The sequence below is a fragment of the Rutidosis leptorrhynchoides genome, chromosome 9 (genome assembly GCF_046630445.1).
Source record: "Rutidosis leptorrhynchoides isolate AG116_Rl617_1_P2 chromosome 9, CSIRO_AGI_Rlap_v1, whole genome shotgun sequence".
Taxonomy (NCBI): domain Eukaryota; kingdom Viridiplantae; phylum Streptophyta; class Magnoliopsida; order Asterales; family Asteraceae; genus Rutidosis; species Rutidosis leptorrhynchoides.
In genome coordinates, this window is record NC_092341.1 from 252,590,276 (window position 1) to 252,662,364 (window position 72,089).

At 36.2% G+C, this 72,089-nt stretch overlaps 1 protein-coding gene and 1 pseudogene across 1 annotated transcript; both read left to right on the top strand.

Moving 5' to 3' along the window:
• The first annotated feature begins 445 nt into the window (after positions 1-445).
• Positions 446-2,541, top strand: LOC139865849 (lignin-forming anionic peroxidase-like). Its single transcript, XM_071853955.1, has 3 exons — positions 446-687; positions 1,161-1,521; positions 1,837-2,541. Exons 1-3 carry the CDS (start codon positions 469-471, stop codon positions 2,223-2,225), a joined length of 969 nt encoding a protein of 322 aa, XP_071710056.1. The 5' UTR covers positions 446-468; the 3' UTR covers positions 2,226-2,541.
• Positions 2,542-16,203: 13,662 nt separating this feature from the next.
• Positions 16,204-37,565, top strand: LOC139868692 (uncharacterized; annotated as a pseudogene).
• Positions 37,566-72,089: the final 34,524 nt, after the last annotated feature.

Below are 72,089 nucleotides of genomic sequence, written 5' to 3' on the forward strand. Positions count from 1 at the left end.
GACTTAATTAAAGTCACCAACCATATATATGGTACACAACATTAATTAAATTATATTTATATTATATTCACAATATACTCTTTAAATACTATTATTAGCTTCAGATAAAAGTACGTAGTAACTCAACATACTCCGTATTACTTTACACCTTTGAATATAGAGTTAATTTTAATTTTAATACTCGTAATTGTTCGAAATTTACTCGTAATACACAGTACTTTATTGACTTTGAGAAAAAGTCAAACTTTTCTTGCATGCTAGTTGCTCAAGGTTGCATGTATCTATCTACCTCCAAACAAAAGAACAAAGTCAAATAGTTCTATTATCTGATCAAACAAATACATCTAAATCTTATTAAACCACCAACCACGCGTTTTACAACTTACTATAAATTCCATCCACATATCCCTTCTTTAACATTCCATTTCACAATTCCTTCACATAATCTATTAGTTATTATCAAAACAAATGGCTTCCAAAAATACGTTTGCACCCATCTGCTTATTGCTAATTCTCATTGTTACCAACTATACACCATCTCAAGCGCAACTATCTACCACATTCTACGACGATACATGTCCCAATGCATTAAATACAATCAGGACGTCCATTCGAACAGCCATATCTCGTGAACGTCGCATGGCAGCTTCGTTACTTCGTCTCCACTTCCACGATTGCTTCGTTCAGGTAATAACTAAGGATTTTTTTGAATGCCTTTTGAATGAATGATTAAGTGGTGAATGATATTCAACATTCATTGTGTTTATTTGTAAACTCTGAATGACAAATATTAGTAGGGCTAGATGAAACCAAAATATGTGTTATTGAAAGTTGATATTCTCTTAGCATTAAGCACACATTCATTTTCTTTGAATAACCTTTTTAAATATATACTCGTAGAAACAATTATATCTTTTATTTATTCATGTAAATAAATATTAACACGTTAATTTTTAATAAAACAAGTCATCGTCATTTTAACGAGATTGAATAAGAACCTTTAAATTAATTAGATTATAAACGATTCAACGCTTAATCATTTATATTTTATCAATTAATGCACTCAAATATAACTCATCCATATATAACATCTGCATATATAGTTAGTTTTCATTTGATTTGAATATATCGTATGTAACGTTTTTGAACATGTTATGCAGGGTTGTGATGCGTCAATCTTACTAGATGATGGTCCTTCGATAGTAAGTGAAAAGAATGCATTTCCTAACAAGAATTCTGTTAGAGGCTACGAAGTAATAGAAGCTGCAAAGTCCGAGGTTGAGAAACTATGTCCTGGTGTTGTATCATGTGCTGATGTACTGACTTTGGCTGCTCGTGATGCATCTGAAATGGTTGGTGGTCCATCTTGGTCAGTCAAGCTAGGAAGAAGAGATTCAACCACAGCTAACATTGTTCTAGCCGAAAGCGGTGCTCTTCCTGGTTTCTCAGCTCCACTGCAATCACTTATTTCCACCTTTACTGATGTTGGACTCAACACAAGGGACATGGTTGCACTATCAGGTGATTATTTATTACACAATATAATTTGACTTGTAAAAACATTATCACTTAGTAATTGTTTTTTTAGGAAAAAAAATTATGATTTACTAAATGTTACTCCCCGTCTCAAATTAAATGTCTTTGGTGTCTTTTACGTAAAATAAAGAGTCTAAACTCACTTTATCCCTTACTTTAGACATAGACTTCGTGTAAAAGTATAGTTAATGGTAAAAAGGTTAATTTTCTACTCATATTATTTAAAGTGGAGATTTATCTTGCGATGAATAGAGTATTAATTAGCAAACAATTAATAATATATTGATATTCACAATGCAGGAGCTCATACTTTAGGACAAGCTCAATGCTTTACGTTTCGCGACAGGATATATAGCAATGGATCAGATATTGATGCTGGATTTGCTAGCACTCGTAGACGTCGTTGCCCTACAATCGATGGGAATACGAATCTAGCGGCACTAGATTTGGTGACACCGAATTCGTTTGACAATAACTACTTCAAGAATTTGATACAAAAGAAGGGTCTACTTGAATCAGATCAAGTGCTTTTCAGTGGTGGATCAACTGATAGCATCGTTACGGAATATAGCAACAATCGTAACAAGTTCAATTCTGATTTTGCAGCTGCAATGATTAAGATGAGTGAAATTAAGCCATTAATGGGCCAGGAAGGAGTCATAAGGAGAATTTGTAGTGCTCTTCCTTAGTTGTTTGCCGTTCTTCATATAATACATTCTTTGATTTATTTGTCTCATTCTTTTCAAGTGTAACTATGTATACTTTATTGTTAGTTGATCGCACTATTTGCGTTTTACATACAAGACAAAACTGCTAGTTTACTACAGAGTATATTCTTTTGGACAGATATTCAATCCTTAGTTACACCTAAAAATAAAATAGACAGAAAGCAATTAACTTTCGGACGGTTGAGGAAAGCCGACTATTGCGAGACGAGATGATTTCAAATGGATTTAATCTAAATTATATATCTTACAGCGTTTTGGTGAGTAATTTATGTAAGGTTGGGTGCGTTGAAAAAGCTTTGTTTTTGTTGTATGAGATGGAAATAGTCGGTTTGAAACCCGATGATGTCATGTATTCGATGGTCATGTATCATCTTTGTAAACACGGTGATGTTTAAACGGCGAGTAAACTTTATGTTGAAATGTGTAGTAAGAATATATTTTCGGTTACGTTTTCTCAATGGGCGATTTTGATCGGCCTCTGCGGGACCCGATCGTTATCGGAGGCAAGGATGTATTTTGATATGTTATCTAATAATTGTGATAATCGGGATATTGTTCTTTACAATATCATGATCAATAAATACGCGAAACTTGGTATGACTTGTGAAACTCTACATTTGTTTGATAAGATAATAGAGAAAGGGATTAATCCTACTATCGTCATGTTTAATTCTTTTATCTATGGATTTTGCAAAAGTAGACAATTAAACGAGGCGTTAAGCACCTTCGATAACATTAGGGATCATGGATTAGTACCTAATGTTATAACGTACACGACACTTATGAATTTCTTTTGTGAAGCGCAAAATTTACGAGCGATGCGTGATTTGGAGGTGGAAATGGTATCGAATGGTGTAGAACCGACTAATGTTACGTATACGGTAATTATAAAAGGTCTTTGTATACAATGGAAGCTTAAAGAATCTTTAATTGTTCTTAATGAAATGTTTTCGCGAGGTTTGTATCCCGATGAAGTTTCGTACAATGTTTTAATCCAACATTTTTGTAAAGTGCGTAAAATAGGAAAAGCGTTTGAGTTACATAACGAAATGATAACACGTGATTTGAAGCCGGATGTGGTTACGTATAATATTCTTATTAATGGTTTGTGTGTGTATGGTAATTTACACGATGCCGATAAGTTGTTTATGAATTTACAAAAGGGTAATTTTTGGTTAACAAAAGCGGCGTATACTATACTTATTAAAGCACATTGTGTAAAGGGGGATGTAAATAGAGCATTTGTTAGCCAAGAATTTCCAATCAATATATTTTCCTTTGAGCTTCCTCGATATCCAATCGAACGAATTTATTAAATTTCGTTTATCATCACCGGGGCACACGAGCTTTTATTCTGGAAAACCTTCATGTTCCTATTTTTCCAAAGAGAATTCACACACCCATTGCACTACTTGTCAAAATTTGGATCCAAGCGGAGTGATGGTAGAAGACGAATCACCAGGAAGCATTTGGTTAGCATTTTGGCTCAAATAAAAGTCAGCACCCCACCAATTATAAAGACGCGATCACACGTCCAAAGAAAATTTACACGATATTAGAAAGTGATCTACCGATTCAACATCTTCGTCGCAAATGGGACATCGAATACTATGAAGATCAATGCCACGATTATCAAGTTCGACTCACACCGGGATTCTTTTCTTTAAAATTCTCCAAGCAAAGACGTATGGCTCAATGTTATGCGTTGATCGAGCAACACACAATAAGTCACAACCCTGTTATTCGTATGCTTTTATTGGAAATCAAGATCCTGGTGAAATCCACGAGTATCAAAGTGTTAGTTTTAAAAACTCAAAAACTTATAAAATTTGGGTAGAAGATGTCAAAACCCATTTGGTGAATGTAGAACTTTTTTCCGATTTTGATGTTGACTGTTTCAATTCTGAAGTGTCAAGACTGTTAACTCCTTTGGTTTGCTCCGATAGTCTACCGGAAGTTGAGGTTTTACCTGATTCTGGTGAAAGGTTATCTGACAGGTTGAATTCAAATTTTGAATCTGTTGGGGTTGAGACTAGCAAAAAGAGGGGGGGGGGGGGGGGGAGGAGGGGGGGGGGGGAGGTGGAGTTTTTACCAACCTATTTAAATGAAGAGGAATTTGCAACAGACATGTACAATAATGTACTACAAATTTTCAACTGTTTGCAGAATTGTGCAAGTCCAAACCTAACTAAAAACCCTAAAGGAGACCAAAAGATGTTCACTTTATCCAACTGTTCCAACACACACACCCCTTAAACAGTGTAATTTCCAAATCAAATGTTGTCCGCCATGAAAAACTTGAAAACAAAATCAGACAAACTCGATAAAGAACCATTCGATTCATCTTTATGCTAAGAGTCGGATGAGGATGGCACTGACGAGTTCACGGATAATGTAGGGAAACGACCACAATCTAAACAACCTAAACTAAACGTAGCTTTGGTTAACTTTGATGCCCCGTACAAAACTATCGTGTACGAATCATCAACAACAGGATCATTACAAGGTTAAGTACTATATGCGATTTCAAAAAGAGTTTGCATTCATAAATAAAGTGATGTCTAAACCAACATCGAATGTTTTACAATCCAAAAGCATGCTTCACTAAGTAGAAGCAAATAATAAGTGTATGTGACCACAATGGTCGTTACAAGTCATAATTCAAAAGTACTAAAGTTTGAATGCAAGGTAAAGTAGTTCATGCGATGACAACTCTAAGCAACGGGTGTCTACATCACGACTAGTACACAGCGGAAGCTAACCTCAAGCACCTGAGAAAAACATGCTTAAAAACGTCAACACAAAGGTTGGTGAGCTATAGTTTAAGTATAATAGTAAGTAAGGTAGGCCACGAGATTTCAGTGCTACAAAGAGCGTTTCAAAACAGTATGATAAAGTATATGTTAGCCGTGGGCACTTGGTAAATAACTTAACGTTTATACCCCTGAAAGTATACTTGGAAAGTGCGTATGTCTACGAAGTATTAAACACTCGTTAAATGCTAGTGCTACTAGCCCGAGTGGGGATGTCAAACCCTATGGATCCATATCTAAGATTCGCGTTCATGGTTCAAAAACCAATGATTAAACGTTACCGAGCTAAAGGGAATGTTTATGCCGTTGTATAACCCACACATATATAAGTTTAAGTACTCGTGCCTAGTATGTAAAACATAAAATCCGCATGTATTCTCAGTTCCCAAAATAAGTTAAAGTAAAAAGAGAATGCTATAACTCACAATGATAATGTAGTCGTAAAGTCGGTTCGGAAAAGGTGTGCAAGTAATCGGTCCGAAGGTACTCAACCTAAGGCAAATAGTACTAAGTCAGTAAATCGTCTTAATAGGTTTAAAAGTATGTAAATAAGGTCTTAAGGGTCATCATCATTCATCATCAAACAAAAGGCATAAAGTAAGTTTCGTTTATGAAAGTAGTTTAAAACAAAGACTGACTTCAGTCAGTCACCACGGCCTCTACCCTTACTGAATTAAGGTAAGAACAGTGGCCATGGCTCCGTATATGTGTCCTTTAAGTGTGGTAAAATTTACATAAGCAAACTCGTCTTTGTTTGACCGTGGTGACGGTCTAAGTGCGAGTAGGTCAGAAATTTCTGCAAAACGTTAAAAGGACATAGTGACGATCGGAGGGCCATAAATCCTAAACCGTAACTCGGATTAAGACGAGTCCTATATGAAAAGTTATCTAATCGAAAAGAGATATTTGAAAATCATAATAACAACAGCCCAGGTCTACTGGTCTGTTACGGAAACAGCAGAACAGTAGGCAGGGAACAGTAGGCAGAAAAATAATGGGTTCCGGTGGGTTTGGTGTTTGATGTTCATCATGGTTCTCATCTTTGATGCCTATAGCTTCAAGTGTACAACTTATTGATGTGTTTACATCATATTTACCGAGTTTTGACCATCATAACCCTAGTGTAAGTCTAAGACATGAAGCACAACTCACTTAAGAGTTGTATGAAGTTTGATGAACCAAAGTTACATCAAAGTCTTAGATCTAACATATACATGAACTTTAAAGCTAATAACAAGTTACAAACTTGAGAGTAAACTAACTAATCAAGATCTTAAGATGTAGAACATAGTTCTTAGTTAGATCTTGAAGATCCAAGACCCAAAAGTATAGATCAAGCATAAGTATACAAAGTTATATTTAAAGAAAACTTATTTACATGTTCTTGAACTATTAAGTTAACTTTTAGTTCCAAGAGATATGAGATCAAGACTAACTTGTAGTACTTGACCAACAACAACTAAAATCATAAAATTAAAGTGCAAGTAAAACTAAATAAATAAGTAAATAAGTTCATGGGTTTCATACTTTAAAGATTCAAACCAAAGTTTGATCTTTAAGAAAGTAAACTTTAAAGTTTACTAACATGAATTACAAGTATGATTTACAACACATGAACCTTAAATCTTTTGAAACAATAAATGTAGCATCATAAACTAGTGAGTTTATGTTCTTGTGTTCTTGAAAAATACAAGATATTATGGAGAATCAAACTAAAGAGTTTGATTCTTAAACATGTAAGTAAGTAATAACAAGAATAAGTAACAAAGTAACAACAATATCTAACAAGTATCAAGTAATTTTACAACATTAAAGAACAAAGTTGATGATGATATAGGGGCGTTTTGGTTCGGTTTTGGGACAAAGAAAGAAAAGAGAAAAGCTTCATGTTACTTACAATTGTTAGAGAGAAAAGAGAGAAATAAATGAGAGAAAAGTTGAGAGGATTTTGCAAGTAAAGTGTGTGTGTGAAGAATGAGGTTTACAAATGAACAAGTGATGTAAAAGAAAAGATTTTGAATCCCATTCCCCCCATGGTATCCCACAGCCTGCAGTAAAAAAGAAGGGGGAAGGATTTGTTTGTTGGTTACTTGGATGAAAAGTCTTAAAAGTTGGATACTTGGTGTTAGTTCATGGGGATTATGTGCCAACTAGATTCCAAGTCTTCTTAAACTAACTAGTTATAACTAAATGGATACTTACATGAATGAGTGGGCTAAATAAGTCCATTAAAGTGTAGGGTGGGCTTCTAAAGTCCACTAATACTAATAAAGGCCCAAGTTCAAATAAAAGCCCAAGTATGTATGTAATTAACAAGTTAATCCAATTAAAAGCCCAAGTAACTAACTAATAACTTTAGTTAAATAAAATGATTAATAAACTTAATCATGAATGCAAATAATATCTAAAAATATTATTCGTGAAAGTTCCAGGTGTCACAAAGACGTTTCGGGCAATTAAAGTCAAGTTCGGGCAATCATGGCAACATGTAAATGTAATAACGTACATTCGTTTTATCACACGTATTAATAATAATAATTATTAATAAATAAACGTTGGAAAATCCAGGGTCATTACATTACCCACCTGTTAAAGAAAATTTCGTCCCGAAATTTTAAGCTGAAGGTGATGGAGGAGTCGGGAAAAGGTGAGGATACTTCCGCATCATTTGGTCCTCTCACTCCCAAGTAAACTCAGGTCCTCGTTTGGCATTCCATCGTACTCGTACAATCGGAATCTTGTTACGTTTCAAAGTTTTGATCTCACGATCCATAATTTCAATAGGCTCTTCCACGAAGTGGAGTTTGTCGTCAATTGTAAGTTCTTCCAATGGTATGATAAGTTCAGGTGCAGCAAGACACTTCTTCAAGTTTGACACATGGAAGGTAGGATGAACTGAGCTCAATTGTGCTGGTAGATCCAAATGGTATGCAACGGGTCCAACACGTTCCAAGATTTCAAAAGGACCAATGTATCGTGGGTTTAACTTTCCACGTTTTCCAAAATGGATCACACCTTTCCAAGGTGCAACCTTCAACATTACATGATCACCAATGTTGAATTCAAAGTTTTTACGTTTAAGATCGGCATAACTCTTCTGACGATCGCGGGCAGTCTTAAGTCTAGCTTGAATCTGAGCAATCTTCTCCGTGGTTTCGTGGACTACGTCGGGTCCGGTGATACAATGCTTCAAAAGGTGCAGCGTTAATGCTCGAGTGATAACTGTTGTTGTACGAGAATTCGGCGAGTGGCAAATGTCTTTCCCAAGCCTTTTCAAAATCAACGACACATGCACGCAACATGTCTTCCAAGGTCTGAATCGTTCATTCACTTTGCCCGTCAGTATGAGGATGATAAGCAGTACTCATGTCAAGACGAGTTCCCATGGCTTCTTGCAAAGAACGCCAAAATCTAGAGGCAAAACGACACATGCACGCAACATCAACGACACATGCACGCAACATGTCTTCCAAGGTATGAGTCGGAGTAGTGGGGGTCTCCCACTTGCTGATGGCTTCAATCTTGGCGGGGTCAACTTTGATACCCTGGTCGCTCACAACATGACCCAGAAACTGGACTTCCTTCAACCAAAATTCACACTTGGAGAATTTGGCGTAAAGTTGCTCTTGTCTCAAGAGTTCAAGTACTAGTCGGAGGTGTTGCTCATGCTCTTCTTCGCTCTTAGAGTAGATGAGGATATCATCTATGAAGACGATAACAAACTTATCCAAGTACGGCTTGCAGACACGATTCATGAGGTCCATGAACACGGCAGGTGCATTTGTCAAACCGAATGGCATCACGAGAAACTCATAATGACCATAACGAGTTCTGAATGCAGTTTTCATCACGTCACTTTCTTTCACCCTCAGCTGGTGATATCCTGATCACAAATCGATCTTTGAGTAGACACTCGATCCTTGTAGTTGATCAAAAAGATCGTCAATTCGTGGAAGAGGATACCGATTCTTGATAGTCAATTTGTTGAGTTCACGGTAGTCGATACACATACGGAAGGATCCATCCTTCTTCTTCACAAACAGAACAGGTGCGCCCCAAGGCGAGAAACTTGGTTGGATAAATCCTCGATCAAGTAGTTCTTGTAGTTGACTTTGTAATTCTTGCATCTCGGAAGGTGCGAGTCTATAAGGTGCGCGAGCTACAGGTGCAGCTCCTGGCACTAAAACAATCTGAAACTCTACTGCTCTCTGCGGTGGCAATCCAGGCAATTCCTCTGGGAAGACATCGGAAAATTCGTTCACAATTCGAACGTCATTAACGCTCTTCACCTCGGTTTCTACCGCTTTCACATGTGCTAGGACAGCAAAACGTCCCTTCTTCATAATCTTTTGCGCTTTCACGCAACTAATGAGGTTCAACTTCGAGGTACATCTATCTCCATAGATAACCAGTGGTTCGCCATCTCCTTGTGGTATGCGTAGTGCTTTATCTCCACAGATAATATCGGCCTTTATCTTGCTCAACCAATCCATACCAACGATCACGTCAAAACTTCCCAGTTTGATAGGTATCAAACCAATTTCGAAATCTGCACCGGCTATGTTGATAATAGCTCCACGACTAATATGGTCAACCTTCTCAAGTTTTCCATTGGCGACCTCGACAAGCATACTCTCTTTTAACGGGACTAATGACCAATTAATCTTATCGCAAAAATGTCTACATACATAACTTCTATCCGAACCAGTATCAAACAAGACAGAAGCTAAAAGATTGTTGATTTTGAATATACCTGTTACCAAGTCGGGGTTTTCGCGTGCGTCCCTTGCATTAACGTTGAAATCTCTAGCGCGGGGTGGTCAGCCATCTTTTCGCTTGTTTGGGCACGCATTTCTGAAATGGCCCGTCTGTCCACATTCGTAGCACTTCTTCGGCCCATTGGTGTTTGGCTTTCCATTCAAAGTGGTGACCTTGCAGTCTTTCCCGATATGCCCAGCCCGTTGACACTTCTCGCAGACAACATTGCAATACCCAGTGTGGTGTTTGTAACACCTCTTGCATTGTGGTAAGGTTCCTTTGTAGTTCGGGTTAGAGTTGGTGTTGTTGTTGGGATTAGGGTTTCCACCGTTGTTGTGCCTCTTGGCGGGGGTTTGTTCATAGTTTCTCCCCCTGTTGTTGTTATTGTTGTTGTTGTTGTGGTTGTTGTGGTTGTTGTGGTTGTTGTCCCATTTCCTCTTTTCACTACTACCAGCCTCAAACTTAGCCTTCTCCGGCTCATCAATAAGAATCTGATTCATGAGGGTATGCGCCATGCGCATTGCTTCGGGAACATTCGGTGGTTTGGACGATGTGACGTTTCCTTTGATGGACTTAGGGAGTCCCCAGAAGTATCTCTCCATACGCTTGAATTCCGGGGTGACCATTGTCGGACACATAAGATCTAGTTCCAAAAATCTCCTGTTGTAACCATCAAGGTCGTTCCCAACGGCCTTTAACTGCATAAATTCGATTTCCATCTTCTGGATTTCGGTTCTCGGACAATACTCATCAATCATAGCTGCTTTGAATTCCTCCCATGGCGTAGCATACGCCTCATCGATACCTTTCGCTTGAGCTAACGTGTTCCACCACGTTAGCGAGCCGTCAGATAGTGTGCACGAAGCAAACTTGGTTTTATTATCCTCCGAACAGTTGCTAACTCGGAATACTGATTCAAGTTTCTCGAACCATCTGGTGAGACCAATCGGTCCCTCGGTTCCATTGAAGTTATGTGGTTTGCAGCTCTGGAATTCCTTGTAACTACACCCATTTCGAACGGGTGGGATAACTGGTGGTGGTGGTGGTGGAGCTTGGAGGTTTCTTTCTGCTAGGGCTGCGGCTACATGTTCTTGGATTATCTCTTCAATTTGATCAGCAGTAGGTGTGGATCGACCGTTAGCCATGATGTTCTAATCAAAAATTTTGACTCAAGTCAAAATTCAGCATTCAATACAGTAATAATATAGTATATAGTAACCAACATGGAATCAAAACATCACATGTTATTAAATAACGCATCTAGGTACAAATACCACAGAATCATCGTACAGTAATGTAAATAGAACATCGTGCAAGAATTTAAATAACGCAAAGTTCCATTCATTAATAATAAGTTTCATACATCCGCATAAGTTCTTACAATACATAAATAGTACAAGAAGCTACTACTAGATTACATCATGAAATCTAATACAAAAGTCCTACGGTGAAGGTGGGTGTAGGATGTCCAAAACCTGTGCCAGCTGCTCCTCGAGCTTAGTAACCCGAGCTCGGAGAATCTCTACCTCCCTTGTCAATTCCTCGACTGTGGGAGATGGTGGGGCAGGCTGTGCCAGCGGTGCAGGTGGTGCCGGTGGTGCAGGTGGGGCTGGTGGAGTGGGTGGTGCAGACCGCACGAAACGGGGTGCAGATGTCCCGGCTCCAGAAATAGTCAGCACGTAACGAGGTGCCTTACGTATGAGTGGGTCGGCAGGGTATGGCACAAGCCGCTTACGGGCAGTAACCCTCCGACGCCGACCAAAAGCGTCAGTGAAAGCACGACCTCCATTCACCCCTGGAATGACGGTGCCATCAGGACGGTACCGCTTCTTCGGTGGGGTGGAGGGTGCCTGTATAGGTACGTCATCAAGGTTCTCTTCGTCGGAGTCACTGGAGTCATCTGTAGAGGAGTCATCGGACGAAGGATCATCAGAATCATATGGTGGTGGTACGGGTGGCTGAACTGGCAGTCCGAAGGCGGCCAACATCTCTCTGTGTTTGCCTGGCGGAATCGGCACTAAACGTCCATCTGGAGCGCGTCGGCACGGCATGCGCATATGGTTACGGAATGGCCCTTCCCCGAACTCCGCGGGGATCACAACACCACCGATGCGGGGCTGTGAATCCGAGGGTCCGGGAGCAGACGGAGCTGGAATCTCTGTAGGATCCACATGTTCGTCAATAGTAGCCACTGGTGCAGGCGGCTGGCTGCTAGTCCCGGAAGATGAAGCGCCGGGGTCACTCGTGCGTATCGGGATCGGTGGATCGGCAACGGTGGTAGGTGGAGTAGCTGAAAAGTCTAAACTGCCCAAAACGCTAGCAGGTGGTACATCCGACATCTGAACAAGGAAAAATAAATTTTCCATGTCAGTAAGTCATAAAGCAAGCACGTATTAGGCCAACAGTTTAAATCATGTATAACAATAAGCAGCATGGCAATAATAACGTATCATACAGAAGTAGCATGCAATCGAAAGCAAGTAATAGCATGCAGTAGTGAAATCATGTAGTAGCATACGGCATATAGCAGTAACAGTAAGCAGCAGCATGCAGTAAGTTCAGCAGAAACACGTAAACTAGCAAGTTGTAGATTAGTCCTATTAGTGAATCCTACTCGGGTCGGTCTTAGACTCACTAATGCAACCTAATTCCCTACAACCAATGCTCTGATACCAAATGTGATGCCCCGTACAAAACCATCGTGTACGAATCATCAACAACAGGATCATTACAAGGTTAAGTACTATATGCGATTTCAAAAAGAGTTTGCATTCATAAATAAAGTGATGTCTAAACCAACATCGAATGTTTTACAATCCAAAAGCATGCTTCACTAAGTAGAAGCAAATAATAAGTGTATGTGACCACAATGGTCGTTACAAGTCATAATTCAAAAGTACTAAAGTTTGAATGCAAGATAAAGTAGTTCATGCGATGACAACTCTAAGCAGCGGGTGTCTACAGCACGACTAGTACACAGCGGAAGCTAACCTCAAGCACCTGAGAAAAACATGCTTAAAAACATCAACACAAAGGTTGGTGAGCTATAGTTTAAGTATAACAGTAAGTAAGGTAGGCCACGAGATTTCAGTGCTACAAAGAGCGTTTCAAAACAGTATGATAAAGTATATGTTAACCGTGAGCACTTGGTAACTAACTTAACGTTTATACCCCCTGAAAGTACACTTGGCAAGTGCGTATGTCTACGAAGTATTAAACACTCGTTAAATGCTAGTGCTACTAGCCCGAGTGGGGATGTCAAACCCTATGGATCCATATCTAAGATTCGCGTTCATGGTTCAAAAACCAATGATTAAACGTTACCGAGCTAAAGGGAATGTTTATGCCATTGTATAACCCACACATATATAAGTTTAAGTACTCGTGCCTAGTATGTAAAACATAAAATCCGCATGTATTCTCAGTTCCCAAAATAAGTTAAAGTAAAAAGGGAATGCTATAACTCACAATGATAATGTAGTCGTAAAGTCGGTTCGGAAAAGGTGTGCAAGTAATCGGTCCGAAGGTCCTCAACCTAAGGCAAATAGTACTAAGTCAGTAAATCGTCTTAATAGGTTTAAAAGTATGTAAATAAGGTCTTAAGGGTCATCATCATTCATCATCAAACAAAAGGCGTAAAGTAAGTTTCGTTTATGAAAGTAGTTTAAAACAAAGACTGATTTCAGTCAGTCACCACGGCCTCTATGCTTACTGAATTAAGGTGAGACCAGTGGCCATGGCTCCGTATATGAGTCCTTTAAGTGTGGTAAAATTTACAGAAGCAAACTCATCTTTGTTTGACCCTGGTGACGGTCTAAGTGCGAGTAGGTCAGAAATTTGTGCACAACGTTAAAAGGACATAGTGACGATCGGAGGGCCATAAATCCTAAACCGTAACTCGGATTAAAACGAGTCCTATATGAAAAGTTATCTACTCGAAAATAGATATTTGAAAATCATAATCACAACAGCCCAGGTCTACTGGTCTGTTACAGAAACAGCAGAACAGTAGGCAGGGAACAGTAGGCAGAAAAATAATGGGTTCCGGTGGGTTTGGTGTTTGATGTTCATCATGGTTCTCATCCTTGATGCCTATAGCTTCAAGTGTACAACTCATTGATGTGTTTACATCATATTTACCAAGTTTTTACCATCATAACCCTAGTGTAAGTCTAAGACATGAAGCACAACTCACTTAAGAGTTGTATGAAGTTTGATGAACCAAAGTTACATCAAAGTCTTAGATCTAACATATACATGAACTTTAAAGCTAATAACAAGTTACAAACTTGAGAGTAAACTAACTAATCAAGATCTTAAGATGTAGAACATAGTTCTTAGTTAGATCTTGAAGATCCAAGACCCAAAAGTATAGATCAAGCATAAGTATACAAAGTTATATTTAAAGAAAACTTATTTACATGTTCTTGAACTAGTAAGTTAACTTTTAGTTCCAAGAGATATGAGATCAAGACTAACTTGTAGTACTTGACCAACAACAACCAAAATCATAAAATTAAAGTGCAAGTAAAACTAAATAAATAAGTAAATAAGTTCATGGGTTTCATACTTTAAAGATTCAAACCAAAGTTTAATCTTTAAGAAAGTAAACTTTAAAGTTTACTAACATGAATTACAAGTATGATTTACAACACATGAACCTTAAATCTTTTGAAACAATAAATGTAGCATCATAAACTAGTGAGTTTATGTTCTTGTGTTCTTGAAAAATACAAGATATTATGGAGAATCAAACTAAAGAGTTTGATTCTTAAACATGTAAGTAAGTAATAACAAGAATAAGTAACAAAGTAACAACAACATCTAACAAGTATCAAGTAATTTTACAACATTAAAGAACAAAGTTGATGATGATATAGGGGTGTTTTGGTTCGGTTTTGGGACAAAGAAAGAAAAGAGAAAAGCTTCATGTTACTTACAATTGTTAGAGAGAAAAGAGAGAAATAAATGAGAGAAAAGTTGAGAGGATTTTGCAAGTAAAGTGTGTGTGTGAAGAATGAGGTTTACAAATGAACAAGTGATGTAAAAGAAAAGATTTTGAATCCCATTCCCCCCATGGTATCCCACGGCCTGCAGTAAAAAAGAAGGGGGAAGAATTTGTTTGTTGGTTACTTGGATGAAAAGTCTTAAAAGTTGGATACTTGGTGTTAGTTCATGTGGATTATGTGCCAACTAGATTCTAAGTCTTCTTAAACTAACTAGTTATAACTAAATGGATACTTACATGAATGAGTGGGCTAAATAAGTCCATTAAAGTGTAGGGTGGGCTTCTAAAGTCCACTAATACTAATAAAGGTCCAAGTTCAAATAAAAGCCCAAGTATGTATGTAATTAACAAGTTAATCCAATTAAAAGCCCAAGTAACTAACTAATAACTTTAGTTAATTAAAATGATTAATAAACTTAATCATGAATGCAAATAATATCTAAAAATATTATTCGTGAAAGTTCCGGGTGTCACAAAGACGTTTCGGGCAATTAAAGTCAAGTTCGGGCAATCATGGCAACATGTAAATGTAATAACGTACATTCGTTTTATCACACGTATTAATAATAATAATTATTAATAAATAAACGTTGAAAAATTCAGGCTCGTTACATTAACCCTAGTAAAGAAGTTGTCCAAGTAAAGAGATACAATGATTTTTTAGTGGTATGAGGGAGTATGGAGAGACTCCAACTCCACCAAATAAAAAGTCTCAACTTGGGACGGGACACAAGGAAGAAATCTCGTATAGATTTACATTTGTTAAATGCAGAATGTATTGAGTATTGGGCCGAAGTTTCATTGTTCACGACAGATCTAGAATCGTCTGATCACAATCCTCTGGTTTGGGCCAAAGCTTTTTAGTGTTTTGGGGGGCTTCGTGGTTCAAATCAAACGGTTTTAGTGTTAAGTACATATTGGAATGGCAGTCTCTTGTTGTTATACAATTGTTAAGAAAGTAGAGGTTAAATCGTTTGAATGGGCTACTAATGATAAGTAATGTCATCCTCATCAACTCTACATTTGGGTTTCAAATCCGTTAATCTTCTTTAATCGCAAGGCCGAGGCTTTAGTCACGTTTATCAGACGAGGTCGTTTGCAGTTCAATGTATTTTTCTTATCATGGTATTGTCTTTTAAGCCTCTAATCCATGTTTATAAATGGACTACAAGAGGGCTACTTGTGTAAGATCTAAAGCCATCAATTTAATGGCTTGAATTGGTTCTTAATTCTATCTTTCTGTTTTTTGCCAAAAAAAAAAAAATAAAAAATAAAAAATAAAAAATAAAAAAATAAACTTGAACTGTTTCAATTATATACGAGTAGCAATTTTAACTTCCACATAACTGCGTAGTCAATTCGTAAATAAAAAGGAGCCTTCCCTTCATCTTCTATGTCGCAAACTCCATCCCTGTTAGGTGTTTGTTTTCGATAACTGGTGGTACTCACCACAAACAACCGCCGCTGGTTCCCACCACCACAAATAATCACCGCCGTTCGCTATCCCACCACCACCAATAATTGCCGCCGTTCAATTTGAAGACGATATCACCTCCGGTGCAAATCCATCGAAAATCAAACTAGCAATTTTCGATTTTAAATCGATTTGTGAATGTCAATTTGTGAATGAAGAATACGAGTATTTTTTATTCGAGTAGGAATATAAACAAAAGTTGCTTTGGCTGGGTTTATCGCCACGCTTCCATAACTTCACCTCCCACACAAACAAAAACCCCTCAGTTTCAAAGACTTAACTTTAGAATCCTGGTATTATTTCGACCTATAATTATTCTCTATGCATACTTACTTACAAATTCATTTATTTTTCTTCAAGATTTTAATAAATAGGTTCAATTTAGCATGTAGAGAAAACCTTGTAACCGAGCTTCAATAAACAAGTTAAAAGCCCTTACTGACATAAAAATATATAAAGATACAGAATTTTTTACACAAATTAGACATTTTGTGCTACACTTATATCATAATTCATCATTTGGAGTCAAGGGTATTCGACAAAATTGTATCTTGGGTGTTTCTAATTTTGGGAGTTTTAAGGTTTCTTTAGGTTTATTACATGGGTGTTATAAGGGCTGTGCTAGTAGTTCAGCTGCAGCTGAACATATTGTATCTACAGAAGAAGATACTGATGAAATTCTGGAGTTGGTACACAATTTGAATAAGGAGATCAATTTGGTTGAAACGAAAAGTAACGATTTGGATAACCTGAAACAGCCGGAATTGGTGAAGGAAGGGAAAATTTGTGGGGCGTATGCTGACATAATGCCCGAATCGTTGAAGAATGAGTACGAATTTCAGCATTCGAAAGTTTCTCAGTTTGTTATTGCTCATTCGTTGGCTAGTCAGCGACGGCTTAAGTCATTGCGTTCGAGTTTCATTCAAATGCTGCAACAAGATGGTACCTTTTTCGTTAATCTAATATATATGTAGATGAAAATTGTAGGAATTGCCTTGACCTTCACATTAGTGAATTTAGCTATTAAACTTACTAAAAGTGCTTGAACTAGTACAATGTTTAGGATTTTTCTAATGACAGCCCTTGTGGTTGTCGTTAACTATCAGGTAAAAGTCAACATGAACCACTTTGTACAACACCTTAATGCACCTTAATGAGAGCCCTAAGCGTTGTCATTAGAAAAATTCTACTAGCAACGTACTTTCTTGAATGTTACACATGGTCGTTGTTGCAAACATGAGAATGGAACATTTGTGAGGTTCAATTACTGAATTGCTTCCAAATGTATATGAAGAATATTTGTTATATACGGAGTAATATTTTTGTACATGCTGATCAACATTTGTGTTTGTTGTATATTATAATAGGTGCTGGCTCAGGGCCTTCAAATTGTGAGCTGCTTTCATCGCAATTTAAGGGTTGGGATGCTAATGAAATCGTTTGGGACATGTTGGCTTTTGCATACGCTAAATTAGAGATGGTTCACGATGCTCTTTACGTTATAGCTAAGATGAAAGATTTGAATATTCAGCCATCAATATTGACTTACAACAGCTTATTATATAACTTAAGACACTCTAATATCATCTTGGACGTGTACAACGACATCAAAGAAAGTGGGGTCCACACGAGCAAACAAACAAACTCCATACTTATAGATGCTTTGTGTAAACAATCTATGATGCAATAAGTGGTGACCCATCTTCACGAAACAAGCGACGTTGTTTCGTTCAATACTATTATGTCAAGTTTCTCTAAATTGGGTTTTGTTGATATCGCGCAATCGATTTTGTGTTTAATGTTGAAGTTTAGAGTACATCCTGATACATTCAGTTATAATATTCTTATTAATGGGTTATGTTTAGCGGGTTCAATTGAAGACGAGTTGAAATTGACGTATGACATGGATAAACATGGTGTGAGGCCCGATAAAGTAACATACAACACGATTTCTAAAGGTTTTCATGTACTCGGTATAATAAACGGGGCACTTAATTCAATTCAACAAATGGTGATAAACGGGTTGAAGCCCGATAGTATTACATATACGTTACTTATATGCGGGTATTGCCAGGCTGGCAAAGTTGATGAAAGCCTTAATTTGCGAGACGAGATGATTTCAAATGGATATAACCTAAATTATATATCGTATAGCGTTTTGGTGAGTAGTTTATGTAAGATTGGCCTTGTTGAAAAAGCTTTGTTTTTGTTGTATGAGATGGAAATAGTCGGTTTGAAACCCGATGATGTCATGTATTCGATCATCATATATCATCTATGCAAACTATGTGACATTAAAATGGCGAGTAAACTTTACGTTGAAATGTTTAGTAAGAAGATATTTCCGGCAATGTTTTCGCAACGGGCGATTTTGATCGGCCTCTGTGGCGACCCGAAAACTTTCGACCAAATTTAAACTTAATCTATGTATGATTCCGACACGATAAGCAAAGTCTGTAATATTTAGCCTCAAAAGTTTTGGAACTATATTCATGTAATCAATTACCCTCTGACTAAATTCCCAAGGATTCACGAACAAATGTTTGTAAATAAACATGTATACATTTATATTAATGCAGGACTATATAATAATTTAAAATTATAAAATATAAATTAGATATTAGAATTAAATATGTAAGTATATATATATATATATATATATATATATATATATATATATATATATATATATATATATATATATATATATATAAATATAGGTGTACAGATAATATTTTAAATTAATAAAGTACGCTTAATCAAAAGTCATATACAAATTATCCTATAAAACGTCCTAGTTAATAAAGTTCTTTTTAAACTGAAACGTTTTTATACATTTAAATCAAATATGATAACTTTGTTTTTCTAAAACTAAATATATAAAATAATCATTTTATTAAAAGGTTAAAATAGAAGAAGTTGTTATATCGTAAAAAAAAATGTTTTAGAAAAGTAAGATTAAATATACTTTTAATAGATTTCAAGTTTTTAACGTTTGTTGGTGCCACGTGATATAACGTCTAAAGGTTAGATAAACATATAAAATCATTTTAATGTAACACGTTAATTTACTTAACTTGTCGATATCCATCTTCTAAGTTATCTATATTCTACAATTTTACTTCCACGTTAATTAATATACAAGTTTGATAGTTTATCCTATCAAAAGTCACGAGACAATTATTGTAAAGCATAAATTGAAAATCAAACGGGAATCTCCACTAACCCTTGTCTAGTTCCCGTTAATTGACACTTTTGTTCGTTCTAATTGAAATGTCCCGTTCTTATTGATTAAAAACGTTTCATATTAATTGATTTCGTTGCGAGGTTTTGACCTCTATATGAGACGTTTTTCAAAGACTGCATTCATTTTAAAACAAACCATAACCTTTATTTCATCAATAAAGGTTTAAAAAAAACTTTACGTAGATTATCAAATAATGATAATCTAAAATATCCTGTTTACACACGACCATTACATAATGGTTTACAATACAAATTTGTTACAACAAAATAAGTTTCTTGAACGCAGTTTTTACACAATATCATACAAGCATGGACTCCAAATCTCGTCCTTATTTAAGTATGCGACAGCGGAAGCTCTTAATAATCACCTGAGAATAAACATGCTTAAAACGTCAACAAAAATGTTGGTGAGTTATAGGTTTAACCTATATATATCAAATCATAATAATAGACCACAAGATTTCATATTTCAATACACATCCCATACATAGAGATAAAAATCATTCATATGGTGAACACCTGGTAATCGACATTAACAAGATGCATATATAAGAATATCCCCATCATTCCGGGACACCCTTCGGATATGATATAAATTTCGAAGTACTAAAGCATCTGGTACTTTGGATGGGGTTTGTTAGGCCCAATAGATCTATCTTTAGGATTCGCGTCAATTAGGGTGTCTGTTCCCTAATTCTTAGATTACCAGACTTAATAAAAAGGGGCATATTCGATTTCGATAATTCAACCATAGAATGTAGTTTCACGTACTTGTGTCTATTTTGTAAATCATTTATAAAACCTGCATGTATTCTCATCCCAAAAATATTAGATTTTAAAAGTGGGACTATAACTCACTTTCACAGATTTTTACTTCGTCGGGAAGTAAGACTTGGCCACTGGTTGATTCACGAACCTATAACAATATATACATATATATCAAAGTATGTTCAAAATATATTTACAACACTTTTAATATATTTTGATGTTTTAAGTTTATTAAGTCAGCTGTCCTCGTTAGTAACCTACAACTAGTTGTCCACAGTTAGATGTACAGAAATAAATTAATAAATATTATCTTGAATCAATCCACGACCCAGTGTATACGTATCTCAGTATTGATCACAACTCAAACTATATATATTTTGGAATCAACCTCAACCCTGTATAGCTAACTCCAACATTCACATATAGAGTGTCTATGGTTGTTCCGAAATATATATAGATGTGTCGACATGATAGGTCGAAACATTGTATACGTGTCTATGGTATCTCAAGATTACATAATATACAATACAAGTTGATTAAGTTATGGTTGGAATAGATTTGTTACCAATTTTCACGTAGCTAAAATGAGAAAAATTATCCAATCTTGTTTTACCCATAACTTCTTCATTTTAAATCCGTTTTGAGTGAATCAAATTGCTATGGTTTCATATTGAACTCTATTTTATGAATATAAACAGAAAAAGTATAGGTTTATAGTCAGAAAAATAAGTTACAAGTCGTTTTTGTAAAGGTAGTCATTTCAGTCGAAAGAACGACGTCTAGATGACCATTTTAGAAAACATACTTCCACTTTGAGTTTAACCATAATTTTTGGATATAGTTTCATGTTCATAATAAAAATCATTTTCTCAGAATAACAACTTTTAAATCAAAGTTTATCATAGTTTTTAATTAACTAACCCAAAACAGCCCGCGGTGTTACTACGACGGCGTAGATCCGGTTTTACGGTGTTTTTCGTGTTTCCAGGTTTTAAATCATTAAGTTTGCATATCATATAGATATAGAACATGTGTTTAGTTTATTTTAAAAGTAAAGTTAGAAGGATTAACTTTTGTTTGCGAACAAGTTTAGAATTAACTAAACTATGTTCTAGTGATTACAAGTTTAAACCTTCGAATAAGATAGCTTTATATGTATGAATCGAATGATGTTATGAACATCATTACTACCTTAATTTCCTTGGATAAACCTACTGGAAAAGAGAAAAATGGATCTAGCTTCAACGGATCCTTGGATGGCTCGAAGTTCTTGAAGCAGAATCATGACACGAAAACAAGTTCAAGTAAGATCATCACTTGAAATAAGATTGTTATAGTTATAGAAATTGAACCAAAGTTTGAATATGAATATTACCTTGTATTAGAATGATAACCTACTGTAAGAAACAAAGATTTCTTGAGGTTGGATGATCACCTTACAAGATTGGAAGTGAGCTAGCAAACTTGAAAGTATTCTTGATTTTATGAAACTAGAACTTTTGGAATTTATGAAGAACACTTAGAACTTGAAGATAGAACTTGAGAGAGATCAATTAGATGAAGAAAATTGAAGAATGAAAGTGTTTGTAGGTGTTTTTGGTCGTTGGTGTATGGATTAGATATAAAGGATATGTTATTTTGTTTTCATGTAAATAAGTCATGAATGATTACTCATATTTTTGTAATTTTATGAGATATTTCATGCTAGTTGCCAAATGATGGTTCCCACATGTGTTAGGTGACTCACATGGGCTGCTAAGAGCTGATCATTGGAGTGTATATACCAATAGTACATACATCTAAAAGCTGTGTATTGTACGAGTACGAATACAGGTGCATACGAGTAGAATTGTTGATGAAACTGAACGAGGATGTAATTGTAAGAATTTTTGTTAAGTAGAAGTATTTTGATAAGTGTCTTGAAGTCTTTCAAAAGTGTATAAATACATATTAAAACACTACATGTATATTCATTTTAACTGAGTCGTTAAGTCATCGTTAGTCGTTACATGTAAATGTTGTTTTGAAACCTTTAGGTTAATGATCTTGTTAAATGTTGTTAACCCAATGTTTATAATATCAAAAGATATTTTAAATTATTATATTATCATGATATTATGATGTACGAATATCTCTTAATATGATATATATACATTAAATGTCGTTACAACGATAATCGTTACATATATGTCTCGTTTCAAAATCATTAAGTTAGTAGTCTTGTTTTTACATATGTAGTTCATTGTTAATATAATTAATGATATGTTTACTTATCATAATATCATGTTAACTATATATATAACCATATATATGTCATCATATAGTTTTTACAAGTTTTAACGTTCGTGAATCACCGGTCAACTTGGGTGGTCAATTGTCTATATGAAACCTATTTCAATTAATCAAGTCTTAACAAGTTTGATTGCTTAACATGTTGGAAACATTTAATCATGTAAATGTCAATCTCAATTAATATATATAAACATGGAAAAGTTCGGGTCACTACACTAATAAATCACTTTACCAATTATTTTGAATACCGTTAAAAAGAATAGATTTCTCAAATTATAGTGGACCTCTTAATAGAGACTCATAATTATAATTCAATGTATCTAATAATTCAATCTTTTGACATCATCTTTTAATTCCATTGATAACTATTAGAATATATTTTGAAACAAATATGTTTATATAAAGTATTATACGTCTAATACTTTGTTAATGTTTTCAAGTTATAATATATACACATATACATATATAATCATGTTCGTTCATATAATGGTTTGTGAATCATTGGAATTTGGTCGAGGTTAAATGAGTGTATGAACACAGTTTAAAATTCTTGAGATTCAACTTACAAACTTTGCTTATCGTGTCGGGAATATATAAAGATTAAAGTTTAAATTTGGTCGAAAATTTCCGGGTTGTCACAGTTTATAAATTTACATAAGGGTAATTTTCGGTTAAAAAAAGCAGCGTATACTATACTTATTAAAGCACATTATGTAAAGGGGGATGTGAATAGAGCATTGGTTGTGTTTTTAGAAATGATGAAGATGGGATTTAATGTAACAATTAGAGATTATAGTTCGATTATTAATCGGTTGTGCAAAAGAAAATTCACGAATGAAGCTAAGATTGTTTTCAATTTGATGTTTGTTAATGGCGTTTTTCCTGATCATCAGCTTTATATGGTGATGTTGTATGCGTTTCGCTTAGCTGGCGATCTCCATTCTGTAGACGAGATACTCCCGAATATGATCAAGCGTGGATTAGATATTTCTTAAATATATATTTAAGATTTCATCTATAAACATTCGGATGATATTCGTTTATGAAAATGGTATTTAGGATCCATTTAATGCTTGTGTAGATGTATGAATCTCTCTGAAGCATTAGGAAGCTCAATCATATCTGTTGGTTATAGTTTTGGTTAGAAGAAATGGATATGGTTACTTTGTATTTGTAAATGGATGTTATCCCATATAGGTGGGAGGAAGAAGTGGGAGGGGGGTGACTTGGTTATAAAAGGAGTGTTAAGCCTCACTTCCAAATTGCACCAATCAATACACTTTAAGTATTTGATTATTTCTTTCTTACCCTTGTTTGAAAGTTGTATTAGTTAAATATTTTGGAGAGTGTAGTTGGCTTAAGAGAGTCGTCTATATCATTGTAACAATTTGTGATATAGTGTATTTTTCTCTTTGGGGGCCGGTGGTTTTTCTCCTGTTTTGGAGTTTCCACGTTAAATCTTGTGTTGTGTATTGTTCTTATTTCTTTACTATTATTGTTGGGATGGGTGGTGGGAATTAGTGATACCGTAATTTTCCCAACAACTGGTATCAGAGCGTCAGGTTTGACGGGGGTCTCGGTTATAGGAGTCGGAGTATGCTCTGTGGTTGCCACGGGAGTGGATCGTCCACATCAGAAACGAGTTCTATTGATCGTATAGGGTATCTGGTTAGACAATATTTTTTCTGATTCGGAGTAAGTGGTGTCTAGAATTTGTACTGGACCGAGTGTTGGATTTTCCAATTTAACGGATCCTGTGCGCCACTCCACTACATCTGTCGGCCAGTCGAAACATGAGCAAAATCAGAGAAAGTGTTGTTTATAGGATACGAATACGATGTCGAAGTTCAGTCCAATGAGGTTTGATGTAGAGAAATTTGATGGGAGGATCAATTTTGGCTTATGGCAGGTTCAAGTCAAGGATGTGTTGATTCAGTCAGGGTTACACAAGGCATTGAAAGGTAAACCCACCTTTGTTCCCGGTAGTGATTCTAGCAGTAAGTTCGATGAAGAAGAATGGGATGATATGGATTTGAGGGCAGCAAGTGCGATTCGTTTGTATCTTGCAAAGAACGTGCTTGCAAATGTGCACGGGTTATCAACGGCAAATGAGCTTTGGGTTAAACTGAGCAGTTGTACCAGGGTAAGGGCATCTCAAATCGGTTGTGTCTTAAAGAACAATTTCATACTCTGCGTATGGATGGGGGTTCAAAGATTTTAGATCATCTAAGTATTCTTAACGGGATTGTTTCAGAACTGGAGGCTATTGGAGTTAAAACGGATGATGAAGATAAAGCGTTGAAGTTGATATTATCTTTATCATCGTCCTATGAGCACATGAAACCTATTCTAATGTACGGGAAAGAAACGTTGAAGTTTGAAGATGTTACTAGCAAGCTCCTATCCGAGGAGAAAAGGTTGGAAGGTAACGAGGTCTCGTCATCAGAAGCTACGGTACTGTTGTGTTCGGATAGGCAGAAGAGAAACTCTAGAAAGAATCTGACATGTTGGAAGTGCGGGAAGACTGGACATGTAAGGGTTAATTTTCTCGATGGAGCTAATCCGGAAAATGGCTCCAAAGACGCTAACATTGTCTCCGTTGTTACGAAGAGTGACGAATTCCTCTGAAGTCACGTCATCCTCATAGTGTGTCCCACCATGGAAAGGGATATTCGTTAGTGGTTCCACAATTGCACATGGGCATTGGTTTGGCGTTTATGCAGGTTGTGTGGTGGAAACGGATGTTGTAGCTGATGAAACTTTCAGGGAAAGCCAAACAGGAAGTTGCACCATAACAGTTCAGCTGGGTATACAACATGTGCTGATATAAAATGTTTGGAATGTGATATTCTAAGTGCTATACTCTTTATGGTGGAGTATGATAATTCTGTTTAGAGTTATGATTGTCTGTTATGACAATGATTGTCGGGTCTTGACAATGTTCGATGAGGATGCAAATTTTATTTCTTGGGTTAGAGGTAATGTCAGCGGCATGAAGATGAGGATCTTGAAGTTGTCGTCGAGGAAGCATCTACGTCGGTTTCTTTTGCAAAGTGGAAGCATGGTTATCTTCTTCTATCCAAAAGGTGGAGATTTGTTGGTTATAGTTTTGTGTAACATCCCGTTTTTCTCGAATATGACTTAAGGTGCGTAATTAACCTCGGGTACATTTATTATTGCATCTATGATCGTTTATTTTAGTTTAATGTGTGAAAATAATGGAAAATGGTTTGATCAGGTCTTCTGTCGCGTCTGAATGGGTTTCATCGCGTCCTGGTGCGTCGCGATACCCGACAAAGTAGGCTGAAACGCGACAGATTCAGAAACCCAGTTCTGTCAAGTTTATCACGTTCTGTTGTGGTTTGTCGCATTTGGGCGTCGCGTTACGCGGCAGGTTGTCGCGAAACGCGACAGATGTCGCTGTTTGACAAATTTGACCAAATTTAAATGGCATCTTTGGGGGTGTTTAAGTCTTTTCACTTGTGGACGGTTTTAGATCTAGAAAACTGATAAATGAGTTATCCTAACTCATTTAACACATCTTCACCTACACCACATTCAATTTAGAGAGAGAGAGAGTTAGGGTTTAGTGAGAGAAAGCTCACTCGGAGAAGAAGGAGACCAAATCTCACCCGAATCTAAGTTTTAAAGTTGCTCCCTACGTCTCTAGCTACGTTGTGATTGTATTGGTAAGTCTTAACTCTATGTTTTGAGTTTTATTTTGTTTAAGGTAGGGTTTGGTTCATGTGGGGTTTGTATGACCCATTTGAGGGATAAATGGGTGGATCTTGGGTTAGATTGTTGAAAGGAAACCCTAATTATCATAATCTAGGGTTTTGGTCTAATGTAATGAGGTTTGTAAGTGTCAAAGGTGTTGTAAGCATTAAAACACTTGTTCAAAGTTGAAAGAGATGTTAAATGGGTCATGTTTGACCAAAATTATGTGTTTAAGTGTTAGATGGGTCACATGAGTCAAAGTTGACCTAATTTGGGTAAAATGGGTGAGAAATACCCTAGGTTGTGCTAGTTGAAGAGTAATGGACTTTAATTCACTAGCTTTAGTGATTATAATGAGTCTTGACCAATTTTGGGTGGTTGGTGTAGATGAGTCATTTAATGCTCGGGCCATTAAATGCTCGGGTGTTAGAAGTTGACATTTAATTCAACTTGATGGTGTGTTAATTATATGCATAATGTAATAGGTGCTTTACTTTGAAGTTTGCGAGCTTACTTCCTAATTCACCGAAGACGATAAGGTGAGTGGAATAATTATATATGCATGTATATAATTTATTTACTTGTGAGGTATGGGTTAAAGTTCGTTGTTGACGATACCATACCCTAGAGTATATTGTTGTTGATGAGGGTTTAAAGTTCGTTGTTGACGATACCTCATACGTATGGAATTAAAGTTTGATGTTGACGATGCCATACGATTATTTAGTGATGTTGATGAGGGTTTAAAGTTCGTTGTTGACGATACCTCATATGTGGGTTTAAAGTTCGGTGTTGACGATACCAGATTAATATAGGCGAATGGGATTTAAGTTCGATGTTGATGATACCATTCGTTGGGCTAGCCTTGGGATCTTGAGTACTATGGATGTTGTGAACATCATCATTATACTTATGTTTTAGCATATTGTATTGTTGTGTTATATGCTATTATTATACTAGCCTTGTAATCCTGGTACTTAGCGTTATACATGTGAAAGGTATGCTAATTATGTAACTAGTATGTATGCGGATTTGGTGAGTGTTTGCAAGTAAGTAGGTTATATATATGTATGTATAATTGTTACACTCACTAAGCCTTGCTTACCCTCTCGTTGTTTACCATTTTATAGGTTTCTGCTTGGACAAGGGTAAGGGCATACGGTTGGATTAGTGGTCTCCCGTTTATGTTGACAGGGGGTGCTTTTGGGATAGCTTTTGAAGTTGGCCTGCCGTTTTGGGTAGTCTAGCCCCAAACCATGCTCGAGTGTCGTTTGGATTTTAAATTATCGTTGTAGTGGGTCAAACTTGTATTGAACTTAATTAATGGCCTTTGTGCCTTTTGTAAACATTTAAATTGATGTAAGTTTAAATGGAATTGTGGAATGGTTTACATATATAATTGGCGCGTAAATGTGTATTATAAAAAAAAAATTATCGTATGGAAATACGGGTTGGGTTGTTACAAGTGGTATCAGAGCATGGTCTAAGGGATTTAGGCGACTTGAGATAGGTGCCTAGACTTGGGCTTTATTGGTGAGCGCTTTATGCGGGACTTGTAGGACTTTGGGTCTAATCAGGAATTGTTAGTGCCTTGGTTTATGTGAACTAACCTTGTACTAATTGTTTTGTGTTGGGTTTAGCAATCATCAAGCAAGACGGACGTTGTACTAGCGAGTTAATGCGACGTGCTCGCCTAACAACGATTAGCTACCGTTATTACGGGTGAAAATTGTGTCAAACGAGTAATGTACGACGATTGTTAAGCAAGATGGGGTAGTGTGGTACGTATGTTTATACTTACATGTTGTGCCTTTTCGTTCATGGTTTAACCTTTTCCGTTTTATAGAATGAAGACGAGAAACGGACACGATAACGATATCGGTGGTACAAGCGAGGACCCCGAATTCACGGTCAAGGTCGAGGCCATCTTTAAAAGACTAAAAAAGGAATTTCTTGACGACGTTCGAAAGGTTTTCCAAGAGTCGGTTGATGGACAAGTGACCGAAATGATAAATGAACGAATGAAAGCCGCAATAGAGGAGGCTTTGGAAACTAGAAACATTTATCCTCGAGGCGAAGGGGGTGAAGGTAATGGTGGGGGTGGAAGGCGGGACTTCCACTACAAGAAATTCAAGGATACTCAACCTCCGATGTTTAATGGGGTGAGGGATCCATTGAAAAGCACTTGTTGGATTTCCGATATCGAGGGAGCTTTTCGTACCGCGGAATGTCCTCCCGAAAAGAAGACGAGATATGGGTCTAGCATGCTACGTGAAGAAGGCAAGTTGTGGTGGGACAATAAAATCAATTTATATGGTGAAGAGCAATGCATGAGCTTGACATGGGAGGAGTTTAAGAAGGAATTCTTCCAAGAATACCGAACTCCTTCCGACCTTGATAGAATCCGGGACGAGTTGCATCATTTGAAACAAGGTTCAATGGACTTGGTTACTCTCAAGTCTACCTTTTTGGCAAAGACTCTCTTTTGCCCGGAATATGTTGGTGACGATCACAAGCTAATGAAAGATTTCTTCCGTACTTTGAACGACGAGTTCCAGGGTAAGATTAGTCGGGGTATGGCTAAGACTTTTGAAGAGCTATTCGAGTTGGCTCGCGGTTTTGAGCCGGAGGTTCCAAGAAAAAGCGATTTCACTTTTTCAAAAAGAAAGTTTGAAGGTCCGAGTCATTCGAACTTTTCAAATAAAAAGAACAAGAACAAAAAGGGTTCCGAAAGTGTCAATAGTGTGAAGAAGGGCGCTACCGGTGGTTTTGGAAACTTTGTCCCTACTTGCTACAATTGTGTGGTACGTGGATATATGGCTCGAGATTGTCCGAAGCCAAATTCAACAAACAAGCTCACTTGTTTTAATTGCAACAAAGAAGGACACCGAAAGTCAGAGTGTCCCGATTTGAACAACGATAATGTTAAAAGGCTAGAGAAGGCGGCGGGTACGGCTCGAGGGCGAAACTATTTGATGACTAACGACGAAGCCAAGCAATCCAACGAAGTTGTCTCAGGTACCTACTTGGTTAATTCTAATCCGGCAAGGATTCTTTTTGATAGCGGTGCAAATTTGTCGTTTGTGTCTCCAAAATTTGTGCCTAAACTTGATAGACCATTAGCTAAGTTAAGTCATCCGGTAGAAGTCGAAATAGCGGACGGCAAGACGGTGCTAGTGGTCGATGTGTGTAAGAATTGTGACGTTGTTTTTGGTGCCGAAAACTTTAAAATTGATCTCATCCCTATGAATTTGGGCGATTTTGACATCGTTGTTGGTATGGATTGGCTCAATCGTAATAGAGCCGATATCACGTGCCATGAGAAATCTATTCATGTGAAGACCCCAAGTGGGGGAGAGATAATTATTCACGGTGATAAACGGAGGAGACTTGTGCCGATATGTTTTTTTGCACGGGCATGCCGTTTTCTTGTTAGTGGTGGCATGACTTTTCTTACCCATGTTGTTGATACTCGTAATGAGCCACCACCCATTCGTGAAATTTCGGTAGTTAGTGAATTCGAAGACGTTTTTCCGGATGAGTTACCGGGTGTTCCGGTGGAAAGACAAGTTGAATTTCGTATTGAGTTGGTTCCGGGAGCTACTCCCATTGCTAAAACTCCTTATCGTTTAGCACCAACGAAAATGCAAGAGTTGTTAAATCAAACCCAAGAGTTGCTTGAGAAGGGTTTTATTCGACCGAGTGCTTCGCCGTGGGGCGCTCCGGTTTTATTCGTGAAAAAGAAGGATGGTAGTATGCGGATGTGCATCGATTATCGGGAGTTAAATAAGGTGACAATCAAAAATCGTTATCCATTGCCTCGGATTGACGATTTGTTTGACCAACTCCAAGGTGCGACATATTTCTCAAAGATTGACCTACGGTCCGGCTATCACCAAATGCGGGTCCGTGAGGAAGATATTGAGAAAACGGCTTTTCGAACGCGTTATGGGCATTTTGAGTTCGTGGTAATGCCTTTTGGTCTTACGAATGCACCGGCAGCATTCATGGATCTTATGAACCGGGTGTGCCAACCCATGTTGAACAAGTCGGTGATTGTGTTCATTGACGACATACTAGTCTACTCGAAGAGTGAACGAACATGAACGTCAATTGCGTGAAGTATTGAAGACGTTACGAAAGGAGAAGTTGTATGCTAAGCTCTCCAAATGTGAATTTTGGCTAACGGAGGTTCAATTCCTTGGTCACATTGTGAACAAAGACGGCATTCAAGTAGATCCGGGGAAGATAGAGACGGTGAAGAGTTGGAGACAACCGACTACGCCTACGGAAATCCGGAGTTTTCTCGGATTGGCCGATTATTATCTTCGATTTATCCAAGACTTTTCTAAGATTGCTTCTCCATTGACGAAGTTGACAAGAAAGAATGCTAGGTTTAATTGGGAGAACGAGCAAGAAATTGCTTTTCAATTGTTGAAGGAGAAGTTGTGTCAAGCTCCGGTGTTAGTATTGCCAGAAGGTGTGGAAGATATGACGGTTTATTGTGATACTTCTCGCCATGGGCTCGGGTGTGTTCTTATGCAAAGAGGTAAAGTCATCGTCTATGCCTCTCGATAATTGAAGGAACACGAAACGAGATATCCAACTCATGATCTTGAGTTGGCGGCGATGGTGCATGCGTTAAAAATTTGGCTCCATTACTTGTATGGTGTCAAGTGTACGATTTATTCGGATCATAAGAGTTTGAAACATCTCTTTAATCAACGAGATTTGAATTATCGCCAACGTAGGTGGATGGATGTGGTGAAAGATTATGATTGTGAGATACTTTATCATCCGGGTAAGGCGAATGTTGTCGCGGATGCGTTGAGTCGAAAGAGTCAACATCCGGCGATAAAAGTGGGATCGTTACATTTGATTATTACCAATGATTTTCTAGAGAAGCTTGGTGAGATTCAAATAGAGGCTTATGTTCACAACAAGCATACGGAGCGAATCGTGGGCCAATCGGAGTTCATTACTATGGGCCCGCGTGGGTTGTTGTCTTTTCAAGGAAGGGTGTGGGTGCCTAAGATGGGTGATTTCCGACGGGTGCTACTTGATGAAGCACATAAATCAAAATATTCCATTCATCCGGGCGCGACGAAAATGTATCATGATTTGAGGAAGGATTATTGGTGGCCGGGCATGAAACGTGATGTTGTAAAATATGTTGAACAATGTGTTACTTGTTTGCAAGTAAAGGCCGAACACCAAAAGCCGTATAGTAAATTGCAACCGTTAGAAATCCCGAAATAGAAATGGGAGCACATTACCATGGATTTCATTACAAAGTTGCCTAAGACGGCGAGAACCCAATTTGATACAATTTGGGTGATAGTTGATCGTTTGACGAAAAGTGCTTTGTTTATTCCCATTAAAGAAGCGATATCGTCGGAGGCCTTGGCTAAGTTGTTTATCAAGGAAGTGGTCTCGCGACATGGGGTTCCTATATCTATTATTTCGGATCGAGATACCCGTTTCACATCTCGATTTTGGGAGAAGTTTCATGAAGATATGGGTACGTAATTGAAGTTAAGCACGGCATATCATCCTCAAACGGACGGTCAAACCGAACGTACGAATCAAACTTTGGAGGATATGTTACGAGCGTGTATTATCGATTTCGGTGGTAGTTGGGATGAGCACTTACCTTTGGTGGAATTCTCGTACAATAATAGTTATCATACTAGTATCGGAATGCCACCTTACGAGATGCTTTATGGGCGTAGGTTTCGAACTCCAATTTGTTGGGGTGAAGTGGGTCAAAGAGAAATCGAGAGTACCGATTTGGTTTTGGAGACGAATAATAAGATCGATACTATTCAGGACCATTTAAAAAAGGCGCAAGATAGACAAAAGTCGTATGCCGACAAGCGTAGACGAATGATCGAATTTCAAGAAGGTGATATGGTGATGCTTAAGGTTTCGCCATGGAAAGGTATTATTCGGTTTCGAAAACGGGGAAAGTTAGCTCCTCGATTTATTGGGCCGTTTAAGGTTTTAGCTCGTGTTGGTGAAGTTGCGTATCGTTTGGAATTACCCGAAGAGCTTGCGGGGATCCATGATACATTCCATGTTTCCCATCTCTGTAAGTGTCTTGCGGATGATTCTTCTTGGATTCCTTTAGACGAAATTGAGCTAAACAATAAGTTAGAGTATATTGAGGAGCTGATTTCTATACTCGATGAGAAGGTCAAAAGGTTGAGAAATAAAGAAGTGAGAACTTTTAAAGTTCAATGGCGTCGTAGTAAAGGATGCGAATTTACTTGGGAGCCCGAAGAATTCATGTTGGTTTACCTACCCTCTTGTCATGCGGCTTGGATCGCGAGGACGCGCTCCGATTCAAGTGGGGGAGAGTTGTAACATCCCGTTTTCCTCGAATATGACTTAAGGTGCGTAATTAACCTTGGGTACGTTTATTATTGCATCTATGATCGTTTATTTTAGTTTAATGTGTGAAAATAATGGAAAATGGTTTGATCAGGTCTTCTGTCGCGTCTGAATGGGTTTCATCGCGTCCTGGTGCGTCGCGATACCCGACAAAGTAGGCTGAAACGCGACAGATTCAGAAACCCAGTTCTATCAAGGTTATCACGTTCTGTTGTGGTTTGTCGCGTTTAGGCGTTGCGTTACGCGGCAGGTTGTCGCGAAACGCGACAGATGTCGCTGTTTGACAAATTTGACCCAATTTAAATGGCATCTTTGGGGGTGTTTAAGTCTTTTCACTTGTGGACAGTTTTAGATCTAGAAAACTGATAAATGAGTTATCCTAACTCATTTAACACATCTTCACCTACACCACATTCAATTTAGAGAGAGAGAGAGTTAGGGTTTAGTGAGAGAAAGCTCACTCGGAGAAGAAGGAGACCAAATCTCACCCGAATCCAAGTTTTAAAGTTGCTCCCTACGTCTCTAGCTACGTTATGATTGTATTGGTAACTCTTTATGTTTTGAGTTTTATTTTGTTTAAGCTAGGGTTTGGTTTATGTGGGGTTTGTATGACCCATTTGAGGGATAAATGAGTGGATCTTGGGTTAGATTGTTGAAAGGAAACCCTAATTATCATAATCTAGGGTTTTGGTCTAATGTAATGAGGTTTGTAAGTGTCAAAGGTGTTGTAAGCATTAAAACACTTGTTCAAAGTTGAAAGAGATGTTAAATGGGTCATGTTTGACCAAAATTATGTGTTTAAGTGTTAGATGGGTCACATGAGTCAAAGTTGACCTAATTTGGGTAAAATGGGTGAGAAATACCCTAGGTTGTGCTAGTTGAAGAGTAACGGACTTTAATTCACTAGCTTTAGTGATTATAATGAGTCTTGACCAATTTTGGGTGGTTGGTGTAGATGAGTCATTTAATGCTCGGGCCATTAAATGCTCGGGTGTTAGAAGTTGACATTTAATTCAACTTGATGGTGTGTTAATTATATGCATAATGTAATAGGTGCTTTACTTTGAAGTTTGCGAGCTTACTTCCTAATTCACCGAAGACGATAAGGTGAGTGGAATAATTATATATGCATGTATATAATTTATTTACTTGTGAGGTATGGGTTAAAGTTCGTTGTTGACGATACCATACCCTAGAGTATATTGTTGTTGATGAGGGTTTAAAGTTCGTTGTTGACGATACCTCATACGTATGGAATTAAAGTTCGATGTTGACGATGCCATACGATTATTTAGTGACGTTGATGAGGGTTTAAAGTTCGTTGTTGACGATACCTTATATGTGGGTTTAAAGTTCGGTGTTGACGATACCACATTAATGTAGGCGAATGGGATTTAAGTTCGATGTTGACGATACCATTCGTTGGGCTAGCCTTGGGATCTTGAGTACTATGGATGTTGTGAACATCATCGTTATACTTATGTTTTAGCATATTGTATTGTTGTGTTATATGCTATTATTATACTAGCCTTGTAATCGTGGTACTTAGCGTTATACATGTGAAAGGTATGTTAATTATGTAACTAGTATGTATGCGGATTTGGTGAGTGTTTGCAAGTAAGTAGGTTATATATATGTATGTATAATTGTTGCACTCACTAAGCCTTGCTTACCCTCTCGTTGTTTACCATTTTATAGGTTCCGGCTTGGACAAGGGTAAGGGCATACGGTTGGATTAGTGGTCTCCCGTTTATGTTGACAGGGGTTGCTTTTGGGATAGCTTTTGAAGTTGGCCTGCCGTTTTGGGTAGTTTAGCCCCAAACCATGCTCGAGTGTCATTTGGATTATAAACTATCGTTGTAGTGGGTCAAACTTGTATTGAACTTAATTAATGGCCTTTATGCCTTTTGTAAACATTTAAATTGATGTACGTTTAAATGGAATTGTGGAATGGTTTACATATTTAATTGGCGCGTAAATGTGTATTATAAAAAAAAAATTTATCGTATGGAAATACGGGTTGGGTTGTTACATGGTTAGAAGAAATGGATATGGTTGCTTTGTATTTGTAAATGGATGTTATCCCACATAGGTGGGAGAAAGAAGTGGGAGGGGGGTGACTTGGTTATAAAAGGAGTGTTAAGCCTCACTTCCAAATTGCACCAATCAATACACTTTAAGTATTTGATTATTTCTTTCTTTTTTACCCTTGTTTGAAAGTTGTATTAGTTAAATATTTTGGAGAGTGTAGTTGGCTTAAGAGAGTCGTCTATGTCATTGTAACAATTTGTGATATAGTGTATTTTTTTCTTTGGGGGCCGGTGGTTTTTCTCCTGTTTTGGAGTTTCCACGTTAAATCTTGTGTTGTGTATTGTTCTTATTTCTTTACTGTTATTGTTGGGCTGGGTGGTGGGAATTAGTGAGACCGTAATTTTCCCAAGAATATCTTATATGCTTATCCACCATACTCTACTGTAAGTGATGTATATTAACTTCTTATCTTTAGTAGTGTCAAATTGGGCTGGTTGTGTAGCCGTACAATATGGGTTCATGTTCATATTTCCTTTATTTCATCTGTAGATGTTAATCATTTATAGATCTTCATTTTCAAATTTAGTATGTATTTTCGAGCTCCATCCATCATTTATAGAATGCTGACTTTTTTTTTTTTTTTTTTTTTTTTTTTTTTTTTTTTTTTAATGTTTTTAGCCTTTTCAGCTTAGGAGGGGATTTTGTTAATCTGGTTGAGGGGAAAAAACCACCTGATGTTTACTACTCTACTCTAGGATTGCCACCAGGTTATTTGTTAGCTTACCTTATTTAGGTATTATTTATATGGCTATATGCTAACCTGGTTCTTTGTTAATTCACAATATTTGTTACACGGGGTTCTTAAAAATAATATTATGTATTATCTTAACTTTTCGAATGCAGGTTGATCTGAGGAGACTGGAGAGCTAACATTATTTAAAGTGTATGGAAGGAACTTTTATATGAGTTGGGTATATTTCCTAATCTATGATCCATTTTTTTTTAACGGCAAATTTTCGCATTGAATACTCTCATTTGTGACCCACACACTAGGTAGAAAACTCCAAAGATTGACCCGGATTGCTTGGCAACTAATCGCGGGTTCATGTAAAGTTAGTCGTCACACCAGATACATATACATACTGTGAGGAAACTTATTTGGTAAACTATATCTTATTTCGCTGACACTAAAGGTAACAAACCTCTTGTCTGATGCATACAAGTCGGAGATGAGCATTAAGTGCAGAACGTAGCACACTAATGGTAGTATAAAGGCAAAGAAGCTAACCATTATTTACATAAAATCAATGAAATTTGTATAGTAGGTTTTTTTTTTTTTTTTTTTTTTTTTTTTGTGCAAAAACTTTAACTTTATAAAACTCGAACTTCATCAATAAAATGAAAACCCGCAACAAAGAAACAACATAGGCAACGAGGCCCACATAAGACTAAACAACTACTACAAGAAACCTAACAAACTAACATAAGAACGAAAAAAAGGACCAACAAACAATCTAACTGATAACCGAAACACATACTTCATAAACCTTCAACGTTAACCTTTCATAGTACCTCTTTTCTTAACCTTAAACCCCTTCCTCACTATTTGTTTCGGAAGCATCTTCGAATTAAGCAGTTTACCTTCTACCCTAATACATCCTTCAAGATCTTTCGCCACCTCCTCAAAAATACTAGTAGCATTACCCGATATCTTACCTTCATCTAGGCCCATCAAACCAGACCCATACCCATCAAGACTCCCAAAACCCACATCTGTCTCTCGGCCCATCTCCAGTCCCTGTCTATTTTGACCCAAATCGACCCGAGGACAACCATCATCCTCCACCATCAGGTTGCCAACCGGATGAACAGCAGAAACACCATTCACCTCCAGAAAATCAGTAACACGATTCGAACCACAAACCCCATTATCCATTTTGTAATTCTCCGAAACTACATCATGATCACCTAAAGTTAAACAACGAGCCCTTTTGCGACTTCGAAAACCATAAGAATCCAAAGCCGTTTGAACCTTGTCTACAGAAAACGTAACCGAGGGAGACCGATCCAAACCCAAACCTGCACATTTAGTAGATTTACACCCATTGCTTATGCCACTCGTATGAGGACCCTTATTCACTCGAGAAGAACTCTCAACTTCAAAATTTCCAAACACAAAATTGCCATCACTTCGAGCAAGGTGCTCGGACTGAACCACAGGACACGACGGCACATCCACATCAACCACTACAGCCCTATCAACAAGTTGATCAACATCACCCAAAACAGAGGAACCGAAACAAACTCCCGTATCCCTTGGAAGGTCACCCAAATGAACATCCTTCAAAACAGAATCGTTTAACTCCTGCACAAAGTCACAAGAAAAAGGAAGAACATGTATTCTCTCCACATCCGATGTGTCCGAGAGCTCGTTAACCCAAATCTGTCCTTTAGCAAGTGAATCAGAGATTAACGTCACCGGGACAAGCTCATGAAGATGTTTAACACATGTTTAACACAGTTAGCTAAGGGTCTGCAAGCTTATTAACTGGATTTGACCTTTGTCAACTGTATTCATATTATTATGCGTCTTTGTATTTGACTTTTTTTTTTCTTTTGTAAAAAAATATAGAAATGTTCGTGAGCAACACCTCTACATGAAAAGGCAGAAAACAAGAATTTGCTGATTAACCACCGGTCCGTGAACACTTGCAGTGGTCAAGTAGTCAACTGAGGCGGGTTTCCATCATGGCTTCAGCACTGCATTTAGGCCATATCAGTTCTCTACCATTGGTGTTATGTTGTTAATATCGGTATACCCAAATACAGAATGCTATTAATGGCATGAGGTCTTCAAATAGGACCTTAACTGTAACTGCATAAAATCTTCTCTTTTTTTTATCTTGTTTACTTTAATATAGTATGTTATGTTAATGTTAATTAAAATTTTAATGTTAAATGTCTGATAAATGTTTGTGATATGGTAAAATGCCAAAATGGGATGCTTCAGTCTGTTTGTGATAGGAACACCAGTTTAACCAGAAACAAATGTATTTTAATTTTACATGCTGTTATTTGGGTTGTGGATACCACATTCGTAAAAACAGAAATCTTAATGTTTCCAGGAAAAAAACATACTAATCGAAGCAAGAAGATAAAGATCAGCTGGCACCAATGGTTATGCGATCCAAACAGGAGTAGGTTAACATGCTCATTCTGATGTTATCGTGTTTTCATATGGGTTTTAGTACACAATGTCCACTATATAGTCTGCTTTGTATGATGGGTGCAAAAGTAACCCTCTTAACACCGAGTTTCGTTGACCCTCATCTTTTGAATTCTTCTCTCGTTCTCCTTTTCCTTTTCATACCTAATAAAAAACCCTATTCTTCTTAACCCCCTTCTTTTTTTTCCTGGATCTCATCTTCGATGGTTTGTAGCTCTTGTGCAGCCTCTCTCCGACCACCGGCATCTCGCCGGTGGTCCAGATTTAGTGCTTTCCGTTTTAATAAGGTAAAAACTCTTCTATTTCCTTTTTCGGCGACGGTGTTGATCCGATTGGTGAATCTGTGCGTTCTTGCACATGTTCTAGAAGCTCCTTGTGTTTTGGGATGTGCAGTGGGATTGTTTTGCTTGTTTGGATTTGTTATGTCGTTCCTTCGCTGCTGGCCGAAGGTTTCTTCCCTTCTATGGTTGTAGGCGACGAGGTCTGCCGGATGTCTACAACCCTCTTTGACGGATCTTGGTTCTGGTGAGGGTTTGGGGTTCAATATGACTTGTTGTGGTTTATGCGCGTGTTATTTGTGTTGAAATCCGACAGTTTTCGGTGGTTTGGACACCACCGGTGGCTACTGGGTTGGGTGGTAGCTGATGGCGACTCTTAGTGGCTGCTAGCAGATGTTACCGGCTCTTGGTGGGTGTGGGTGGCGGCAGACAGCGGCTTAGCGGATGTTGCTTGCTGCCGTTGGTGGTTACTTGGTGGGGCTACCGGTGGCTGTCAACAATTGATGGCAACTTTAGTTTCTGATGATGTTGTTGACGGAAAACGGTGGTTTTCGGTGGCCTAAGATGATGCTAGTGGTGGTTGGAGGCCGCACGCGGTAGCCAGTTGTTATTGTTGGCTGGTGGCGGAAGCTTGCTGTTGTTTGTTGACTGCTTGAGTCTGGGGATTTTTTAAGGTCCTTAGAAAACTTGCTGGAGATGGTTTGGTTTCTTTTCAGTGTGATTCTGCGTTTGGTTCAGTTCGATTGCTGCTTGTCTGGTTCGTTTATTCCATTTATCCTGTCGCAGAGTCTATTCGGGTGGGCTCGATGTCGTTGTCGGCGTGGTTCTTGTTTCAACCACGTCGTGTGAACCAAACTCGAAGGAAGAATATGTTCATCAACCTGTGATCTCGTGTCGCTTACTGAATATCCGACATTATACGATAAGGACCAAACCCAATCATCAGACCCTTCGAACAAAACCAAGTTACCGATTTTCGCAATTAAGTCACGAACACTAGCTTCGTTCCGTGCCCCGATATCAGACCGAACCCAATCCCACGTCCATGTGCCATTAATCAATCTATCCGCAATCAAACAATTTTCATTGTTTTCTAACCGAAATAGTCTTCCAAACCAGTCTTTCAATGCACCATCGCCCAACAACAAGTGACGATTAATTGACAACTTGACTGTCGCTTAGAGCCTAAATTTAAGGCATGTTTAAAACCCATGAAAATTTGATTCTAACATTTCGGCGTCTCACACTTTTTTAACCTATTTATTGGCTACATGTCTATTCAGAAGCAATATCTCGATCCGTAGAACATTGAGAGAGAGGACTGTCGCTACTCTTGGGATGTTTTACTCTAGATAAAGAAATGAGCAGTGGCGGAACTTGAACTCGGATACAGACGGGGCGGTGTAAAAATTTAATAAATTGTTCATTGTCAGCAGGGGTAAACACTAAAAAAAACCTTATTTTTTTTGTAAAAAAAATTCTTTAATGTAAAATTTTTCTGTTCCGTAAAATTCAGGTGGGGCGGATACCCCTTTGGGTTCCACTAAGTACCGCGCTCTTTATTTTAGAATATGAGAATGGCTACATCTTACCTCCACATATTGTATTTTTGTGAAATTGTTTTTTGTTCTTGTTATGCTGTTGTCTGTGGTAAACTTTCCAAAGTAGTTTGAGTTTTAGGCATGCCCTGCAGACAGTAACTTAGTTGTTTCCCTTTTAGTATATAGGGTAATAATAATAATAATTGCAATTATTTTCTTTTTTTAACGGCTGTTTTGTATTGTTAAATGTTAACTGTTAAATTGCTAACTATTGACCAAGTTATTGATTATTTAGTTCGGGTTATAGCAACCAATCCGACCCGAATCGTACAGTCCGTATAATCTCTAAAGTCAAAACTTAAGAAATTCAATTAGCATGTTCAATTTGATTAGTAGTCGTGGTTCGTGGATTCGGTCAACCATTGCATGTTAAATCAAATGTTGGTTTACTAGCTTCAACCCACCATTCCTAAGTACTTAGCTTTCTAAAAAAAACCCACCATTCCTTAAATATATATGTTTTGCCCTTTACTTAAACTTTTAATAATTATAATTAAATTCTATAATTATAATTATAATTATAAATTATTAAATATTAAATATTAAATATTAAATATTAAATATTAAATATTAATTACTAATTACTAATTATTAATTTTAATTATAATTATAATAATAAAGCATAAATTAATTAATTATTATAACATTATAATTATAATTTTAAGTAGGATTGATAAGGTGATTAATAAACTAGGAATTGAAGTCGCCCATGTATTCTTTATGAGTACTATTCCTCATTCAAATTAACGCTTAATTGTATACTCCCGTAGTTGAGAAAAAAAATATATGTTAGTTGTCGCGTTTGTCATGCGACGAGAAAACCAAAGCATTTAATGTAGAGATAGCTTTTTAGAAGGTGGAAAATGTCAAAAACAAATCCACTGACATTATTAATCTATCTACATACCGGGAGGGTTGTGTGTGTCGTTCTGTGCTTTATCAAAGTGTCTGGATGGTCGTTTATTCCTTCGTTTAGTTTAATACTGTTGATTTTCATTCATAAAAGGAAATAAACGAATGAAACTAACAGTGACAATGATGGTGGTTGGATTGCTAGAGTTAAAGGCGGAGAAGACAATGGTGATGGTGATGGAGACGGTAAGGGAAAGGCGCCGAACCCACCCTTTGTCATCTAGTGGTTCACCCCTTTGTACTTGTGCACTGGGATGAGGGTGAGGAGGTCTCAAGTTCGAGTCTCTCTCCTTAAAAAAATTCGTGGAATTTATTTCCTGAAAGTCGAATTGCCCCGGGGAAGGTTTTACCGACCCGTATTCACTATTCAGGACCCAGGTCCGACCGCCTGCCCCTCGGGATGGTATAAGGTTCGGATCCCTATAATGCGGTTCGAGTTTCCTGCCCGAAAGCGCGTGCGTGCGTAGCAAATTAGAGTATTCGATGCCAACAACTAGTCTTTCAAAAAAAAAAAAAAAAAGGGAAAGGCGCCAGAAGCTTCTGGAAATCTGAAGAGAGTCAAAAGTTAAAAGGGAAGATGGTCTCATAATAAAAGCGAGTAAGCCGAAATGCGTAAATACTCCTTAATAAAATAATGTGGTGAACAGTAAATGAGTGACTTTCACTCCTTCATGATTTTAATTCCAGTTTATTCTGTAGAAAAAGTATAATTTAATACAACATTAATTAAGAAAACTCAATCCCACCTAAGTGGAATATAAGGGAGGTAAGATATAGACAATCCATTCTCTATCCTAGAATAAATACAAGTTATTTCTCTACTCATAGTGAAACACTCCAAGAGCAGAGAAAGTCATCCCTCTCAATTATTATGGATAGAGAGATTGCTTCCGAATAAACCCTCCGGCCAATAAATAGATTAAAAAAAAAGTATGAGGCGTCATTAAAATGGTAGAATCAAATTTTCATGGATTGTAAACCTGCTTAAAGTGCAATTTATGCTCTAAACAAAAGTCAAGACGCCAATGGCTCTAATCTCGATTCACCTACACAATTACATTACTTTAGTCACTTTGATATATCAATAGTAATTAATCTTGATCATGCATATATTTTTCATAGGGTCAATATGCCTGTTCAATAAGATAAGGGGGGTTTAAGGATCTTAGAACTTGGCTCTCCGGTCCGGCTACCGTGAATAACCCTGACTGACATGATGATGTCGGCGGGGTGGCCAAGTGATTAAGTCCACCTTCGATAACGGTCGTTGATCAGAAGGCCCCATGTAAGGTTGTAGGTGCTAGTTAATAAGGAACTAACCTGTAAACCTTGAGTAGATGAAAGATGATGCTTGCTACGTGAGATGTGTAGCAGACAATGGTTACGTAATGTGATCCTCTTTGGAATGATAATTAGGGTTAGTATATATAGGCAAACTCTAATTCTAGAATCATCCAAGATAATGGTAATCTCTTCCATAACAAACTCCCCCGAATCACGGATGTAATTATGGAAAAGATATCAACGTGATGACCAAGTAATCGCCGTACCGGGAACAAAGGCATTCGATACAACACCGCATGCCGCATACCGCATACCGCATACCAAGTACACGCATATGCATGCTAGCGAGCGACCGCATACGTATAGTATGCGCATGTGAGTTGCGGTATCATTATGTCCCCCCAGTTTGATATTATATGACGCAAGACATATGATATCAAACTATTAAGCGAAAAAGAAAAACAAGAAAACGGCTAGCACTAACTTTTTCGCGCGCGTCTCGAGGTCATTAAATGCCTGTCACTGCCGCAGAAGCCCATTCGGCTGACAAGACATTAAATGCCTGCCACGCGCTCAACATTGGGCACATCAAACTGACAACCACGCGCGTGCAAAAAATGTCGATCGTTGATTGCGTTACACGTGTACAGCCACGATGAAACTGTTTCACCCCATGACTCCCAATCTTCACTATAAATAGGCCGGATTCACCAGCATTTCTATTTTTCTGACTCAAGCTTCTCCGATACGCTGTAAATTTCACTCTGATCAAATCCCAAATACTCCGGCCAACTTCAAAAGGTTAGTTATTCTCTGATCATCCTTATTAAATGACGAAGGCTAATGAAAAATTTGTAGATAGTGTAGTGTCTGTTATTGAGCAGAAACATATAGATTCGTTAATTAAGCAATATCCGCCGTTAGCACAGTATAATCCGGTACCACCCCAGTCCCACCAACGTGCCCACGAGCCACCGGAGAAGAAGGTGGCCATTTACGAACACACGTTTAAGCACGGGAAGTTTAGGGTTCCACCATCTGACTTTTTCCTAGGTGTGTTAGACCACTACCATGTAGGATTAGGGCAGTTACATCCATACGCGATAGGAAAGATAGTTCTGTTTGAAATGTGGTGTGCTGCGCTAAACAAGGTACCCATGGTCAACGTGTTTTGCCATTTATACCGTCTCGCCATGCACCATAAATATTGGTTCACATTTTTCGCACGCCAAAACTTCACAAAAACCCCCAAATCAAATGCCGGCCAATGGAAAGAAACCTTCTTCTATATTGACCAAACCGTCGTTGGCACGAGCTTCCCGCAAACCCTAGTTTGGTGCGAAGGGGTAACAAAAGATGTAAACAAAACCCCAAAGCTGGATGATGAAGAATCCAAGCTGCTCGCGGAGTGCGCAAATGCACAGCTTGTACACCGCGCCTACGGAAATGTCATGCTGCGTGTGGGGAAGATATCTGCCCATTGGCCATGGGAGGATCTGCGACCAGCCATAGTCGCACCGAATGGCAAGGGTAGGAATAGCAACGTATATATTTATTTTACGCAGCCATATATGTGTGATTAACCCTCGTTTATATATGCAGAGATGAAGATGAAGAATGTGTTAACCACATAGGAGATTACGACGATCTCCTTTCGTAAACAGAAAATAAATGAGCCCCTTGAGCAGGAAAAATCAGGCGAGAATGAGGTACTAGCCCCGCAAACATCGGGAAACAAACGCAAAACGACCGCAGACCCATCAGCTGCCGCATCCAAGAAGAAGAAACTGACTCCGAAACAAAGGGAGGATATGCGGAATGACAACTTCGTTCCCGTAGAGCAGCCATCCACAAGTCTTTCACCTCCAACCACGGGTGAGCATTACATTACCACTGCTTCTGTTAAGTTATGATGATATTAACTAACCAATGTGTAACGACCCGGATTTTTCCGCTAATATATATAAGATTAATGTTTACATAATTAAGGTTTCCAACATGTTAGGCAATCAAATTTATTAAGACTTGGTTATTTGGAATGAATTTTATACAAACGTTTGGCCACCCAGTCTGTCTGACGATTCACGAACGTCATATATCGTAATAATTAATTAAAGGAATATATATTTGGATATATATATATATATATATATATATATATATATATATATATATATATATATATATATATATATATATATATATATATATTATGATTTGATTAAATGATATTTAAGTATCTCATTAAGTATAATAACAATGAGTTATATATATTAGATGAGACTACTAACTTAAAGACTTTGAAACAATATACATATATGTATCGATTATCGACGTATTAACTCTTAAGTTAAAATCAATATATATGTATTGTATTAAGATGTATTAATACACTTTTGAAAGACTTAAATACATATATCAATATACTTATACTCAACAAAGATAGCTATATTCATATTCCCATTCAATTCCATCAAGAATTCTACTCGTATTCATACGGTATTTATACCCGTATTGTAACCAGTTTCTATACGTATATACTAATGGTATATACACATAAAAATCTGCATCTTACCAACCCTAGGACAGCAAGAAACATGTGGGAGCCATAGATTGACAACTAGTATTAACCATTTAGCTAAAATTCAACATAAGGATCCTATACACTTACCTTAACCTCATGCCATCTTTACTACTTATACATCCATTCCATTTTCATTTCTACTTCATATTTTTCTAACTAAAAACATACATACTCAAACACTCTATCAAGAACACAACACAATTCAACAAGTTTTAGAATCAAAAGCTAAGTTAGAATCATCATAAGAAAGCTTGATCAAGAACATATCAAGATAACCTTCCAAGTGTACAAGTTTACTTCCAATCTTTCAATCCAACTCCACAACTCTTTAGAATCCATAATCCTACTTTCATATCAGTAGCTTTCCATCTTATAATCAAGGTAATAAGCATATTCAAGCTTTGGTTCAATTCATATAATCATAACTATCTTAAATCAAGATAGATTTCTTACTTGAAACTTTTGTTGATTCCATGATTCTACTTCAAGAATTTCAAGCCATCAAAGCTACCTTTGAGCTAAAGATTATTTACTATCTTTTCCAGTAGCTTTACCCTAGTAATTTGAGGTAATAGCTTTGTTCAAAATCTCGTTCGATTCATATTCATATAGCTATCTTATTTTGAGTTATAACTAATAACAACAAGAACATAGTTTAGATTATTTTTAAACTTGTTTGCAAATAAACTTAATCCTTCTAACTTGACTTTTAAAATACTTCAACACGTGTATTATGACAGTATGTCAAGCTAACATAAGGATATAAAACTTGTAAACACGAAGAACACCTTAAAATCGAATATACGCCGTCTTAGTCGAACGAGGGCTGTTTTGGGTTTAATTTTAAAAACCTATCTTAAACTTTGAATTAAAAGATTTCCTTTGGTGAAAAATATTATTTTATATGGATATGAAATATATCCAAAATCCATGTTTAAACTCTAAGTGGAAGTATGTATTTCAAAAGGGTCATCAAGATGTCGTTCTTACGACGGATATGACTATCTTCTCTTATTTGACACCTAAGCTGTATTTTTGACTATAAACCTATACTTTTTATATTAAGATTAATAATGTTGAGTTCGATACGAAACCATGGTAACTCGAATCACTCAAAACGGATTTGTAACGAAGAAATTATGGGTAAAACAAAATTGGATATTTTTCTTAATTTTTAGCTACGGACATGATTTATAAAAATGGATGCTAACCTTATCCTAGCTATCTTACCTTGTATCCTACATGTATTTATACATGTCTTATTCCCGAACTTATGGAAATACAATTTATAATAGTCGTGATTAAGTTCTACGACAATATATTATAGTCTTAATAAAGATCGTAAGGCACCATATATATATATATATATATATATATATATATATATATATATATATATATATATATATATATATATATATATATATATATATATATATATATATATATATATATGACTTGATCACCGTGGATTCGTATACAAAGTTTTGACATATCATTTTGACTTCTTCTATATATATTATTAGAACGAACTATTAGACACCATTGGCAGTAATCTCGAGTTAGCTGTGGGTCGAAGTGGATTCCAAAATATTATATACTTTGAGTTGTGATCGAGCCTGAGACATGTATACAATGGGTCGCGAATTGCTTCAGACAATATACATATTATGTGTCTTATTATATTAAGACAATATATTATAGTGTTAGTGAATTCTAACACAATATACGCATTTATATTTATATATATATATTTATACTGTTGGACTATTGGACTACGAACGTTGGACTACTAACAATGGACAATTAAAATTATCACAAGTATCATAAGTATGGAATATTAATTATATATATATATATCTTGACACAAGAATATTATTATTAGGTTCGTGAATTTGTCAAAAGGCCAAGTCTTATCATCATCTATTCGGAAATCATCACAAGTGAGTTATAGTCCCATTTTTACTATCTAAATTATTTTAGGATGAGAATACATGAAAAATTTATAAATATTTTACAAAATAAGCACAAGTTCATGGAACTACATTCTACGATTGTTTTGTTATACTGGATATCTGTACTTATTATTATTATGCTTGGTAACCTAAGAATTAGTGAAAAACACTAATTGACGCGAATCCTAAAGGTAGATCTACGGGCACCAACCACCCCCATTTTCGAATAGTGAAAATGCTTTAGTACTTCGAAGGGTTCTTGTCATACATTTGAATAGTTGAATGTATGATGCCAGATATCTTAAGCACTCTATGTTAAGGTCGGTTACCAGGTGACTCATCGTATGAATGATTTTTGCAGTTATAATGATCATGCGCATTTAATTAAATGAAATCTTGTGGCTTATTAAATGTTATGATTATTATATAGAAATTAAACCTATGACTCACCAACATTTTTGTTGACGTTTTAAGCATGTTTATTCTCAGGTGAATATTAAAAACGCTTCGGCTGTCGTATGCCAACCCAAGGTCAAGATTTGGAGTCGGCATAATTGTTTATATGGTTTAAACTTGCATTCGGAGTATTTGTTGTAATATATTTGATCATATTGTAATGGGTTGTGTAAAAACTTATTTATTTGAGGAGATTGTCTTTGATAGACAATCTAAATTATGTCATTAAGACCTTTATTCGATAATAAAGGTTATGGTTGTTTTTAAAAACGAATGCAAGATTTGAAAAACGTCTCATATAGAGGTCAAAACCTCGCAAAGAAACCAATTAATATGAAACGTTTATAATTAATATGAACAAGGCATTTCAGTTGGTATCCGAGTGTTGGTCTTAGAGAATCAGAAAATTTTTCATTAGTGTGTCTAACTGATTTTTGATGCATTAATGAGTCTGGACTTCGACCGTAATTATTTTAAAAATGATTGCTTAATATAATTGTTGGAAACATAAGATTATTAACATATAAATATTATAAGATATATCATTCTCTTAACGTGCCTGCTATTATGTGATAGATGACTTCATCCGATCATATAAGCATCTCTAGTGATTCAGATTTCATTTATTTATCAAGTGATTCGGAGGCTGAGTCAAAGCATGCGACTTACGAACCAACGGAAAAGTTAACTTTTGGTGCTACCATTAAAGTGGAAAATTGTTGGGAAAATTGGGAAGATTCACAATTGCCATTAGAGGTTCCAGAAGAGGATCCAGAAGAAGATCCCGAAGAGGAACCCGAAGAAGAGGATCTTGAAGAAGTTGTGGAAATTACCGAACCACAACGTGATTTGGGAAAATCTTTGGCTGTTATACCCGATCCCAAACCCGATGAACCTATTATGACCCAAAATGTTTATGATCATCCATCTGAACCACCTAAGAGACCAGTTTATAAAATGACCGCTCGTATAACGACTGTTGGTTTTACTCCCAAACAATTAGCCGAAAGAACCAATTGGGAGGAATTGGAAAAAGAACTATCCAAACGAAAATCCAAACGTTTGGCCGAGAAAGAAACAACGTCAACATCTAAGAAATCTCGCCATTCTTGAACCATCGACAGCTATCCTGTATTTCATGCATTGTATAATATGTATTATATTATGTGTTTAAGTTTGTAAGAAAATCCGCAATGTAATTTTCCTTATGATTGTATAATAATAAGAATAAGCATGGAAGGTTTATTATTATTATTACAACTTATTATTACGTAGTAACGTAATAACTTACCATAGTTTTTCATATTAGAATTTTAGTAGTTAATTTGTGTGTTAGCTGCTAAGTATGAACATTATTATAGTTATAAAACGCTAATATGAAGAAAAGGCTTTTATAATAATAAGTTCATATTAAGCTACAAAATACTTTTTGGCTACTTCTAAAATTCTATATGATTAACTCAGTCGGCTATTTTTGAAGGAAATGGCTCCTCCAGCTACTAGACAACAACAATTGAACACAGAAGAACTTCAAGCTTTCGCTGCAAATATGGCTGCAGTGGTGAATACAATGAACAACAATAACCAATCGGGTTCCAGCAGTGGAGGAAACAATAGCAACCGGATAGGATGTTCCTACAAAGCTTTTATGGCCTACAGACCCAATGAGTTTGAAGGAATTGAAGGACCCGTTGGACTAAAGCGGTGGACAGAGAAGGTTGAAGCCGTGTTTGCAATCAGCAACTGCGCAGAAGAGGATAAAGTTAAGTATGCCACACATACTTTTAGGGGTACTGCTTTGACATGGTGGAATACCTACATGGATTCCGTAGGACAGAATACCGCCTACGTACTTCCATGGTCCGCTTTCAAGCATATGATGACGGAAGAGTACCGTCCCAGAACTGAAATCAACAAGCTCAAGGCAGAGCTTAAAGCACTGACAACCCAAGGGTTAGATGTCACTACCTATGAGCGACGTTTCAATGAACTGGCTTTAATGTGTCCTGGAGCATTTGAGGACGAAGAAGCAAAAATTGAAGCATTCATAAAAGGGTTGCTGGAATGAATCCAAGAGCGTGTAGGTGCTAACGACCCTGCAACAATGCAGAAAGCGAGCCGTATAGCCCACAAATTGATAGGCCAAATTACAGGAAGGATAAAGAAAGAAGCGGCCGAGGAGGCCATAATGAAACAGGGAAAAAGAAAGTGGGAGGAAAGCAGTGATCAGGGTCACCAGTACAACAACAACAATCAAAACAATAACTACAACAACAATCGCAACCACCCCAACAACAACAATAATCGCAACAACAATCGCAACAATAACCGCAACAACCATCCCAATAATAATAACAACAACAACAATCCCAATCACAACAATAACAACAACAAACAACTCAACAACAATAACCCTAACCCTAACAACAACAACAACAACAACAACAACAACAACAACAACAACAACAACAACAATAGCAACAAAAGGCAAAGAACTATATGCCCCAGGTGTGATACGTTTCATCCGGAATGGTTTTGTAGAGAATTATGTACCAAGTGTAATAGGAATGGCCATATTACGACAAAGTGTGAAGTCTACGGACCAAATAGAAACAAAGGAGTAAATAATGCCGGAACAAATAATAACGGCGTTGTTTGCTATGGATGTGGAAAACCGGGCCATACCATAAACCAGTGCAGGAATGGAAATAGGCAAGGCCGTGGGAGAGCCTTCAACATTAATGGGTAGAAAGCACAAGAAGACCCGGAGCTTGTTACGGGTACGTTTCTTATCAACAATACACCTGCTTATGTTTTATTTGATTCGGGTGCCGATAGAAGTTATATGAGTAGAGAATTTTGTGCCAAATTAAATTGCCCGTTAACGCCTTTGGATAAAAGTGTATAGTTGAAGTAGCAAACGGTAAACTAATTAAGGTTGATAAAATTTTCCGAAATCGAAAAATTAGTTTAGTTAGCGAAACGTTTGCAATTGATTTAATACCGGTGGAATTGGGAAGCTTCGACATAATTATTGGAATGGACTGGATGTCCAAGGTGAAAGCCGAAGTTGTTTGTCATGAGAAGGCTATTCGCATTCCGAGAGAAAACGAGTTACCCTTAATGGTGTACGGAGAAAAGGGTAATGCCAAATTAAATCTTATTAGTAGTTTGAAGGCGCGCAAACTAATAAGAAAAGGTTGCTATGCCATACTAGCACACGTCGAGAAGGTTGAAAAAGAAGAAAAGAAAATCGATGATGTTCCTGTTGCAAGAGAATTTCCTGAGGTGTTTCCGGACGAATTACCGGGACTACCTCCACACCGATCCGTTGAATTTCAAATAGATCTTGTACTAGGAGCCGCACCAATAGCTCGTGCTCCATATAGACTTGCGCTCACCGAAATGAAAGAAATACAAAGTCAGCTACAAGAATTATTAGAACGTGGTTTTATCTGACCGAGTACGTCACCATGGGGAGCTCTAATTTTATTCGTTAAAAAGAAAGATGGGTCTTTTCGCATGTGTATCGATTACCGTGAGCTGAACAAAGTAACCATCAAAAACCGATACCCTTTACGCCGAATCGATGACCTATTTGATCAACTCCAAGGTTCGAACGTATACTCCAAAATTGACTTAAGGTCGGGTTATCATCAACTGAGGGTTAAAGAAGCCGATATACCAAAAACAGCCTTCAGAACTCGTTATGGCCATTACGAATTCATGGTTATGCCATTCGGTCTAACCAATGCAACCGCAGTTTTCATGGATCTCATGCACCGAGTATGTAGTCCATATTTAGATAAGTTTGTTATTGTCTTTATTGATGACATTCTTATCTATTCGAAGAATAACCAAGAACACGAACAACACTTGAGACTTGTATTAGAGTTGTTAAGAAAAGAACAACTTTATGTAAAATTCTCTAAGTGCGCTTTTTGGTTAAATTAAGTACAATTTCTTGGCTACGTAGTCAGTAGTAAAGGAATCAAAGTTGATCCCGCCAAGATCGAAGCCATCAAAAATTGGGAAACCCCGAAAACTCCAATGCAAATACGTCAATTTTTGGGTTTAGCCGGTTATTATAGGAGATTTATTCAAGATTTCTCCCGAGTAGCCAAACCTTTAACTGCCTTGACACACAAGGGGAAAAAGTATGAATGGACTTCTGAACAAGAGGGTGCCTTCCAATTGTTGAAAAAGAAGTTGACTACGGCACCTATTTTATCGTTACCTGACGGAATGGAAGATTTTTTTATCTACTACGATGCATCAAGAATGGGTTTTGGGTATGTTCTTATGCAACGGAAGAAGGTGATTGCATATGCTTCTCGACAACTCAAAATTCATGAACAAAACTACACCACACATGATCTGGAATTGGGCGCCGTTGTTTTTGCATTAAAGATGTGGAGACATTATCTATATGGGGTCAAGTTTATTGTATACACCGACCACAAAAGTCTCCAACATATTTTAAATCAAAAGCAACTAAATATGAGGCAGCGTAGGTGGGTTGAGCTGCTAAATGATTATGATTGTGAAATCCGTTACCACCCGGGGAAAGCGAATATGGTAGCCGATGCCTTGAGTCGAAAGGAAAGAGTACCTATTCGAGTAAAAGCTATGAACATGATTATTCATACTAATCTTACTACTTGAATAAAATAGGCACAACAGGAGGTTTTGAAGGAAGGAATTTTTGGAAAGGAAATACCCAAAGGATTAGAAAAACAGCTTAATATTCGGGAAGACGGAACCAGGTATTTAGTTGAAAGAATTTGGGTACCAAAGAATGGGGATTTGAGGAAAGTGGTACTAGATAAAGCTCATAAAACCAGATATTCAATACATCCCGGAGCGGAGAAAATGTACCAAGACCTCAAGAGAAACTTTTGGTGGCCAGGAATAAAGGCCGATATAGCCACATATGTAAGAGTATGTTTGACTTGTTCTAAAGTCAAAGCTGAACATCAGAAACCATCGGGTCTACTCCAACAACCTGAAATCCCAGAATGAAAATGGAAAAACATTACCATGGATTTCATTGCTAAGTTACCGAGAACTGCAGGTGGTTATGATATGATTTGGGTAATAGTCGATCGTCTTACTAAGTCAGCACACTTTCTGCCAATAAAAGAAGAGGATGGTATAGAGAAATTAGCACGATTATACCTGAAAGAAGTTATTTCTAGACATGGTATACCAATCTCTATTATCTCTGATCGTGATAGCAGATTTACTTTCAGATTCTGGCAGGCATTACACGAAGCATTGGGAACTCGTCTAGATTTAAGTACTGCCTATCATCCACAAACTGATGGGCAGAGTGAAAGGACAATTCAGACACTCGAAGACATGTTACGAGCATGTGTTATTGATTTTGGAAGCAGTTGGGATCGACATCTACCGTTAGCTGAGTTTTCCTACAACAACAGCTATCATTCTAGCATTGAGGCGACACCATTCGAGGCACTTTATGGGAGGAAGTTCAGGTCTCCGATTTGTTGGAGTGATGTGGGGGAAAAACAGATTACAGGTCCGAAAATTATTCATGAAACTACCGACAAGGTCATTCAGATTCAGCAATGATTGAAAACAGCCTGGAGTCGACAAAAGAGCTACGCGGATGTTAGAAGGAAACCTTTAGAGTTTGAGGAGGGTGATATGGTTATGCTTAAGGTATCACCTTGGAAAGGTGTTATTCGTTTTGGAAAGCGAGGGAAATTGAGCCCAAGATACATTGGGCCATTCAAGATTGAAAAACGCATTGGGCCGGTGGCCTATCGACTTGAACTACCTCCACAATTAGAAAAGATTCACAACACCTTTCATGTTTCGAACCTGAAGAAATGTCTAGCTACCGAAGATCTCATTATCCCTTTAGACGAAATTTAGATTGATGAGAAACTAAATTTCATCGAAGAACCCGTCGAAATTATGGATCGTGAGGTCAAACGACTCAAACAAAGTAAGATACCAATCGTTAAGGTTCGGTGGAATGCTCGTAGAGGACCTGAATTCACTTGGGAACGAGAAGACCAAATGAAGCTGAAGTACCCACATTTGTTTTAAGATATCACACGTTAACTAGGTACTATTCTAAATTTCGGGACGAAATTTAATTTAACGGGTGTGTAATGTAACGACCCGGATTTTTCCGCTAATATATAGAAGATTAATATTTACATAATTAAGGTTTCTAACATGTTAGGCAATCAAATTTATTAAGACTTGGTTATTTAGAATGAATTTTATACAAACGTTTGGCCACCCAGTCTGTCTGACGATTCACGAACGTCATATATCGTAATAATTAATTAAAGGAATATATATTTGGATACATATATATATATATATATATATATATATATATATATATATATGTATATATATATATATATATTATGATTTTATTAAATGATATTTAAGTATCTCATTAAGTATAATAACAATGAGTTATATATATTAGATGAGACTACTAACTTAAAGACTTTAAAACAATATACATATATGTATCGATTATCGACGTGTTAACTCTTAAGTTAAAATCAATATATATGTATTGTATTAAGATGTATTAATACACTTTTGAAAGACTTAAATACATATATCAATATACTTATACTCAACAAAGATAGCTATATTCATATTCCCATTCAATTCCATCAAGAATTCTACTCGTATTCATACGATATTTATACCCGTATTGTAACCAGTTTCTATACGTATATACTAATGGTATATACACATAAAAATCTGCATCTTACCAACCCTAGGACAACAAGAAACATGTGGGAGCCATGGATTGACAAATGGTATTAACCATTTAGCTAAAATTCAACATAAGGATCCTATACACTTACCTTAACCTCATGCCATCTTTACTACTTATACATCCATTCCATTTTCATTTCTACTTCATATTTTTCTAACTAAAAACACACATACTCAAACACTCTCTCAAGAACACAACACAATTCAGCAAGTTTTAGAATCAAAAACTAAGTTAGAATCATCATAGGAAAGCTTGATCAAGAACATATCAAGATAACCTTCCAAGTGTACAAGTTTACTTCCAATCTTTCAATCCAACTTCACAACTCTTTAGAATCCATAATCCTACTTTCATATCAGTAGCTTTCCATCTTATAATCAAGGTAATAAACATATTCAAGCTTTGGTTCAATTCATATAATCATAACTATCTTAAATCAAGATAGATTTCTTACTTGAAACTTTTGTTGATTCCATGATTCTACTTCAAGAATTTCAAGCCATCAAAGCTACCTTTGAGCTAAAGATTATTTACTATCTTTTCCAGTAGCTTTACCCTAGTAAGTTGAGGTAATAGGTTTGTTCAAAATCTCGTTCGATTCATATTCATATAGCTATCTTATTTTGAGTTATAACTAATAACAACAAGAACATAGTTTAGATTATTTCTAAACTTGTTTGCAAATAAACTTAATCCCTCTAACTTGACTTTTAAAATACTTCAACAAATGTATTATGAAAGTATTTCAAGCTAACATAAGGATATAAAACTTGTAAACACGAAGAACACCTTAAAATCGAATATACGCCGTCTTAGTCGAACGGGGGCTGTTTTGGGTTTAATTTTAAAAACCTATCTTAAACTTTGAATTAAAAGATTTCCTTTGGTGAAAAATATTATTTTATATGGATATGAAATATATCCAAAATCCATGTTTAAACTCTAAGTGGAAGTATGTATTTCAAAAGGGTCATCAAGATGTCGTTCTTACGACGGATATGACTATCTTCTCTTATTTGACACCTAAGATGTATTTTTGACTATAAACCTATACTTTTTCTATTAAGATTAATAATGTTGAGTTCGATACGAAACCATGGTAACTTGAATCACTCAAAACGGATTTGTAACGAAGAAATTATGGGTAAAACAAAATTGGATATTTTTCTTAATTTTTAGCTACGGACATGATTTATAAAAATGGATGCTAACCTTATCCTAGCTAACTTACCTTGTATCCTACATGTATTTATACATGTATTATTCCCGAACTTATGGAAATACAATTTATAATAGTCGTGATTAAGTTCTACGACAATATATTATAGTCTTAATAAAGATCGTAAGGCACCATATATATATATATATATATATATATATATATATATATATATATATATATATATATATATATATATATATATATATATATATATATATATATATATATATATATATGACTTGATCACCGTGGATTCATATACAAAGTTTTGACATATTATTTTGACTTCTTCTATATATATTATTGGAACGAACTATTAGACACCATTGGCAGTAATCTCGAGTTAGCTGTGGGTCAAAGTGGATTCCAAAATATTATATACTTTGAGTTGTGATCTAGCCTGAGACATGTATACAATGGGTCGCGGATTGCTTCAGACAATATACATATTATGTGTCTTATTATATTAAGACAATATATTATAGTGTTAGTGAATTCTAACACAATATACGCATTTATATTTATATATATATTTATACTGTTAGACTATTGGACTATTGGATTACGAAAGTTAGACTACTAACAATGGACAATTAAAATTATCACAAGTATCATAAGTATGGAATATTAATTATATATATATATATCTTGACACAAGAATATTATTATTAGGTTCGTGAATTTGTCAAAAGGCCAAGTCTTATCACCATCTATTCGGAAATCATCACAAGTGAGTTATAGTCTCATTTTTACTATCTAAATTATTTTAGGATGAGAATACATGCAAAATTTATAAATGTTTTACAAAATAAGCACAAGTTCATGGAACTACATTCTACGATTGTTTTGTTATACCGGATATCTGTACTTATTATTATTATGCTTGGTAACCTAAGAATTAGTGAAAAACACTAATTGACGCGAATCCTAAAGGTAGATCTACGGGCACCAACCACCCCCATTTTCGAATAGTGGAAATGCTTTAGTACTTCGAAGGGTTCTTGTCATACATTTGAATAGTGGAATGTATGATGCCAGATATCTTAAGTACTCTATGTTAAGGTCGGTTACCAGGGGACTCATCGTATGAATGATTTTTGCAGTTGTAATGATCCTGCGCATTTAATTAAATGAAATCTTGTGGCTTATTAAATGTTATGATTATTATATAGAAATTAAACCTATGACTCACCAACATTTTTGTTGACATTTTAAGCATGTTTATTCTCAGGTGAATATTAAAAATGCTTCCGCTGTCGTATGCCAACCCAAGGTCAAGATTTGGAGTCGGCATAATTGTTTATATTGTTTAAACTTGCATTCGGAGTATTTGTTGTAATATATTTGATCATATTGTAATGGGTTGTGTAAAAACTTATTTATTTGAGGAGATTGTCTTTGATAGATAATCTAAATTATGTCATTAAGACCTTTATTCAATAATAAAGGTTATGGTTGTTTTTAAAAACGAATGCAAGATTTGAAAAACGTCTCAAATAGAGGTCAAACCTCACAAAGAAAACAATTAATATGAAACGTTTATAATTAATATGAACGGGGCATTTCACAATGCATCTGCGCAGAGCATCTGGACGACACGCACCACATGCCACCGCAGGCCAATCCAGACCTTGAAGTCACAGCCACATCAAGAGACAAAGGTATACACCTTGATTCCGATTCTACACCAAATCCACCACGCGGTAGCTTCCGCCTTGCCAACCTGGCCCAGCTTACCCAATCCTCCGCAGAGAATGCTTCCGAACAATCTGCTTTCCTGCAACAAATTTTCCAGGCCAAATTCCGCGAGCAACTAGCTGCACTGCCCTTCCACTAAGCGCACAACGCCTTTATCCAAAACGGCCTTGTGTTTTTTGGCATGTTCGCAGATGGGGTACGTCGTGCTACGAATTTGTACCAATTGGATGTGCGGAAAGAGACCGAGCTAGGCCTGCTACAAGCGGGTGTTGATCAGTTAAGGAATGATAGGAGAGACGCAGATGAGGCACGCAAGGCTTCCGAGGCATCTGCGGATGAAATGAAAACTTCCTTGATTGGGGAAAAGAAGAAAAATCAAGAGGTGATGGGGGCCGTTGATCAGGCCAAAGGTGAAGTGGAACGTTTGCGGGCAGACCTAGACAGGGTCAGCCGAGAGAAGGATGATGCGGTAACTGGCCTCGAGCAGGCCGAGGCGGACTTGTTGAAGCTTCACACCTCCCTCCCCACCATTGCGCAAAAGGTAATGGACTCGGACCCCGTGTCTGTAAAGTTCAATGCCTATGTTGATGCGGTGAAGGAGCATGACCGCAATAAGGTGATGCTTGAGGTGATTGAAGGATGTAACCTTACGCTACCAAACCCCCAGATTGTACAGAAATACTTGAAGGAGGATACAACTGAGGCGCTCCTTGAAGCTGAGCAGGCCATCCAGTCCATCCCGATCCCCTTAATAGACGCTTTTACTGTGGATCCCAATATGTCAATTGATGGGTTTCTTAAGGAAGACTTTTAGGTTGAGCACTTAACTGTTTGTGCCGTAAGTCCTATGCTTAGGCAGGCAATTGTAAGTACAATTTTTGAGCCCTAAGTCCCGTGTTGGGCAGGCATTTAAAACAATTAATAGTTAACCAAAACTCATGCGCATACGCAGGTACTGCGTAAAGTAAACCAATACTTTAGCAATTTTACCTTTAACAGTTTAGACTTAAAAGCTAATGCGTTATTTCTTTGACATGTGCTAGAGGTGCACTTTAGCTGTATGGTAAGCAACGCAACTAAAAACAAACCAATGCTTTTATACTTAAGAGTTCCTCAAACAAACCAATGCGAGAGTAATTACGCACAAGCAAACCAATGCTTGTATTTTTAAGTCAACTTGGCAGCCATCTATTCTGCGTGGCGCTTGGTTAGGGGAAAACCAATTCCCTTTACCTGCCGTTAATGTCTAGCCTTGTAACCAAACAGGCTTCTGCTGCACGGGGGCTAGAGGACACCCCTTAAGTAGGCAGAAACCGCATACAAAAAAGAAAGATATATACAACAAAAGTATGCGCGAGTAAATATTTTAATTGGCATTAATCATGTTTACAACCGCGACACATCCAAACGGACGGAAAGTACATAGGAAAATATAATGTGCTAAAATATTTGGATTGATCAGGTCCAACCAGCTACATGTAACATTTTTTCAACAATGTCGTGTGCCAAGTATGTTTCACAGGTTTCCCATCTAATGTCACTAGATGGTATACCCCGGTGTTTCTTGCTCCCACTACCTTGTATGGACCTTCCCAACGGGGGCCCAACTTCCCAGTATCTTCCGCATGACTCGCATCATTCTGACGCCAAACTAAGTCCCCGCACTTATAAGAGCGCGAACGCATACGCTGATTGTAGTACTTTGCAATTTTCTTCTTATTATTGGCTTCGTTTATCGCCGCAGAAAGTCTGCGTTCTTCCAACAAATTAAGATTTTCCCGCATAGCTTCTGAGTTATTCTGCTCATCAAAATTCTGTATGCGGAACGTTGGTATCCAAATCTCTGAGGGTACAACAGCTTCTAACCCATAGACCAGACTGAACGGAGTCTCACCAGTGCTTGCTTTGGTTGTTGTTCTATGTGCCCATAAAACCTTTGGTAGTTCGTCCACCCAACCAATGTGACCATGACCCAATCTAGCTTTGATTCCTGTCACTATATCCCAGTTGGTGACTTCGCACTGGCCATTCGCCTGCGGATGCGCAACGGATGTAAAAGTTTGCTTAATATTGAGCTCCGCGCACCAACTGCGAAAAGGATCCCCGCAAACTGCGTACCGTTATCACTAACAATTTCATTTGGTATGCCGAATCAACAAACAATGTCCTCCCATACAAAATTTCGAAACCTTTTTCCTGAAATTGTTGCTAACGGTCGTGCTTCAACCCACTTCGTGAAATAGTCAATTGCAACAATCAAGAATTTGATGTTTCCTGCATGTGCAGAGTATGCATAAGATACTGACGTAAGTAGCATATGGTATAAAATAAATGATAACATTACCTCGGCCTTTCGGAAATGGTCCGACTATGTCAATTGTCCATTTGCAGAATGGCCATGGTGACGAGACTGGTATCATTGGGTGCTGATAATGCTAAAATCGAACACATATTTCATAGCATTATCCTTTAAGAAAGACAAGCTTTTAGTTGCTATTGTTCTATTTACAAGTGATATTCGTTTAAATAATAAAAGGTGAAGACAAAAGACAGATTCGACGAATTGAAGAAGCAAACGACCAAAAAGCTCAAAAGTACAAAATACAATCCAAGTGGTTCAATTTATTGATGAGAAACGTCTAAAAGTTACAAGAGTACGAGCAGCAAAACGCAAAGTACAAGATATTAAATTGTACGCAAGGACATTCGAAAATCCGGAACCGGGACATGAACCAACTATCAACGCGCGACACAACGGAGCTAAAATTATATGTCAACAATGCACAAGAATATAATATAATATATAATTAATTATATAAAATTAAATATATTATATTATATATTAAATAAATACGCGCAGCTCAGGTTTAAAAGTCAATGTGAGCTGGAACAGCTGGCCATGCGATCGCATGGCCAGAAGGCACAAAAGTCATGCACTCGCATGAGTTACTGTAGCTGGCCAGGTTCTATAAAAAGTCAGTTTTTCGGACGAGTTATACACACAAAAAATATATATCCATCTATCATACTCTCAATATATATTTATATTTATATTTTAATTTTAATTTTAAAATTTAAGATTAATAATAATAAGGTTATGGTAGCGAATGTTGTAAGTTTGTAAGTCGAAATTCTGTCCGTGTAACACTACGCAATTAATACTCATTGTAAGTTATGTTCAACCTTTTTAAATTAATGTCTCGTAGCTAAGTTATTGTTATGCTTATTTAAGCCGAAGTAATAGTGATGTTTTGCTAAATATTAAAGACGGGATAATTGGGCTTTGTACCATAATTGTGGTTTGGACAAAAGAACGACACTTGTGGAAATTAGACTATGGGCTATTAATGGGCTTTATATTAACTAAATGATATCTCGTTAATTTAATATAAAGGTTACAATTTGATGTATCTATATATAACCACATACGCTTAATCGGGTACGGTGGGCGGGATATTTATAAATACAAATTATTCTTCATTTTACCGGACACGAGGATGAATTAATAGTCAATGGACTCGTTGAAACATGGGTGGATTACATTCAAGGGTAATTGGTGTAATTGTTAACAAAGTATTAAAACCTTGGACTACACGCAGTCGATAACCTGGTGCATTCATTAAACAAAGTATTAAGACCTTGTTACAGTTCGAATCCCCAATTAGTTGGAATATTTGACTTAGGGTATAAGGATAATTTGACGAAGATCCTCGCACTTTATAATTATGATTTATGGACTATTATGGACAAAACCGTATGGACATATCGAATAATCCAGGACAAAGGACAATTAACCCATGGCAATAAACTAAAATCAACACGTCAAACATCATGATTACGGAAGTTTAAATAAGCATAATTTCTTTATTTTATATCTCAACGCACTTTTAATTATCGCACTTTTTAATTATTGCAATTTTATTTACTGTCATTTTATTTATCGCACTTTTAATTATCGTACTTTTAATTATCGCAATTTTATTTATCGTCATTTTATTTATCGCACTTTTAATTATCACAATTTTATTATCGTCATTTATTTTACGCTTTAAATTAAGTTATATTTATTTTTAATATTTTACATTAGGTTTTAATTGTGATTTAAGTTTTAAAATCGACAAACCGGTCATTAAACGGTAAAACCCCCCCTTTTATAATAATAATAATATTACTTATATATATATATATATATATATATATATATATATATATATATATATATATATATATATATATATATATATATATATATATATATATATATATATATATATATATATATATATATATTTATATACAAATATAGTTTAAAATAAAATATAGCGTTAAACTTGGCTAGCTCCCTGCGGAACGAACCGGAAATACTAAAAACTACTCTACTTTACGATTAGGTACACTGCCTATAGTGTTGTAGCAAGGTTTAGGTATATCCACTCTAATAATAAATAAATAACTTGTGTAAAATTGGATCGTATTTAATAGTATTTCGTAGTAAAAATATAACTATTTCGTATACACCCCGCATAACATCAAGTATTTTTGGCACCGCTGCCGGAGAAACTTAACGCCGAAGCGGAACGCTATAAAAAAAGAGATTTTTATTAAGTTTTAATTTTTTTTTGTAAAAATACGTTTTAAATATTAAAAATACAAAAATATAAAAAGAAAAACAATATATATATATATATATATATATATATATATTTTTAAGAGTTTGTTTAAAATATATAAAACTATAAAGTATTTCTATTTTTTATTTTAGTTTTTAAAGTATAAGTTTTTATTTATTTTATATAAATATTTTATAAGTTAGAAACAGGAAAAAAAAATTAAAAAGAATCTAGGCCGAGAACTGTAGCAGCCCAAACAAACAGGCCTAAAACCCGAAGCCATGCGATCGCATGGCCCAGGCAACTATATCTCATGCGGTCGCATGAGACTGATTGACAGGTCTGGTACCTAAGATGACAGGATTAGGGTTTGGTTTAATAATTATTATTATTAATTAATTAGAATTAGGGTTAAGTTAATTAATAATTAGTTTTAGTTTTTAATTAAGTTTAAGTTTTAAGTTTTTAATTAGTTTTATTAATATATAAAATTAATACTTTTATAAAATAAATAATATAAAAATTATATTTTTATAACTTTAAGCTTATTTTTATATTTTGTATATTTTTATCGTTTAATCGTAATTTGTATTTTTCGTTCGTAATTAGTTTTAAGTCTAGTATTTTGCCGTAGTTTATTTTTATTTCTAGATTTTTAGGTTTTGCCATAAAATTCCTTAAGTGCTTTTTCTTTAAGACTAAGATTTAGGTGTTTTAGAATTTTGCGACACTGTTTATAGATTTTAGTACCTTTTAAGTTTCGACGCACTACTTTCTTATTATTTTTCGACCTTTATTTTTCGACGCTTATTTATTTTTCGACTTTTTATTTTTCTACGCACTTTTTCTTTTTCATTTCGACGCTCTAGTTTTTAGGACATAGAATTTTCTATTTCTTCTCTAAAATTTCAAAACGGAAAAAAATTATTTTAAGTGGTTAAATTGATAGACATCCAAATTTTCTGGTTCGTAATAATAGTTGGATTTGTTAGTGGCGAGTTGTGGGCTTCCGATTTAAAGGGTCCTGGCTACCTGCTGCATCTATTGGCTATTCGAAACGTGGACAAAATCAGAGAAGTCTATTAATTTGATAACTTATATAATTTTTATCTTTTATAACTAATAGGATATTCAGTGAATGCACAGAGAAAAACATTCACCACCTTTCATACGTTCACCACCTGTAACTCGATCAAGACATCTAGCCAATATTGTCGTCGTTGATTTTTCTTTAGAATCGTCATCTAGTCGACCAAGTACTCCAATTCAAATTTCCGATAATCCATTTTTTGAACCCGACCTCACAATTGAGAATCCGGAGGATATTCAGGGACAATTCAGAGATCCTGAACCACTAATCATTCCTCCTGAACCACAAATCACTCATTCAGAGATTGTCGAGGAAGAAACCATTAAGTCAGAATCCTCTAGTGATTCAGATTCAACAAATTCAATCATGGAAAATCTGGAACCTCTAAGTATGGAAGACCGAATGAGGGCTAAACGCACTGGCCAAGGTCACGCAATTACTCAACCAGACATTAAATCCTACACATGGTAACTAATCAATGCCAATTTAGTGGTGCGCCGAAGGAAGATCCAAACGAACATCTTCGTACCTTTAATATGATCTGCACTCTATTTAAAATCCGAGAAGTGGAGGATGAACAGATATATCTCATGTTATTTCACTGGACTTTAAAGGGAGAAGCCAAAGATTGGTTAGAATCGTTACCTGAAGGGGCGATTGATACATGAGATGTTATAGTTAAAAAATTTCTTAAACAATTCTTTCCGACATCTAAAGCCGTGAGACTTCAAGGAGAAATAGTTACGTTCACACAAAAGCTAAATGAAACTCTATATGAGGCATGGACAAGATTTGGAAAATTGTTAAGAGGATGTCCTCAACATCGTTTAGACACTTATCAAATAGTACAAATATTCTACCAAGGATGCGATATTACTACACTAAAAGACATCGACATAGCAGCTGGTGGTTCCATTATGAAGAAAACCGCAACTGAAGCTTACAAAATGATTGATAACACTGCTTCCCACTCACATGAGTGGCATCAAGAAAAAGACATCATTAGATCATCTAAAGCGGCTAGAGCCGATTCTAGCCATGACTTTGATTCCATTTCTGCAAAGATAGATGCTTTCGAGAGACGAATGGAAAAGATGACTAAAGATATTCATGCAATACGAATTAGTTGTGAACAGTGTGGAGGACCACATTTGACAAAAGATTGTCTCAGTATTGAATAAACAATGGAACAAAGAGAGAATGTTTCATACATGAACCAAAGGCCTGGAAATAATTATCAAAGTAATTATCAACCGCCAAGACCAATCTACAATCAAAATCAGAATTATAATAGAAATGTTCCATACAACAACCAACAAGGTCCTAGCAATCAACAAGTATCCAATAATACTTACAACCAGCAAAGACCTATTTTTTCAATTAAACCACCACAAACCGATGATAAAAAGCCAAATTTAGAAGATATGATGTCAAAACTAGTTGAATCTCAAACTCAGTTTTTCACATCTCAGAAACAAACGAATGAACAAAATGCTCAAGCATTTAGAAATCAACAAGCTTCAATCCAAAATCTGGAACAAGAAGTAAGTAACCTAGCAAGGTTGATAGGTGAAAAAAACCCGGGAAGTGTACCTAGTGATACAAATACTAACCCCCGGAATGAAACAGCTAAAGCCATTACCACAAGAAGTGGTATTACACTTAAACCACCAAAAATTTCTGATGACTCTATTCCTACTACACAGGCACCACAATCTTAGCAAGATAAGGAAAAAGAACCGGTAGTTGAAAAGGTGAATGAAGATAACACAGTTAAGGTAAAACCTTATGTTAAACCATACCAACCACCGCTTCCTTACCTGAGTAAAATGAGAAAAGAAAGACTTGAAGCCAAGCAATCCAAATTCTTGGATATGTTTAAACAAATAAATGTAAATCTTCCTTTCATTAATGTGATATCAGGAATGCCAAGATATGCTAAATTTCTGAAAGATCTAATCATAAATAGAAAGAAAATGGAAAAACTCTCGGCTGTTACAATGAATGCTAATTGTTCTGCAGTGTTGTTGAATAAGATACCAGAAAAATTATCAGATCCAGGAAGTTTCACAATTCCATGTTTTCTGGGTAGTCTTAGTTCAATAGAAGCATTGGCAGACTTAGGTGCTAGTATAAATTTAATGCCGTATTCGTTATACGCTAAACTAGAACTCGGAGAATTGAAACCAACACGAATAAGCATACAACTAGTCGATCGATCAGTAAAATATCCTAGAGGGATAATGGAAAACATGCTAGTTAAAGTTGGTACTTTAGTATTTCCAGTAGATTTTGTTATTCTATACATGGAAGAAGATTCTCGAGTTCCTCTTATACTAGGAAGACCATTCTTAAACACGGCTAAAGCAATAATAGACGTGTTTGGTAAGAAACTGACCCTAAGTATAGAGGACGAGAGTTTTACCTTTTTTGTGGATAGAGCCATGCAACAACCGCAATCTGCAGATGATACATGTTATTATATTCAAACTATAGATTCACATGCAAAATTGTTAGAAGAATTTTTAGAATTACAAGGAACAGGAGAATGTTCTTTAGGAGAAGGAACTGAACCAATTAATGAAGCTGAAATGTTAGCTACACTTATGGCTAATGAATACGAACCAACAACAAAAGAACTTCAAATGTTAAAAGAGGAAGACATATATCGATACAAATTATCGATAGAAGAACCACCGACATTAGAGTTAAAACCACTTCCAAACCATTTAGAATACACTTATTTACATGGTGAATCTGAATTACCTGTAATAACATCATCTTCTCTTACGAAAAATGAAAAATCTCGACTCATTTTTGTGTTAAAAGCTCATAAACCAGCTATTGCATGGAAGATTCATGATATTAAAAGAATAAGTCCTTTGTATTGCACACATAAAATCCTTATGGAAGAAGGCCATAAAACCTATGTGCAACGCCAACGAAGACTAAATCCTAATATGCAAGATGTTGTTAACAAAGAAATTATTAAACTGTTAGATGCAGGTTTAATTTATCCAATCTCTGATAGCCCATGGGTAAGCCCAGTTCAATGCGTACCTAAGAAGGGTGGCATGACTGCCATCATAAATGAAAAAATGAACTTATTCCTACTAGGACTGTAACAGGATGGCGTGTTTGTATTGATTATAGAAAATTAATTGACGCCACCAGAAAAGATCACTTTCCCTTACCTTTCATTGATCAAATGTTGGAAAGGTTAGTTGGGAACAGTTACTATTATTTTCTTGACGGTTTCTTCGGATACTTTCAAATTCCAATCGCACCCGAGGACCAAGAGAAAACCACGTTCATGTGCCCTTATGGTACTTTTGCTTACAAAGGCATGCCATTTGGACTATGCAACGCCCCTGCAACCTTTCAAAGGTGCATGATGGCGATTTTTCACGACATGATAGAAGAATGCATGAAAGTTTTCATGGATGACTTTTCAGTCTTCGGTGATATATTTGAATCATGTCTAATTAATCTTGAACGAATGCTTATTAGATGCGAACAATCAAATCTAGTACTTAATTGGGAGAAATGCCATTTCATGGTTAAAGAAGGCATCGTTCTTGGTCATAAAATTTCAAAGGAAGGAATTGAAGTGGATAGAGCTAAAGTAGATGTAATTGCTAAACTTCCACATCCCACCAATGTTAGAGGAGTTAGGTGTTTTCTAGGGCATGCCAGTTTTTACCGACGTTTCATAAAAGATTTTTCTAAAATTGCCACTCCTATGAATAAACTCCTAGAAAAAGATGCTCCATTCATCTTTTCAAATGAATGCATCAAATCTTTTAATATTCTTAAAGAAAAACTCACTAATGCGACGATCATGATAACTCCAAATTGGAATCTACCATTTGAACTCATGTGCGATGCAAGTGATTTTGCAATGGGAGCTGTTTTAGGACAAAGGATTGAAAAACGATTTCACCCTATTTATTACGCTAGTAAGACGTTACAAGGAGCACAAACGAACTACACAACTACTGAAGAAGAACTCCTTGCTATTGTCTTTGCTTTTGACAAATTTCGTTCATATCTCGTTCTAGCTAAAACGGTGGTCTATACCGACCATTCTGCTCTTAGATACCTATTTTCAAAACAAGATGCCAAACCACGATTAATCCGTTGGATCTTACTCTTACAAGAGTTCGATATTGAAATCCGAGATAAAAAGGGAGCAGAAAATCTCGCCGCTGATCACCTTTCTCGTCTTGAAAATCCTGAATTAGAAGTTCTAAATGAATCGACTATACAAGAAAACTTTCCTAATGAATATCTATTGAAGATAGATTCTAATGAAATTTCATGGTTTGCAGACTATGCAAACTATTAGTATGTGGATTCCTTGAAAAAGGGTTGTCGTACCAAAAACGAAAGAAATTCTTTTATGATATAAAACACTATTTTTGGGAAGATCCACATTTGTTTAAAAGTTGTCCCGATGGAATAATACGCCGATGTGTATTCAGAGATGAAGCTAGTCAAATCTTAAACCATTGTCACACAGGACTAACAGGAGGGCATTATGGGCCTCAACTTACAGCAAGAAAAGTTAACGATGCTGGATTCTATTGGCCTACAATTTTCAAAGATGCACACCTTCTTTGTAAATCCTGTGATGCTTGTCAAAGGGCCGGAAAAATAAGTCAACGAGATGAAATGCCACAAAATATCATTCAAGTATGTGAAGTATTTGACGTTTGGGGTATTGACTTTATGGGTCCATTTCCAAAATCTCATAATAATCTCTACATTCTCGTTGCCATTGATTATGTATCTAAATGGGCGGAAGCACAAGCTCTCCCAACTAACGATGCTCGAGTTGTAGTCAACTTCTTAAAATGTCTTTTTGCTAGGTTCGGAACACCGAAAGCTTTAATAAGTGATCGGGGTACTCATTTTTGTAATAATCAACTTGAGAAAGTTCTCAAAAGATATGGAGTAACTCATAAAATCTCCACCGCTTATCATCCATAAACAAGTGGACAAGTTGAAAATACCAACCGAGCATTAAAACGTATTCTAGAGAAAACTGTAGGATCAAATCCGAAGGAATGGTCCATGAAATTGGAGGATGCACTTTGGGCTTTTCGAACAGCCTACATAACTCCAATTGGAACCACACCTTTTAAACTCTTTTACGGAAAAGCATGTCACCTTCCAGTAGAAGTTGAGCACAAAGCATTTTGGGCTTTGAATACATGTAGTCTTGATTTACATGAAGCCGGACGTCTACGGTTAAGTCAATTAAACAAACTACAAGAATTAAGACATGAAGCATATGAAAATTCGTTAATCTATAAGGAAAGAACAAAGAAATGGCATGATAAAAGAATCACAAGTTCAAAAGAATTTAAGGAAGGAGATAGAGTTCTTCTTTTCAATTCAAGATTCAAGCTATTTCCTGGAAAATTAAAATCTAGATGGTCTGGACCATTCATAGTCAAAAGAGTTTTCCCATACAGAACAATAGAGTTAATAAATTCAAATGGGATTGAATTTAAAGTTAATGGTCACAGAGCTAAATATTACATACATGGTCCAATGGAAGTTGACAATGAAGTCAATCATAATTTCACCACTCAAGAAAACCCTCAGAATAAAAACATAAATATGTTATCAACAACATATGAAAAACCAAAATTGGAAGACGGGGAAGCTTCAAATTGGAGTGATGAAGAAGAATTCCTATACAAACCTCCCATTCCAAGAAACGAAGAAAAATGTGAACAAGAAGTTCAAGTAGAAGTAAAAGAACCAAGAAAAGACCACTTGGAAAAGGTTAACAAACCAACTCTACTTACTAAAGTAGGAGACCCAGGTAAATTTATCATTTCTTGCTTGCTTAATGATGGAGCTATGTATAATGGAGTCGCAGATTTAGGAGCAAGTGCAAACGTTATGCCTCTTTCCTTATATAAAAGATTAGGTGTGGGTAAATTAAGACCAACCAGAATAGGTGTTCAATTATTTGATCAAACCATTAAACACCCGGTTGGAATAGCCAATAATTTACTTGTTAAAGTGGAAAGTTTGACCTTTGTTGCAAACTTCATAGTTATTAATATGGAGGAAGACCTTGATATTCCTCTAATTTTAGGTCGGCCATTTTTAGCAACCACCGAGGCGTTCATTGATGTAAGAGAAGGTAGAATGACACTAAGGGATGGTGACAAATCGGTCACCTTTGTGAACCGAAAGTTTAGATCTCCACCAATCAAAACTGTTGAACCCGTAAAAACGCCTATGTGTGGGGAAGATGAAGAAACACCTAATGATAAACCAATAACAAAGAACTCCGTTATTGATACGAAATTAGATGAACCCGTTTTCAACTGTTCAACGAAGAAACTTTATAAACGGATTCAAGATGATAGGATTAAGGGGAACTTTAAGTTATGTAACCGATTAGTATCCAATTTTTCGCCTAAAGAAAAGGCAATGTTAGTTGAATTTGTGAAAGTTACAGAGGAAATCCACAATTGGCTTGAAACAAAAGTCAGAGATATACAAGTTGTTGATAGTCCAATTGAAAATGAAGTTAATCACAATTTCGACACCACACCTAACTAAGTGTGGGGAGAATCAAATCTTTTAAGGATAATATATATTTTTGTTAGAGTTAGATTTTATGTTTTTGTGTAGTTCTCGAAAATGAAATCCGAATGGTCTTTCCCTAGCAGACCCTAAAGAACTAGTCTTCTCCCTCCATTCTGAATTTTTATTTTTTTTAGGTTTTACAAGATGAAGAATTCCTTTGATCTGAACCATGGTCTACTACTACACGCTATGATTACTAAACGTAATAATAACACTTTTCCGAGTGAACTAGTATCATTCATAAGAGGCAAAATGGACGAAGTGAGGAAAGAACTCAGGAAAAATCATCATAAGACACATTTTGGTAAAGGAAAATCAAAATCCGCAACAAAAAGAAGAGCACGACACCTTGAAAGATGTCATAAATGCGGAAAATGGTCACACGAAGGTAAATGTTCGAACAATCAAATATATTCAAATACCGAATTTGTTACTTTATGCAGAGAAGGACCGTTCATATGTTTAGAAGAAAAGTTATTAAAGAATCGTGGTTACGCTTATGTAGCTATGGAAAACCAAATCACACGACTCTCCTATGAGTCGGCTAAAGCAGGTATCTGAGAATTCTATCTCACAGGTAAGTATGTACAGTTTTTTTTTTTTTTATGTTATTTTTATTGCTTTTAACCTTTTGATAATAAACGCTGAATTGTTTGCTATAAAGTATTAAATTGATATCCAATAAAATTAGGTATGCGAAACCGAAATTATTGATATCATACAAAAAAAATTATTACATCACTGCGAAATTTACCGTTTATTCATAAGTTATAAATATCTTTAATCAATCAATCCAAAATATTTCAAAAATTCGTCAGGAGTAAAACTAGGTAATATAGCCGAAATTACTTTACCCAAAAGAGGGACGTATATTTTTGTTAATATTTGATTGATTAAAGTGGGATAAAAGACCAAAAAGATTTTTAATTTTATTTTTACCTTATTTTTAAATTAATATTAAATTATTATTGTAAATTTTTAAAACCAATATATTTAAGTTTTTAAATATTTTTTTTTAAAAAAACTGCTATCTTTAATATAAATTTGTAAAATTAAAAATATTAATTATATTTATATGAATTTTTAATTTTATGCATTTTAAATTTAAGTTTGGTGTGAATTTAAAAACAAAAATGTACTTTTTTTCATTAAGTTAAAAATGTGATTTCTAAAAATTCGTCGTGAGTTGAAGACTAGGTCGTTGAACCGAAATTGCTTTACCCGAGGGCGGGACGAGAAATTTTATTATCATTATTTTTAATCTCATTGATCTAAAGTATGCAAAAACATTAAAAAACCCAAAAATCTTTGCTTTTAAAACAACGCTTTAAAGTGATAAATTTTAAAATTTTGTCGAGAGACGAACTAGGACAAAGATTCGAAACGCCCTCATTCTAAAAGAAAACAAAATTTTAAAATTAATTAAGTGTTTTTATAAGTAAAAGGTTTTATAAAAAAAATGAAAAAAATGAAAAAAAAACCCCTGGACTCCATGCGATCGCATGGGAATTGCACGGGGTAGCCATGCGATCGCATGGGACAGAAAATCTGGGCAGGAACATAATCCCAGCGAGCTGCTCTGTATCCACACAAAACACACACACATAAACACGAACACACACACAAACACTCTCAAAAATTCCCAATTTTTCACCAAATTCAACCAAATTTCTTGCTATAATCCGCTCTAATCATGCGTTTGTTCAGAAGTTTTTCAAAGAAGGTAACAATTACACCCCTAAAACTCTTTAAAATTGAATTTTAGTGTTCTTGAGCTAAATTTTACCTAATTTGATTTTGTTAATTTCTAGTGTAATTAGAGTTAAATTGTTAGTATATTATGCATGTATAACCTAGATTGATGCTATTTAACATGATTTGAAGCCAAAAACTTTCAAATTTTTAGAAATCTAGGGTTTGTGTTCTTGAGCAATTTGGGGCTTTTTGATATAAACAGATTATGGCCAATTTTTGTCATGAATTATTGCTAAATTAAGTAGTGTAACATGTTTAGGTAGCTAAATGATCCAAACTTTGATCCTAAACATGATTTTTGAGAATTAAAGTGGACTTTTAAAGTCTAAAATTCATGAACTTGATTAATTTGATATAAATGCCATTTGAAACTTGTTTAATTGCTAGTAATGATTATTTTGACATGTTATTTGAAATAAAAGCCTATGAACTTTGTAAACATTTTCATATATGCTTATTTGAAAAAGTATAGAATTGATAAAATTATGAAAATGAGTATAAGTTTAATATGGATTAAACATGTTATTATAATTGTTTTAATTTGTTATTTTGCTAACACTAATGCATATTTGGATGCACAAATTTTGTGTTTAATGTGTTTTGCAGAGAAATATAGATACGGACGGTGCATCATTGTCTAGGCAACCTGATCCGGAACCACAGCCAGAGATGCAATATCACGAACCGGAACAACAACCTGAACAACAATAACATTATGATCAACACGTGCCATACTATGAGCCGGAGCCATAATTTTTTATTGCCTAAGTAGTATTTCCCGTTCACCATATAATAGAACACCCAACAATTCATGAAGAACAGTTGTATCCCAATTTAAGGATTGATAGAAGTTGGAGAGATTACCCGACGTACCAAAGTAACAAATTTAAGCTTTGGACCAAAAATGTAGAAGTACCAAGGGTAATAGATTGGGAGCCTTTGGAAAGGGTCCACCTAGCTAACCCAGTTAGGCAGCATCTAATCCAAAGGTATGGCAGCTCTTCTTTTACTGATTGGGAACGTTTATTACCACTCGTAGGCCTGTATATAAAGAGTGGTGTGTTGAGCTAATGAGTACTATAGCTTTTAATAAGGATGTAGATAGGTTAGATGATAAGAGTTTTCTTAGATTTTTACTTGGCCGTAGGATATACAGGATGTCCATGCTGGACATGGCCAGGGCTTTACAGATTTACACTCCCGCTGAATTACTATCACCTGATTGTACAAATTTGATTTATCATGGTGAGCGGGTAGA

Excerpts from the sequence above, each read along its gene's own strand:
- LOC139865849 (XM_071853955.1), top strand. The coding sequence starts at position 469 with ATGGCTTCCAAAAATACGTTTGCACCCATCTGCTTATTGCTAATTCTC. Across the intron at positions 688-1,160 it reads TCCACGATTGCTTCGTTCAG|GGTTGTGATGCGTCAATCTT; the intron begins GTAATAACTAAG and ends CATGTTATGCAG. Across the intron at positions 1,522-1,836 it reads GGACATGGTTGCACTATCAG|GAGCTCATACTTTAGGACAA; the intron begins GTGATTATTTAT and ends TTCACAATGCAG.